The sequence below is a fragment of the Glycine soja genome, chromosome 9, assembly GCF_004193775.1.
Source record: "Glycine soja cultivar W05 chromosome 9, ASM419377v2, whole genome shotgun sequence".
Taxonomy (NCBI): Eukaryota; Viridiplantae; Streptophyta; class Magnoliopsida; order Fabales; family Fabaceae; genus Glycine; species Glycine soja.
Window position 1 is genome coordinate 26,840,449 of NC_041010.1, and position 72,089 is coordinate 26,912,537.

A 72,089-nucleotide genomic window follows, 5' to 3' on the forward strand; every position below is an offset into this window, starting at 1 on the left:
ACATGTACTTATTAAGTAATAACAACTAATAAACTAGCTCCTAAAAACAAGATGTTACACATCGACTACACAAACCTAAACAAAGTTTGCTCCAACGACTTATACCTACTTCTGAGTATAGACCGCCTAGTTGATGGAGCATCCATATTTTCCACCCTTAGCTTTTTAGATGCATATTCTGGATATAACCAAATCCCTATGTTCAAGCAGGATGAGGATAAAACTACATTCATGACTTATATGACTAACTACTGTTAATCCGTTATGTCATTTGGTCTTAGGAATGTCAGAGCAACACATTAGAGACTGATGAATAAGATATTTGTCAAGCAACTCGAAAGGAACCTAGAAGCCTATGTTGATGACATAGTGGTCAAAAGTACAAGCACCACCTCTTACGCAAAAGACTTAGCAAATATCTTTATAGAGATAAGAAAATACAACATAAGGCTAAACATTGATAAATGAATATTCAGTGTACAAGGAGGAAAGTTACTTGGATTCATGCTTATCCTTCAAGGAATGGGAATCAACCCGGAGAAGTGTGTGGCTATCATTGAGATGAGAAGCCTAAACACTCTTAAGGAAGTACAAAGACTAACAGGCTGATTAGCAGCATTATCCAGATTCTTGTCGAGAGCTGCTGACACAACCAAGTCTTTCTTCAAACTATTGAAGAAACATGAACAAAGTGGAACGAGAAATGTGAAGCTAACTTTCAAAAGCTCAAAGAGTTCCTTGTTTCACCTCCTCTACTAACCATACCTCAACCAAGAAAAGATATGATTTTGTATTTGAAAATATCAATGCCATAAGTTTAGAGAATGCCATAAATAAATAAATTCTTTTGTAAAAATATAACTGTATAATAATGTAGAAGTTTATAAATATTTTTTTTTTGCATATAATTAAATTATTAGTAAATGAAATGTTGAAATTATATTTTACTGATTAAATAATTTTTACATGTCATATAGTAATAAGATAAGGAAAAAATGAAAAAAGAAATTACAAAATTGAAAAAAAAGGGAGAAAAAACTTCTCAAATGTGGATAACTTGATATGATAAGTGTGTATGATTGAGAATAAAAAAGTAAAATTTGATATTATTATTATTATTAAATTATACCAACAAGTTCCTTGTAATATTAGATTTAATTTCTTAAATCAAGATCTCAGTTTGAGTTTTTTATAAATAAAAAAAACATAATTAAAAGAAAAAAATTAACTAAAAATAAATCAATAAGATTTTTCAATAAATATTAATCACGAACTGTTCATACTAAGTACCAACAATGAGTAAGATGATAGTAACAAAAGAAGTAATGAAAACCATACATTAGACATGCCGAGCCACCCACCCACGAGTCACACCTGGAATGAACTATTTTGATTTCAGAATCAGAATAAAGGTCACTTCCAACTTTCATGCCATCTGCATTGCCTATCCTCCTCTCTCGTTGAGGTCCCAAAAACAAACTTATAAAATCTTCAAATTAATGCTGCAAGAAACACCACTCAATTATTTCCCCAACTTTGAAACCACGAATTTTGAAACTGAAGAGAAAATAGTCTCAAATTGCGTTTGAATATGGCTATAAGCTGCGGCAAACAAGGATTCTTGCTATGGCCCGCTTTTCACACTAGAGAATCCACCACAGCGTTTCCACCTCCACTAAGGTCTTTGTTCTTCTTTCTCTTATCCCCGCAATAAAATGCGGCGTTTCGTTTCATTGCTTTTGTTAAGTGTTCGTAGCAAACACAAACCAAAAACCTTCTCACGTTTCTGTAATTTGGTTCATTTCTTACAGCCTCTCACTTAAATTCCCACCGCAATCACATTCAAAAGTCAGGTAACATACTTTTTTTTTATTCTGAGAAAGAACTTGTGATTGTTATTATAATTCTAGAATAGGGTATAGTGAAAAGTAAGGTTAAACAAGTGTTATTGTCAAATTAAAATCAAGCATTTTTCTTGCTAGTGTTACTTGGTGATATATATGGTGATGTTTATTAAACATGTATGACAGTACTTCTATTTTTGTTTGTAAATGGCAACGTGTATGCGTAGTTAATATGAATTTCTTGGTGCTGTTTGTGTATGAATCCTGGCATTTTGAATTAAATAATTAGTTAAACATGTAATTTTATTTTTGATCCGTAGGAATCAAAAATAGTTACCGTGGACTTTACAACAACATACGCACCTTCTTTAACCAACTGAGCTAGATTGCCTTTTGGTAGTTACATATGTAACTGATTAAGGCCCTGTTTGAAAGAGCTTATTTACTGCTTATTTGGACTTATCTTATACATAAGCACTTGTGTAAGTGTTTGGTATAACTTATAAAAATAGTTTTTGATATGTCCCTAAGTTGTTTACTTTTTTTCTACTTATTTTAATAAGCTCTTTAGGATAGCTTATGAAAACAACTTACAGCTTATGTAAAAGTCGTTTAATCCTATTCCCCTTTTCGATGATAAAAACAACTTACAATACATAAGTGATTATATACTTTAATTAAGTTGTTTATCCAAACAGGCCCTAAATGCTTGGAAACTTACTAAAGAGTGTTTTTGCTGGTCATAGTGGTAATATTTTCATGTGTCACTTGATGGACTTCATGTATTTTCAGATTGATTTGTTTTAAATTGTGTACAAGTGCAGGAGGGTTGTTAAAATGTCTGCAACTGAAGTCACAAGCTCTAGGATATCATACGAGTCCTTTGCAATAAAGCCTCCTGAGCACCCAACTTATGATTTGAAGGGCATTATCAAGCTAGCACTTGAAGAAGATGCTGGGGATCGAGGTTTATTTCTGAACGTTTTCTTAAGTTTCTTGCACTAGCTGCCATGTTTCTTCCTGAGTTTTAAATTTATAATTCACACTCATGAGTTGTTAATGTTATCTTCACTGTTTATTATAATCAAGTGTAAATTCTTTTATGCCATCGGGCTTTCGCAAATAGCTAATGCTGATACATACTGTTATTTGGTAGTTATCATGACATTGGGTATCGATGTTGTTTTGATTGTAGGTGATGTAACATGCTTGGCCACCATTCCATTTGACATGGAAGTGGAAGCTTATTTTTTGGCAAAGGAGGATGGCATCATTGCTGGAATAGCTCTTGCAGAGATGATATTTCATGAGGTTGATCCTTCTCTGAAGGTATGAAAGCAATATGCAGATGGTCTATCATTATATTTGTGGTTGGTGCTTGGCTGAATTATTGTAGGATTACTTTCAACTATCAGGTGGAGTGGAGTAAAAATGATGGAGATTTTGTCCATAAAGGGCTACAGTTTGGAAGAGTTCGTGGTAAGGTCATTATTAGGAAAACATAATTACAAAAGCAAGTGGCTTCATTTGTAATTAATTTCATGAATGACTTCTATTGATCGTGCAGGACGGGCTCATAACATTGTTGTAGCTGAAAGAGTTGTGCTAAACTTTATGCAGAGGATGAGTGGCATTGCAACTTTAACTAAGGTAATCTGTTGTTTACTAAAATATTTTCTTTTTGTTGAATTTTTTGTAATATGCTTAACTACCTAACAGTTTGTGATTATTGAACTTAGTTAGCTAACATTATATGCTGTTTTAAAGATCTCTGTAAGGCTATTGAAAATATTTGATGTCAATTATTGACAAAGTTGGGATTATTGGATCACAATTGCAAAATGGCTGAATTGGTTAGATTTAAGATGATTTACTTGGGTTTTTAGCTATTTTGTCTAGAGCATAGTTGTTAATATCATGCTATAGTGTTCAATGGCTTGTCATAGGTTCTTGCACAGTTGCACTATGCTAAATGTATAGCATGGCACTATGCTACATGTATAGCAGCTGACTTTAAACATAATAGTCCAGAACTATCTTGGGACGAGACAAGGTTTTCACTTGTTGGAGATGAGTTCTTTTCAGTCTGGGATAATAAACACAAATGAATAATTACTTAAAAATTCTATTAGCTGTTTTTGGTGCGTAGTTATAGTTTTGAATGGTATTACAAATATCAGTTTGTCTGTTTGTTTTTCTTTTTTTAAGATGTTATTTTAAATTATATGCATTATAGTTAGTGTTATGAACTGCCTATTGTGGCAATGGCAAGTGCTATATTTGAGAGAACTATGGTCTAGGATAGTTTCCATACTGTGTAGGCTTCTCATATATCTTAACCCAATTTTTTTGAAAAACTTTGCAATTTGCAACAACAATAAAGTATTGTGCCACTAGGTAGATTTGGCGTGCACTCCAACTTTGTTTTGTATATATTCTTCCCCAATCTTAGTTTTCCTGGTATGTCATCACGACAACATGCTCATCAATGCTAAGCTTGGTTTGTGATCTTGTTGGCTTTGCTGCCTGATATTCACTACCATATAGCATTGCTGGTCTTGTCATTTGGTAGACTTTTCTTTTGAGTTTGATAGACACTTTGCAACCATAGCTTACAGTTGAAGCAAATCTATAAAGTGATATGGTCTCGATTACTTTCTGATAGGAACTAGTTTTAATAATAACAGAAATGAAGTGTTCTTTACACTATAAGAGAATGCTGGATTCTGGAGTTCCAGCCTTAGGAATAGAGAGACTCCTAGAGTGAGAATTCCTGCCTTAGGAATGGCGGCCAATCTCACTCAATACCTCCCTTTGCACAAATTTTCTACCCACTCTTCACTCCCATACTTCCGTTTTATCTTCTCATTCCAGTCCTTTCTTCCTACACTTGCCATGTTACAGCCCTTTGCATCCAAATTCCCCATCTACCCATTACTCATTGTGCTCATCAAGGCTGATAATTTCACAAATTGTTGATGATAATATGGCTTCTTACAATGATGTTTGTAAATGTAATGAAACATATCAATGTCACAAATATGAAAATAAGTTGACGTATGTAATCAGATTGAATGTAAAAGATGGTAATGTGTTACATCTCACTTGACCCAATAATTAGTGAAACCTTTATTATCTTATAATTCTTGACTGTGTTATAGATTTCGTGCTTTCCCACAGGCAATGGCAAATGCAGCATACCCTGCATATATGTTGGAGACTAGAAAAACTGCTCCAGGTCTTCGTTTAGTGGATAAGTGGGCGGTATGGACTTTTGATCACTTCCTTCCAATAATTAATAACCATTTATACTTTTACACATAAAGTTTACTCAATAAACTAGTGTACATGTGCTTTGATAGGTATTAATTGGTGGAGGTCAGAACCATAGGATGGGTTTGTTTGATATGGTGATGATAAAAGATAATCATATATCAGCAGCTGGAGGTGTTGCTGATGCTCTTAAAGCTGTTGACCTGTATCTGGAGCAAAATAATCTTCAAATGGAGGTTGAGGTGGTGCTCTCTTTCATTGTTCTACACATTTCTTTTCTTTTTTTTCCATTTTGAGGTCTTTTTGGTCTTTTCTCAACTTTGAAGTTCATGAAAATTGTGACGCCTGCCAGGTTCCAACTGTGACTTATTAGCAGTTGCTGCTGTTTGCCACACAATAAACTAATAACTATTTTGTGTAACAAATGATTTGTTGATGCAGCAACAAGATGATAGGAACAGATTTTACTGATAAGTAATAATTCCTTACAATAGGGAAAATCCTCTTCACTGAAAAACAAAAAAAAGAAGATAGAAAGAAATACATGTGGTTTGTTGAGGGTCTCCTTCCTGCCGCAGGGCCCTAATTCCTTATTGAATTGAATAATTGACTGGTTGCCCTTCTCCTCCTTGCCTCCCTCTTATCATTTCCTTTACCAGATTTCACACCTCCATACCCTCCTTCCTTTCCTACCTGCCACATGTGCAGTGGTGACAACTGAAATTCACGTCCCTACTGCCCTAGTAACTTTATCTGGTGTAATGATACTGATATGTTTTTAGTTATCAATGGAAACAACAAAATATCAGAATGAGTGTGTTGAAAAGAGAAAGGCACGAATGAAATGAGAGTAATGCTCCCCTAAGTCAGAGAAAGGTTCTCTGAGCTCCACTTTTTATTCCAAATCCATCATACCCCACCGCCAAACCCACAATCCCAATTATAACAGAAATATTCCTCACCTTCTCTCTCCTCTAACTAACTCCCACTAACCCACAATGCTCACTACAACTCTCAGGCCTTACTATGTTTGGGCCTTCTAGAGTATACCTTAAAGAGCCTATCCCATTTAGAAGCTAATTTCCTATCAATACCACCCTCTAAAACAACTGCCTTGTCCTCAAGGCAGAAATTGGGAAATCTGTCTTTGATTGGTGCTGTGTTCTCCCATGTTGCTTCTACCACAGGTTGAGACTTCCAGAGGATAAGCCACTCTTCGACAGAATTTCTCAGGTGCTTGCCTTCGCCAATGGCTAAAATATCCTCAGGTCTAGGGGTTTTAGGATTATCCACTGCCAATCTGGGAGGCAAAATGGTAACAGAAGAACCACTCTTCGCAGAGCATTTGAGCTGAGAAACATGAAAGACTAGATGAATTCTAGCCGCATCTGGTAACTGCAACTTGTACGCCACCTCCCTGACATGGGAAAGCACTTGACGACCTCTTTGATGAATACTCGCCAACTTCATAAGTGACATGACGATGATGAGCATCCGCATACTTCTTCATCGTTTGCTGAGCACGGTGCAGATGGAACTTCAACTGACGTAAGGCTTTGTCGCGATCAATCAACACTGATGCGATTGAATCAACTTGGGTTTCCCCAATCAGATAACGAAGCACAGAAAGTGGATTCCGACTATAGACAATCTCAAAGGGGGAACTTGCCCATTGCAGAATGGGATGAAGTATTGTATCAAAATTCTGCCCAAGAAAGCCACAGATGCCATTTGGTAGGTTTCTCAAAAGCAAAGCAGTGGAGGAAAGTTTCTAAGCAACGATTTACCACATCCGTTTGACTGTCGGTTTGGGAATGGTAAGTAGTACTCATCCTTAGCACAGTTCCTTGAAGGTGAAACAGTTCACTCCAAAATTTGCTAAGGAACAAAGGATCGTGGTCGCTGATAATAGACTTGGGAAAACCGTGTAACTTGACGACCTCTTTGATGAATACCTCTGCTACTGAACACGCTGTGTAGGGGTGCTTGAGGGATAAAAAATGTGCATACTTGGACAAGCGGTCGATCACCACCAGAATTACGTCATATCCCTGAGAATGTGGCAAGCTGGTGATAAAATCCAAAGAGATATCATCCCATACGATTTCTGGGATAGGAATATGTTGCAACAGCCCTGTTGGAGACAAGGCCTGGTACTTTTTACGTTGACAAACGTCACATTGGTGGATGTACTCCATTATAGTAGCTTTCATTCCCTTCCAAAAGAAGCTGGAAGACAACTACTTGTATGTCTTCATGAATCCCGAATGGCCACTTGTAACCGTGTCGTGAAATTCGGCCATCAAAGTAGGGATTAAAGAGGAGGTCTTAGGCAACATCAAACGATCTTTGTTAAAAAGTAAACCGTCGCGCAGAGTATAGTGTTGCAGAGAATCAGAATCAGATTGCAATTGGGAGCTCAACTTGACCAAGCCAGGGTCATTTTGCACTTTGTTCCTGACAGCAGGGAAATCCACCCAATAAGGACTAATGGAGATGGTGTTGAACTCAGTGGAAGGAAACTGACAGGATAAGGTATAATCAGCCTTATTCTCTGGACCAGAATTAAAACAACCTCAAATTGGAACCCCATGAGTTTTGCCAACCAGCATTGCTGATCTGTGGTGGTGAGACGTTGTTGAAGGAGATGCTTCAAACTCCTATGATCTGTATATACCTTGAAACTTCTACCCAAAAGGTAGTGTCACCAGTGTTGAATGGACAAAGCCAAGGCCATGATCTCCTTCTCATACACAGATTTGGACAAAGTTCCCGCAGATAGGGCCTTGCTGAAATAGGCAATAGGTTGGCAGTCCTGCATCAATACCGCTCCAAATCCCTGGCCAGAAGCTTCACAATCTATGAAAAACTCTTTAGTGAAATCAGGAAGAGTGAGAATAGGAAAGGAGGACAAACACTATTTGAGACATTCAAAAGCCTTCACTTGATTCTGTCCCCAAAAGAAACCCTCCTTTTTTGTAAGCATAGTAAGGGGTTGGGCCAACTTACCATAGTCTTTGATAAATTGATGATAGTAACCAGTTAGGCCGAGGAAACCACGAACCTCCTTGGCATTTACTGGAACCGGCCAGTCCAACTCTGCCTTCACCTTATCGGGATCCATCGCCACTCCCTGGGCAGATATTACATGCCCTAAATAGTCAATGGAAGGCAAGCCGAAAGAGAACTTACACTCACAAGTTGAGTTCATCGGAAGCAGATTAATAGAGTTGTCATGGGCTCGTTGAGGTGGCAGCCCCTTTCTAGCAGTGAAGACAGAGGCATGCTGATCCAGCACATGCTGCAAGTCCTGAGGCATATCGTTCGGGATGATCTGATGTTCCAAGCAAAAGCAGGTAGTGTTCTCAGAGGCTAGGCACTGCAAAAGGCCCTATAAGGCAGTAGAGTGAGAGGAATCTTTGATATGATGACCTTGCAAGGCGATTAACTGGTCCTTGTCCTTGAAGCTCACAATCTTTTTGTTCCAATCCATGTGGTTTGTCCTAAAGTTTTCAACCACTCAACCCCTAACACAAGATCAACGCCCCCAAGAACACACAAGCGTTGACACCATGAGAGGAACATTTGTTGCCGTTGTCGAGGATGACATTGAACTCCTTCGTTGCTGTGACCTCCAAGTTCAGGGAACTCACCAGTTCTCATGCAATGAAATTGTGACTAGCCCCACTGTCAACGAGGAGAAGAATAGGATAACTAGCCAACTCTCCTTCCAATTTGATGGTCTTCGAATGTGCAAGGTCACTGGATTGAGAGCGCAATAGTCCAAAACGTGGCACACCATGTCTTGATTTTTTGATTCTGGAGGATTGTTGGTAAGAGTAGGATTGTTGGACTGTTCGTTACCTTCCCAAATGAGAAGGCAGAGATGGCGGTCGAGGCACACATGGGTTGGACTCCACTTGGATCCACACTTGAAACAAAGATAGGTGATGCTAGGTGCACCCAGCATTTTATGTGAATGGGTGAAAATGTCCTTGACTTAAAATTTAAAAGCTTTGTACACCCAGTGCACTGCTCACTTCATTTGTACGAGCTTCTTCCTTTTACTTTTCCTCGCTGCACCGTTTGAGCTTCTTCTTCTTCTCCTCCTAGTGCCGTTTGGTTTGGTTGGAGGTTCGTTTGTCTCGCATTGGGTGATTCGTCGTCGGCATTGAGCACTTGCAGCTTTGTTTTGGTCTTCCACCGTCGAGGTAAGCTTTGTGTCTCTGTTAATGACTGCTGCGTTCTCGTATTTCGATTTTTGCATTCGTACGGATTAAGTTGATCCTTAAGTGTTACATGAGCTGTATAACCTTTTTTAATTAAAAAAAATTAAAAATAGGTATTTAACTTTTGAAAAATGTTTTTAATTAGATATTTGATTTGTGTGTGTTTTAAAAAATAATATGTATGATTGCACGGTGTTATGAAATAGTTTTAAATTTTAATAGTAAATAAATGAATTTTGTAGTTGTTTATGTTTAATTTATTTGAATGAAAATAGTCATGTGTTATTTAATTATGTAGTTGTTATTTTATTTATGTATTTTGTGTTTTAATTCTTTATTCATATATGGTGTTATGAAATAGTTTGAAAGGTTGTTATTTTATTTCAATGAAAAATAGTCATATATAAGTTAATTATGTAGTTATTTTATTTATGCATTTCGTGTTTTAATTATGTAGTCATATATGTTGATATGAAATAGTTATAAATAGTGTTATTTTATTTCAATGAAAAGTAGTAATATATGTTAAAAAGCAAAAACCCTATATCAATCTACATACGCATTATTTCAAATACACATATAAAAAATAATTTATTTTTAAAAATGTACATACAAACATATTAATAATTTTAAAAAATAAAACTTTAAACAATTTTAAAAAAAATCAAAATCTGTAAACCATAGGGATCAAGTTGATCCGTATGGTTTATACGGATCAAGTCACACACTCACCCAACAACATCGTGTACCTGGTGTACCTTCGACGACGAACCAACCACCGCAACAATCACCACTGACCTGTAACACTTTCACCTCGATCCAAGCGGCACCTCTCTCAACAATAAAAAACCAACACGAAAGGGAGAAAGCAAAGAAAAAAGAATGGAGGCGTAAAAGAAAAAAGCACAGAAACTAACTTAAAAAGGAAGAAGAAAGCAGGGACATTTACGAAATTATTTTAAATTGCTGGGTGCACCCAACATTTTAAGTGAATGGGCGAAAATATCCTTCACTCAAGTTGATCCGCATGATCTGTAAGTATAATTTAAACATACGGATCAAGTTGATCCGTATGGTTTGTATGGACGAACTTGATCCATATGAGTCATACGGATCAAGTTCGTCGGTACAAACCATACGGATCAACTTGATGTGTATGCTTCATATAGTTCAACATGATCCGTATGAGTTATACGGATCATGTTGATCCGTATGTTTAAATTATACTTACAGATAAAGTTCATCCATACAAACCATACGGATCAACCACGAATTCGCGTATTTTCGACGTAGGGTAATTTTGGAATTAACAAAAAATGCTGGGTGCACAAGCAATAGAGCTGGTGCACCTAGCATCACCCAACAAAGACCCTTATTTCTACAATCCATAAGTTCTAGGTAAGAAAGATTACCAGTACCGCTCGAGATGATTGCGAACCCAAATTAAATGACCCAGATCTGGCCCCTTTGTCACGGGCCCCAGCAGAATCACTAGCAGAATGGGCTGGACTGAGAGGTCCACTAGCAGAATGGCCCCATATACTGATCCTTCGAGAGTGGAGGAACCTACGCCATGAGAATTTCAAATGCCTCGACGTACTCATCGATAGTGGTTGTTTGGTGGAGGAGCTAAAGTTGAGAAAAAGGATTACCCATTTGGTGGTTGCCGTAACGCTCGAGCAGCACGCATTTGAAAGAGGCCCAATGTAGATGAGGGTCGGAATTGGACAGCACCGTGAACCAATGCCAAGTCATACCCTCCATGCAAATCTGGGCAAGTTGGATCTGCATTTTAGGGGGGGTGCTCTGAACTGAGAAATACGTTTCGGCTTTGGCAAGCCAACCGGTAGATCGTCGCTAGAAAATGGCGGAAGTTCAACACGTTTCGCCGACAATCATGCATTGTCTGAGTTGGGTCCAGTATGATATGGCGGGGTAAGAGTCGCACCAGGAGAATCGGAACAACACAACAAAGTGTCCTACATCTCTGTGCACATAGCAGTCACTAATTGGGAGAGTTCATTGACGCTGGTAAGCAAGGAAGATAACTGGGTGGAATGATCCTTCATGGCTGGATCTTGAGAGTGAAGGATGGTTTCGATCGCTGCAACTTTGGATTCAACATTGTTTAGACGGAGCCACTATTCTCGTTTGCATAGACTCAATGGAAGCAACAGTGATATGTTTTTAGTTATCAATGGAAACAAAATATAAGAATGAGTATTTGAAAAGACAAAGGCACTAATGAAATATGAGCAATGCTGCCCCAAGTCAGAGAAAGGTTCTCTGAGCTCCACTTTCTATTCCAAATCCATCATACCCCACCGCCAAACTCACAATTCCAATTATAACAGAAATATTCCTCACCTTCTCTCTCCTCTAACTAACTCTCACTAACCCACAGTGCTCACTACAACTCTCAGGCCTTAATATGTTTGGGCCTTCTAGAGTATACCTTAAAGGGCCTATCCCATTTAGAAGCTAATTTCCTATTAGATACTCATCTAAAACTTCACCTTGTCCTCAATATGAATGTTTGGGTAAATGTCTTGTAACTGCTGAGTGCTGGCATAACTTCAGTGGGGTCCCATTGGTGTTTCAAGGTTTTTTTGTGTTTTTTCTAGGTTGAGACCAGGACTCTTGAGGAAGTGGAAGAAGTTTTACATTATTCATCTCAAACAAAGACTTCTTTGACTCGAATAATGTTGGACAATATGGTTGTACCTCTACCAAATGGGGATGTGGACATATCTATGCTAAAAGAAGCTGTGCAGTTGATAAATGGGAGATATGAGACTGAGGTATTCATGACTAAATTTGCTTAGTTTAATCTTTACAAAATATTTTGGATTATTTGTTAGAATAAACGATGCAGAATATTTTGGTACTGGTTTTATGTTTTTATTTCTATCATTCTTGTGTCTGTCAATTTGTTGAGAAACTAGCATGTCTACTCAGTTGTTTAATCGTCTAAAGAGGTAGTGGAAATTCGCTCAGCGATACGTGATGTCCAAAATTATGGGTTTACTCTTTAATGGTGGCCCTTATGCCTAGAGGTCATATTTTTATGGGTTCATGGCTCATGCGGTGAAAGATATTCTTTTGGTTGTCATCAGCTTGCTAAGTCATATTCTCTTTTTCCTTTGGACTATTTGGTTTTTCTTGCATTGTCGTGATCTTTATTAACTAGGGTCACTTAATTTCAGAATCTCGGATATTATGTGGAGATCATAAATTGAGAAATGCTAGGAACGTTCTCTCTAACACTCTTTTCAACACACTCAGTGATTGACTGAAATTTGTTAAAGATGAACAATTTTAATAGGTCTCACTTATCATTAAAGATTCTATCTCCTAATTTAAATGAGATCCATCAAAACTGGTGATTATCTACAAATTTCAGCCCATCACAGAGCGTGTTGACAACTAGATTTGGACGAGGATGACTTTAGGTACTAATTTCTAGTGTCATTTTTGTGATGTCAGGCATCAGGCAATGTCACACTAGATACTGTACATAAAATTGGGCAAAGCGGAGTGACCTACATTTCTAGGTAAACTTTAAGTTCGGTTGTTCCACTTCATAGAATATGGTATTATAATCCATTTTCCTTCCTTTTCTACTTAAATAAATATTTAGTCATTGAAGAGCATGAAATATTTTTATCTTGCATTAATATGAAATTAAAAAATTATATCAAATAGACAATAATTAGAGGTAATAACTTGAAAAATAAATCATGATCGGATGATCCAAACCAAATCAATCCAATTTTAGTCAGATTGATTCGGTCTGGATAGTTCATTATATTTTTAAATCTGAATCAAATTAATTAAAATTATTGGTATTCAGTATATTTTGATATATTTAGGATAAGATTATTAAGTATTTGAACAAAACTTCTTGGTGTTTAGTGTATTCTGATATATTTTTTAGTATTTGAATATTTATAGTTTCTTGATATAAAAGGTGAGTTGTTGAGTTATTTTATTGTTTATCTGATGTATGAGTTACATAAATGTAACTCTTTTAAACTTTATTATTTCATTAATTCATTTACATTTTTTTATATTTTTCATTAATCGTATTTTATATATGATATTTACAATTTTTAAAGTTTTTTTTTATGACTTTTTATTATTGGTCCTACAGACCAGTCCGTTAGCCCATGGACCAAATGGGTTAGACACAGACAAGGCATAAATGTGGTCCATTTAGTAAGTAGATTAGCTTAGCTGATCTTTTTAAATGCAGATCAAAACGAACTAGACTGACTCATCCACCTATAACTAAAACCAACATTCTTTTTTTTTTTTTCTTATGTATAGACAAGCGCACATGTTACATTTATTTTAGTATCTTGAGATAGATTTTCTTGTATTAGAAAAGTTTTTTATTTTCTTTAACTGTGAGGTATGTCCCGTTTATTATTGTATCATTTTGGGTTTAATATAATTTATATTTTCCAAAAAAAAAACCAACATTCTTTTTGCATACACTGACTCGTACTCACCTATAATTAAAACCAACATGGTGTATAACTCTTAAACAATTGTAAGATAATTATCAAATGAATTGAGGATGCCGACATAATACCATACTGACTTGGCTTTTTTGGCAGTGGTTCGTTGACTCATTCTGTGAAAGCACTAGACATCTCCCTCAAAATTGATACCGAATTAGCACTCAAAGTTGGAAGGCGCACTGGACGAGCTTGATTGGCCTTCTTAAGATATTACTATTATCTATCAATATTTTGTATCGGTTTTTTTTCCCCTGTTTTGTCACTTATGTGTGACTTTTCCTTTTTCATAGGCAAATAAAACAAATATATATTATGGAGCACAAGAAGTGCCATGATACACGAACAGAGTTACCCCTATGCTGATCAAGACAGGAATCTTGTTATTCGTGAAGTAATATATTGCTACCAAATAAAATAATATATAAGTGGTTACTGAACATGAACTACCTACTTTTTTTTTTATTTGGCGAAATGAACTACATAGTTTAGCATTTGCTTATATACGTAAGTGACGTAAAAGCGTGACAAATAGCAAGCAATATGCAAACAATAGTATATGAAGCACCGAGATCGACACGGATGTCGGATACGGACATGCGGACACCTGTAATGTTTAAAATACAGAACGTAGTATGAGTGTTGCGTCGATGTTGAACACTGACACAGATGCGTGTCGGACATCGGATACGACAAGAGACTGAGGTGTCCGTACTTCATTGACAATAGTTGACACATAATAATAATTTGGGTTTCTTAATAAATTGATTTAGGATTTGAATCTTGATTAGATTTTGGGTATAAAATAAATCATTAGGAGGAGAATGTCAATTTTGCATGTGCTTAAGGTTTCCAACAAAGAGAGATTTAAGTTTTTTTTTTTTTAAGATTTTTTTTACTTAACGAATTTATATTTAATTGTTACGTTGATAATATTTAATGTTGAAGTTATTAAATGGAACAAGTTGATATTAGTCCGTATATGATAAACGTTAGGTAAAGTATCTTATATTTTCATTATCAAGTCAAATAAATTGATGACATGTGAAATGAATATTTTTCCAGTAGTAATTAGTTTTTAATAATACTCTGAAATTTTTAAAAAAATGTTCACATATCATTTAAATTTTTTAAAGAAATATATATATTTTTATTTAAGTTATGTGTATTAAAATATTAAAATGTACCTATAATAAATATAAATCAACAATTCTATATTATACTTTTTAAATATCAATATCACTATATACGTCATAATTCTATTATTAAAATTATTAAAAAAGAATATATTCAATTATTCTTTTTAAAAAAGATTTTATAAACGAACTAAAGTGTATCTTAATTTCATAGACATGTTAATTTTATATAGGGATTAAAGTGTAATGTTAATTTTATTTTATATGCAAACTAAGAAATAAAACATATTTGATGACTTTATGCTATGTCACTTTTTTGTTGCACACGTCAACACTTGTTTAACCCGATTAAATGAATGAAAAGGTAACGTTAATTTCATATAAGGATCAAAAGTTAGAATTTTTTTCATATAGAAATTAAGGTAGATTCAAGGGTGAACTATTAATTAAATGATTCACCCGTGCACCAGTCTTTAAATAGTATTTTAATGTTTGTAGAATATGGTCTTGGTGTGTCTGTGTTATTTAATGATCGTCGAATAGGGTATCGTAATTGCCATATAAAAGTTGATCGGTGAAAAATTACCATTAACCTGCTGATGGGTTATTTTAAAATGATTTTTAAATTAAATAGGGTATCGTAATTGATGTTAATGATCCTGTAAAGTAAGTAAACCATTTTTTACAAGGGGCTTAAAGGTCTTTTCATAATTACTGGTTCAATTTTAATTGACCTATTGAAATATTATTTTCTTACTTCACCACGTGAACCATATTTCCCTTACGTCTCCACCGTAGAAAATCAGTAAATATGAAGTATAGAAACCAGATAATTAAACCTCAAATTTACTTATGTTATGTATAATTTTTACGTTAAAATAAAGAGATACAATGAATTATTTAATACTTTTTTAAATTAGATCAAATAATGGTCAACAAACACACACACAATTTAATAATAAGTGTGTGTTCTTTCAAAATAAAATAAAATTATAAGTGTATGCTTGGTGATTCTATTTTCTGGTTTTATATTTGCTTGACCTGTGCATTTATCCTTGGTTTTCTGGTATTTGTAAATTAGCAGCAGCTCCTAATTTTAAGTTGTTAAATCAAAGGGTATTTGTTTGTTAATGTTTGAGTTGCATTCCTAGTTTGTTGTTTCCTGCGCCTATTTGTTTTTGGTATTCAGACTTATCAATCCAAAATGTAAAATTATATTTTATAATGATTACAGATTTTGACTTCTAAAATGATCATCCGAAATGAAAAAAAAAATCTGAAAAGAACGCAGGAAGCACCAACCTGTATTCCTTTATCAACAAATGCAATTTGCAAACCCTCTCTACCTTCACGCTCACCTTCTAAGCAAGCCAAGCTAAAGATCACTACGTACTGTTCAGTTTTCTTTGATGTGGATAGAGAAATATTGACGTACAGAACCAAAGGATATTATGGGGGAATTAATCACTTGTATGATCACTAGTCTTCGTTACCATAATCACTTGTCTAATTGGATGCTTATCCAAATCCATTTAAAAGATGTCTTTAATTGTATAATGATCATTTTAGTTGAAATTTCTGACAGCAATATTTATATATTATTTCCTTCTTTCCTATTTTTAAGACCAATTACCTAATTATTCAGAAATAATAAAAAATTAACAGTTAATAAAAATAAATTTATGTTGAATTTATATATTTTTTTAAAAATTATCCTTTTCATTAATAATTTTCTCTCTCCTCTAATTATTTGTTAGAGTAACTAATTTGAGGTATTTTAGTTTTAAAATAATTAACATAAAAACATTATAGATTGAGTGTTATAAAAAATAAAATATTACTTTTAATTTGGGTCTTAAGACCATTTGAGTTCATTTGACTTATTAAAAATTATGGTACTTGATAAGATAAATATTTTTATTTTATGTTTGATTTGAAAAAAAAAGAGTAGGGGACAACACAAATCTAACAACTGAAAATATGATAAAATCTTTAATTTTTGTTAAAAAAATTGTGGGACAACTTTTTATCCTAGGTATAAAGTATTAAAGACATATATATCCCTAATTGTATCTCTTTAATAATAATAAAAAATAGTAGCTAAACAGTGTAATTATTTTAAAAAGGAAAGATTGAATTTTTTATATTCTAATCTCTCTTTTTATTTTGGTAAACACATTAAATTTGATATAAATTATATTAAGATAATTAATATTAGATATTTTGGTAGATTTTATATTATTTTACTTGTATTGTCTATTATTTGTCAAACGATTTTCAAGATAAAAAAATTATTATATAACTTGTATCTTTGTTATGTGTTTTTCTTCTTATGCGTCCAGTATCATAATTCTAACAAAAACTTAACTATGGTTTTAGTCTTTCAACTTGGGTAGTCATTTTTTAGTCCTTTAAAAAAATTATTTTTATTAGTCCTTCAAAATTTTGAAAAATTTCTTTTAGTCCCTCTTTATTTATTGTACTTATAATTTCACAATTTGTCACAGTTTTTAATCACCAAAATTACTTTTTTTAATTTATTTTAAAAATGATTTTATGATTTTAAACTGTCAAAATATTTTACTCTTATGATTTTTTAATTATTGTTTTTACATATTTTGACAATTTTAAAGAAGAAAAATAAAAACATTAATGTAAAATTATTGTGATTTTTTACATATTTAGATAGTTTTAATTTATCACAAATCATTTTGAAGAAATTAAATTAAAAAACATTTCTGACAATAAAAAAGTATCACAAATTATAACAGTATTAAGACATAAAAAAAGTGTCACAAATTATAACACTAAGTGATAGAAATTAAAAACAATTTTTTAAAGATCTAAAACACTAATAAAAATAATTATTTTTATTAGTCCTTCAAAATTTTGAAAAATTTCTTTTAGTCCCTCTTTATTTATTGTACTTATAATTTCACAATTTGTCACAGTTTTTAATCACCAAAATTACTTTTTTTAATTTATTTTAAAAATGATTTTATGATTTTAAACTGTCAAAATATTTTACTCTTATGATTTTTTAATTATTGTTTTTACATATTTTGACAATTTTAAAGAAGAAAAATAAAAACATTAATGTAAAATTATTGTGATTTTTTACATATTTAGATAGTTTTAATTTATCACAAATCATTTTGAAGAAATTAAATTAAAAAGCATTTCTGACAATAAAAAAGTATCACAAATTACAACAGTATTAAGACATAAAAAAGTGTCACAAATTATAACACTAAGTGATAGAAATTAAAAACAATTTTTTAAAGATCTAAAACACTAATAAAAATAATTATTTTTATTAGTCCTTCAAAATTTTGAAAAATTTCTTTTAGTCCCTCTTTATTTATTGTACTTATAATTTCACAATTTGTCACAGTTTTTAATCACCAAAATTACTTTTTTTAATTTATTTTAAAAATGATTTTATGATTTTAAACTGTCAAAATATTTTACTCTTATGATTTTTTAATTATTGTTTTTACATATTTTGACAATTTTAAAGAAGAAAAATAAAAACATTAATGTAAAATTATTGTGATTTTTTACATATTTAGATAGTTTTAATTTATCACAAATCATTTTGAAGAAATTAAATTAAAAAACATTTCTGACAATAAAAAAGTATCACAAATTATAACAGTATTAAGACATAAAAAAGTGTCACAAATTATAACACTAAGTGATAGAAATTAAAAACAATTTTTTAAAGATCTAAAACACTAATAAAAATAATTATTTTTATTAGTCCTTCAAAATTTTGAAAAATTTCTTTTAGTCCCTCTTTATTTATTGTACTTATAATTTCACAATTTGTCACAGTTTTTAATCACCAAAATTACTTTTTTTAAATTATTTTAAAAATGATTTTATGATTTTAAACTGTCAAAATATTTTACTCTTATGATTTTTTAATTATTGTTTTTACATATTTTGACAATTTTAAAGAAGAAAAATAAAAACATTAATGTAAAATTATTGTGATTTTTTACATATTTAGATAGTTTTAATTTATCACAAATCATTTTGAAGAAATTAAATTAAAAAACATTTCTGACAATAAAAAAGTATCACAAATTATAACAGTATTAACACATAAAAAAGTGTCACAAATTATAACACTAAGTGATAGAAATTAAAAACAATTTTTTAAAGATCTAAAACACTAATAAAAATAAAATTTTTCAAAAAAAAATTACTCAAATTTAAAAATTAAAAATATATTTAAACTTGGACACACAATATATTTTAGTCTCTGTTAAATGTTAACGAAAAAACCATGAATTTGAACTGTCCTTTTTTAGCCCTTGCTACATATGGAAGTCATCATGACACTTAACATGCATCTCATCTTTAACGCTATTAATTAATTGGGTTAATGAAAGTACTAATTTGATTGAGATTTAAAATTTGAAAAATTAATAAGTAATACACGTATAACATGGGTGCTTAATTAGTTACTTAAAACTAAAAATTATTGCTTAACAAATTTTTACTATTAGAACAAATGACTTAATAATGAGTTGTTTAATTTATTATTATGAATCATTTTCAATTATAAAATTTAACATGACTCAAGTTAAATATTCATTCTAACAACTTTAGTATCAGAATACATTGTTCTTTAAAATTTTTAAATCCATGTAGTGTTGTAGGACTCATAAATTTTAGAGAAATATCTTATTTAAGTAATCATATATTGTAGATGCTCTTATATAACATCATATTTTGTATCTATTTTTTTCCTTCATTTGATCATTTATTATATTTTAAATTCAAACATATATCTTTCTTTTCTCTGTCTTAGTTGTATATTTTAAGTTAAAATGTGATTTTTATTTCTTTATTTTCTTAAATATGTGATTTTAGTCTTTTTATTTTTAAATGAGATATTTTATCATCACTTTTAATAAATTCACGATTTTAGTCTCTTTTTTTTTAATCTGTGGTCATTTTTAAACATTGATTAATATGTGTCTATTTAATATCTACTTAAAAAATGTTTTTTTAATTATTAACAAGGTTAATTTTTAAAAAATGAAAAAAAATACATAATTAAGTTTGAAATTGAAAAAGAGAACTAAAATTACATATTTTTAAAAAGTGAGGGATAAAATGTCTTAATTAAAAAAATATGAAGATTAAAATTGTGAATTTTTAAAAAATGAAAGATATAATATTTCAATTAAGAAAAACTAAAATCATAGATTTAAAAAAAAAAATAAGAGGATGACGTTATATTTTATTGTTTAATTTGTTGTACAATTATAATTTCTCTTTTAAATAACATCATCACGTATGTTATAAAGTAGTACCTCTCAAGTGAGGGTTGGTTTTCCTTCAAAAAAGAAAAAAAAAAAAACAAAAACAAAAGTGAGGGTTGGTTGTCGCGCTATTCACTAGAGCCAAAACCCAATTTAATTAGTAAGAATTAACAGTCTGCTTTAATGATTTTGGCTTTATTTTTTAAGCTAGTTCTAGATTCTATGTTCAAATTAACCTTTTAGGTTAAGGCAAACGATTAAGTAGCTAGGGAAGCACCATTGGATGATACATTCATTCATGACGTCTCTTCTCTACACTTCAACAGGTTTAATTATATATATCTCCCGATATTTACATATACTAGCTAATTTAAGAATTAATTTTATTGAAACCCCATAAGTTCACAGTAATTCACAGCTTCAAATTAATTAAGGTACCTGAACTACATTTTACTGTTCAGTGAAACTAATATATATATTTGCAAACACCCATATAATTATAGCAACGTACCGTTTGCGATGACTTCAAAGTATATAGCATGAAAATGTAAATAATAACATCACTCTTATATATTTAATTAACTATATATGCATCAGTGGAAGATCATTCCTTTTGTGAGATAACCCTCCCTGGCTAGCAGCAACACCGAAGGGTGTTATGTATTTCAAAGCTAATGTAATTTAAAATGAGTGCGTGGTAATTATGAAGCCACAGCTATTGGACTTCCTCCTTCATTGATTGGCATAAAACTCACCCTTTTCTGCAAGAATTGTTAATCCAACAAAACCATTAATTTAATGGGTATACGGTTGCCCAACAATGAGTAAGGCCTGAGTAAAGTAAATTTCAAGAGATTTTTTTTTTTTAAAATAAGAAAATTATATGGTAAGTTTTTTTATTTTAGTTCTTAGGTCGATCTTGAATGAATACAAACTCTTCTAATCATGTTGATATGAAATAGTTTTAGCTACAAATTTTATAGATAATGAATGCATACAAATACAGTTTTGTGTGTAGAATAATTTTATTTTCGCAACCACTCTTTCATAAATAATTTCAAGTTTGTTTTTAATAAACTATAAATTATACAATATCTTTGGAAGAATCTTTATCCTGTGCAGACCCAACAACTCGAAAAGGACATGGCGTGATGGCGCTTAATTAACCCTTTGGATAACAATATATTGTATGCATGAAATATTTGATGTTTAATTAAATTGCTTAGCCATTACACACTCTCATACATTATCCATACTATTTTGATTGTCATCAACTATATGAATATGGATGGAAAAGAATCTGTTCAGATGGTACGTTACTCGCTGTAATTGCTCTTTATTGCATTTATGATGTAAATTCATTTAAGTACTCAGTAGGTGAGGATTGATATCTATATAAAACAGGGTATATAGTATAAAGTTGTAAATTATATGTAGGTCGAAGACTCAAAGTTAATTGACACGATATACCATGTTTGAATAATCAATAAAAATAAATATTAATAAAAACAATATTACTTTAAGAGTTGAATGATGAGGTATTGTTATACTATTATTTAATTATAAATTTTATCTATATGACTTTTAAATTAAAATTAATAAAAATATTATATATAATAGATTGTAATTAAATGATATTATAAAATTATTGGAGAACGAATAAATAATTTTCAGAATTGTAGATTCCTTTTTCCTTAATTACCATATGACGGTAAAATATCTCAGGAACTTTCATAAGAGAAAAGAGTCCTGAAATGATTATTATAGCGCTAAATTTTTATAAGACAAGCTCTTATTAAATTATATTAAAATAGTTATATATGTGTGGACCATTTTGTATGAGTATTACAAATTAGTAGCCCAATTAGTGTCGTGAATAGTAAAATAAAATGTATTCAATAGACAATTGGTATTTTAATGATTACATACAACTTGTATCCCTATAATACATCTTTTATATCTAATTAGTGCTTTGGTGGTCAACTCATATATTTATTTAATATTTATTAAAAATAATAAGAAGTATTTAAAGTGGATTATAATTTTATATACTAAGAAATACTTAAAAATATCTATGTTTTAAAAGGAAAAATATTAATTAATGATTTTGTCCTTTAATGTTTATCTTAAAATATATGCATGATTAACAAAATATCTTTATAGTTTTGTCCGTTTTATATTTTTCTATAAATCATTGAACAACCGAACAAGTAATCGATAATAATAAATGATTTATAAAATGACTAAAGCATCAAATTTCGTTTATAATAGTATAGAATATAGATAGTATAGATGATGATTGCACCTGCTACGCCAACTTACTGTAAAAGAAGAGTCGATTCTATTAAGTATTGACTCAAATATTAATCGAATAATAATGTAAGAAATATACTTATGCGAACTCTGTTTTGTTAAATAAATGGAATATTTGAAGTCTCTTGAATTTATTGTATGCTAAAAGACATTACGTAAAGCTGGTATTAGGCATATGAATTATTAAATTAAAACACTAGAAAATTACTATCCAATAAAATGTAAGAAGTACTTACGAAACTGTGCAGGTTGGGATAGAAAAGATATAAATTTAAGTTACTTCGGTTCCATTTTGTTTTACAAATTTTAACTCTCATTATTTTTTCACATATTTTCCTATTTAAAATAATAAGATTAGATTTTTATACAAAAAAAATAATGTTTATAATTTATTTGAAAAATACTGCCTTAACAAACAACAAACCACATTTACATTTTATATTAAATAAATATAATATATAAACTAAATATATTAATATTTTACACTTATTAAATATTCCTCTGTGTACAGTAACCCTAAATATATATTAATGGTTTAAAGCACGAGGTAGTACCATTTATATTTTCCTTCGTATAATTTTAAAATTTACCAGTATCTTAAAATTTAATAAAGATAAATTGTTTTCACATAAATTATAAGTAATTTTCATAAAACTCATGAGTAATAATCATAAATTCTTTCAAACACATAAATAAATATTTATATTATAAAACAAGGTCAAATAAATTATAAGTTCCTCTTTCAAACACATTTTTTTATAAGAAAAATAATTTATTGGCCTCCTCTAAACACCCTAAATTATCCTAATATTTTATTTTGTCTCCATGATCCTTACCAATAATCATGTAACATGGTAGGGCTGCACTATCTAATAATCTCTCCTCTTTTAGTCTCCTTCTATACTTAAAATCCTTGTGGTCGACTGAGTAAACGAAATCAATTGTAATGAAATGAATGGTACGTACTACGAACCATACTAGACTAATGCTTTTGTTTTTTGACATAAGAATTTAGTCTAAAGTTAAATACACAAAGACTCTTTTAAACGAAGAAAAATAAAAGAATAAAATCACTTAATTTTTTTATATACGTTAAAATTAATTTATACATCTCATTTTTTTAGAAAAATTAAATAAAAGTACTTAATATAATAGTGTTAAAATGCACAACTTGATTTTAGTGTTTAATTTTTATACATAGTCAGTGAATTTTTTTAATATTATCAATAATAAATATGATTTTTAAGATAATTATTATAAAAATCAATAAATTTATCATATTTTTAATTATATGATAGTGTAAAATGATGAGAAAATATTAACTAATCACCTTGTGTTCCTTGTCTGAACCAATGTCGAATAACACACATGAAACATGCAAGTCATTCACTTTACCCAAAAAAATAGAAATGTTTGATTAAGAATTATATAAAGATTAAAAGGGATCATGATAGTTCCAAACCACGTAATAATTTGTCATAAACTGGCTGTGTAAAAATACATACTATATATTTATTATTGATTTTAATTTAACCTAGGAGAGAAAAAATAAATTTATTTTGTCTTCTTGGTTAATGAAAAATTTCATCATGTGTAGTTTATAGGAAGCATACCTCACGTGCCTTTGTACTTTCCCCAACTCTGCCTTTCACCTCCCCATCTCCATTTCTAGCTTCAACCCCACCACCATTATTCGCCATGCAAAGTCCCATAATCTTCTCCGCAGCCTCAGCCTCAGTCTCGCACCCTCTCATCAGCCTCTCCACCTCGGCCTTGGGCAGCCTCATCTTAAGCCTCACCCCGCCACCACTCTCCATCACCTCCTTCTGGCTCGACGGCGGTTTCATGATCGTGAGATCTGAAGCCGACCGTCGAGCCAAAACGAGGCTCTCGAGCCTCTCCTTGGCGCTCATGTTGATCCCCGACCGGACCCGCCTCGGCGCCACCGTCACTTCCTTGGGAAGTTCCACGAGGAAGTAAAGCCTCTTCGGCATCAATTCCTTGTGGGCTTCCAAAGGCTTTGCTCTTATACCATAATGCTTCACAGCCTCGGATTCTAACAGAACAAGGCCAGGGTGGTCTTTTAGCACATCACAAACTTTTATTGGGGTTTTAAGCTTGAAGGTTTCCCCATCAATCTTCATCACCTTTGTGGTTTTCTTTCCCCCCAAGGCATTCCCCATTGGAGTATTGATTACAGCAAAACAATATTTGGTGCAATTAATTCAATGATTGTTGCTTTTGATGGGTTGGGGATAATAATGCTACAAAACCAAACTAAGGTGTAATGTAACGTTCACATGGGGGAGATGATGGTTGTGTGGGAGTGGGAATTGTGTGTGGGTGGTTGTGGGTTTATTATATGGGATTTGGTCAATAAAATAAGGCAGGTTTTTCTTTTTTGTTTGAATCAAAATATTCTACACGGAAGAGAAAGATTAATCTGTTCAAATATTGAGATTCATATAAGTGATACATGGTCACCGATCAACATCATAATCACCTATTAAAAAGAAAGACAATGATAATAAGACAGGCCGGGTTTGAAAAACTTTTAATCACGGGAATTTTGACAATAAAAAAAAGGGAATTACAGTAAACTATAAGTAGAAGGTTTCGCTTTCGGAAGGGAAAAAATAGTAGACCTAATAATTGATTGTTTAATGGCTATAGTGGTGCTACATGTGTGATAGGTCTTGTTGTCTCGATTCGGGTTTTATTGTGTTTCAACAACAACTACCGTGTTTTGTAATGATCTTCAACGCGCCAGGCCCAGTTGCCGAACTTTTATATGCAAGAGTTTGGTTTTGTTTTCTTATCTCTTCAATGACGCAAAAAACGGCAATCACGGAGGGAATAGAGAAATTTTCTAACTGAGATGAAATATAATGATATTTTTTTTTCTGTTATCATGTATAAGACTTAATTATTTAATTTATTAAGATTAAAAAAATTAACGTGATTAATTTAGTCGATAATAATAAATTTATCTTAAATTTATAATTTTTTAAAAATTATCATTATCATTAATACTTTTTTCTTCTAATGATTTTATAAATATATTTTATTTTTTTCTTATAATAATGGGTATTTCGAGTTTAAAAAAATTAATGTATAAAATATTATAGATTATATTTTACAAATACTATTTCAAACTTAAAGTCTTACAAATAGAAACAAAAGAAATATTATATTTCACTCTTTAAATCAACTAGAATCTAACCATTGAGTGTATCAATTACATTGAGTTGTTATTTTAACTTAATTAGAACTATTAAACTTGTGATAAATACAAGATACTTGTCTAGACAGTTTTATACCTATAATAATTCTTCCTTGACTCCAATAATATTATTTTTCAATCCAAATTTCATCCTTGAGATGTTTCCAAATTCCAAACACATATTTCATTTTATTTTGTTGTTTATTTTCATTTCTCTTCCTAATTTAGGAGAAATAAGAATTTTGTTTCTTTCCATCATAATATATCTAAACATATGAACAATAAATTTTATTTCATTAACTAATTATGTTCTATGTATGATTTCACATTTAATTAACCCTATGTTTCGCACGCCAAGTAGAAGCTATAATTTGTAGATTTTAGTTCTTTTAACTTGATTTGACGTGATTTCAAGAAACGGGTGTACTTGAAGCTAAACCAGACACACACTCCATTCCATTTTAATTCATTTCGTTTTTTTTACCAATCTAAGCATAACTTGACACGAGACATTAATTTGTTGCATGTGCAATGAAATTGGTTGACTCTTGCAGGTATATTTGAAACACCCTAAATTTCACCAGCAACGGGTTCCTTCCTAACTGTGAGTTGTTGAAAAGTGATTTAGGTTCAAATCAAACTTTCACAATATTCAGTATAATCGGTATCCCCAAAGTCAAATAAAGTATACATGAAATATTTTAGGTAGTGGGAGTAACATTTGTCAAAGTGAAGAAATGTGAGACTAATAACGAAGAAATATTATAAACAAACGATTAAAAGTATGACAAGACACTAAAGTCCAAACGTGAAGTCCAACTTGATAGTCGGCTCATCAAATTAGAAGTAGTGCACTTTCAAACACTATATTTGGCTAAGGATGAATTTTGTCACTTCATTTTAAAAAGTTACTTTTTTGCTTTCTTGTTTGGCTGACTGTGCTTCAAACAAATCTATCATTGGGAGCTTCCAAAATGACCAAAATCCCTTCCCTTCCCCCACAAGCCACAACATGCAGGAAGAAGTGAGAACAAAGATCAAGCATGTGTTTGAAATCAAATGCATAAATCATTAGTATTATTTATTTGAAAAGTGAAACATGCTTAGTCTATAATTTGGAAAGCCAAACACGCTCTAAAAAGTCATTTAGCATACCCTACTTACCTTTAAATCGTCGTAGTCTTATATACCTTTCATTTTTTTATCATACTTTTTTTTTATAAAAAAAATAATATTTGGACATCTATTTTTTTTTATAATATTTGGACATCTATTATCTTAAATACCTTATTAGCATCTTCATTTTTTTTCTATATTTCTTTTTCTATCACATTACATCACCTATCATACTTATATTTTAGGTAATAATATTTGAATATTCTATTATTTCAAACACTTCATAAGCACCTTTTTTTTTTTTATCTCTACCTATTATATCATATAATCGGAATATTACATATTATACCTATATTTTTTTATCCTTTTTTTTCTCTCTCTCTTTGTTTACTCATATACACAATGGGCATCCTCATTAGGTGATTGTGTATCTAATTTTGAGTAGGCAGGGTGCGTTTTCAGTGAGCAGTGTTGGGGGATGATTTTTAATGTAGGCGTGTTGGAGAGACCAGGGGTGCAGTAGACGTTTTTGGAGCTGTATTTGGTTGGCCATTCCATGTATTTTGTTGATGATAGTTTACACAGGCTTGTAGATGGGGATACAATTTGGGTAGGATTCTCAATCCTTTGGTTACTTGACATTTATTTGTTCTTATGGTAAATGTCCAGTAACCTTAGTGGGGATTTCCTCATTTGGTCTTTCTAAATGGGTTTGGGTACCCCTTGTACCATGTTTTAATTTTAATATATTGTTATTTGCGGATAAAAAAACTAGTATTTAGGGTGTTTATATATATATATATATATATATATATAAATTATAGTTTTGATCATCTTATATTTTTAAGTCTATAATTTTAGTTTTTTATGTGAAAAAAGATTAAATGAACTAAAAAATAAAAAAAATTATCTTCATAAGAATTAAACTTATGATCCTACGTACATTCACCACCAAGGTAATAATAAAATCTACTAACACAGTTGTTTTCTTTAGTTAACTCCACCAATATTATTTTCTATTTATCATTAATCAAAAGTTATTAACTTTTTTTCAAATTATCAAAATTTATAAATTAAAAAAAATACTTAATATAGAAATCTTTTTAATTTCATTTTATATCATTTCATATGTTTTTATTTTGAAAAGTTTACATATTTTACTAATTTATAATTAAATTTAATAAATTAATATGTAAATTATTTACATATTTTTTTAATAAATTAATTTCAATATACATATTATTTTTACTCTAATTATTTAAGTAAAGTTTAAAATACTAATATATTAAATATTTCTTAATTTATAAATTTTGATAATTTGAAAAATATTAATAACTCTTGACTAATTATACATAAAAATAATGTCAATATAGTTAAGTAAATAAAGTAAGAGTTCTATTGAATTGTTTATGAATAATTTTTCCTAAATAATTAGAGTAAAAATAATTTGTATTTTTAAAATCAATTTACAAAAGAAATTATGTAAATAATTTACATATTAATTTATGAAATTTTATTATAAATTGGTAAAAAAAATAAAAATATGTAAATTATTGAAAATAAAAACATATAAAATAAAATTAAATAGATTTATATATTAAATATTTTTAATTATAAATTTTGATAATTTAAATAAAATAATAACTCTTGAGTAATGATACAAAATATAAATGCTAATGTAGTTAACTAAATAAAACAAGTATGTTAATGATTTATTACTTTATCTTTAAACAAAGGATCTTGAGTTTAATTTTCATTAAGATATTTTTTTATTTTTTACTTCATTTAATCTTTATTAAAGGACTAAAATTTATTAAAAAATTAAAATAAAATTTGATCATTTATTAAAGATGTTAAACATATTTAAGTCTATTATTTTTAATATTTTTCTCTCTCTTTTTCATTAGACAAAGAATAGCATTTGAGGTGTTTGAGTATATTTTCCTTTAGAAAAAATAAATTATAGTACACTTCTCTATCTATCAGTTTATTTATTTTTTTTTTTTAAGAATTTGCTATCAGTTCTTCTAGATACTCAAACCGATTTCAACACCTCACCTGCTTAATTTGTTGGGTTCTTGATTTTTAATGCCATCAACACATCATATGGTAATGATGGCGCTAATTTAATGCTAAGGAATCGAGTTTAATTAATGAGAATTGTACGAATTATCAATATTTGTAAAAAGATTAAATTGAGTAATTGTATACTAAATATTTTCAATTGTACGAATTATCATATTTCAAAAATCATAATTTTTTATATATATGATAAATATAATGATTTTTTTTAAAAAGAAACATTTAATGCCAATCATTCATATATAATTATAATTTTCACATTATTATTATGAGAATTATTTTCACATATCTTATAAAAATATGAAAAATGATAGTGATAAATTTTGATCATAATATATATATATATATATATATATATATAATATAAATTGTTAACAAAAAAAAATTACACCGCTAACCAACTAAAAATTAACTTATGTGACTTTTAGAATGATTATAATCAAAATAAATAATCTTACCTTATATAGTGGTTTGTAATAGGATAATGATTTTTAAAAAAATGCATATCCTTTTTTTCCGGGAATTATTTTAATTAATTTTATTTTTAACATGAATATTTAAATCATAGGGGGTTGAAATTTGAGTCATTCAAAGTATTATTTCTCACAAAATATGCTTAATATATCCTCCATAGTCAGAAAGTAAGACCCATACCTTACTGACCATCCTTATATCTTACTTTGAGAATCCAACGCCTTCAAAGGATCCTCCTCCTCATCAGACTCATATACTATGACTAGAGCACATCTAGGTCTTGGTGCTCCACATGGATGACTCCTAACAAAAGATCCTATAGACAACTCCCCTTGGCTCATTAATCAGTTTCTCCCACATCTCATTACTAGAATTTATAAATTTAACATCACACAGTTAATATCGGTTATTGAAAAAATAGTTGTTAACAAAAATATGGTGACATTTTCGTAAATAATTTGAGTTAAGTAACATCGGTTTTGAAAAGACCGATGTTAACCAGTTGACGTTAACATCGGTTTTTTGGATAAACCAATGTTAACATGAGATCATTAGCATCGATTATTAAAAAACCAATGTTAACGTCAATTGATTAACATCGGTTTTTTCAAAACCGATGTCAACACAACTGGTTAACATCGGTTTTTAAAAAACCGATGTTAACATGAGATCGTTAACATCGATTTTTTATAAAATCGATGTTAACCAGTTGATGTTAACATCAGTTTTCTTTAAAAAACCGATGTTGTGTTATACATAAATAAAAACCCAAAACCTTTCCCCCCTCCCCTCTCCGTGCGCTCTCTCTCGCAAACAAAACCTTTCTCTTCTTCCTTTCACCCGCAAGACCTGTGATCGTTGTTTGTGACCTATCATCGTCATCTCCTCCTCACCATCGTCATCACTGGGATTCACGATCGCCGTTGGGGTTCGTCATTGCCGTGAGGTAGAGCATTCTCCGTTGGAGTTCGACATCAACGCAAGGTACATGTTTTGCTTCTTTTCTCATTTTTGTGAGCTTTTGCAAGCTTGTTTTTTTTTTTCAATAGATGTTTTTATGTCACTAGGTCTTTGCAAGCTTTTTTTTCCAATAAATTGGTGCAGTTTCAAACTAATAAAACTTCCCTAATAATCCTTCACTGTTTTGTGATATGATATCAGTAGTTGAAGTTGCTATTTCGATTACAAGTGAGTGTGAGTTTTGGTGCTTATATAGATTAAAAAGTGAGGCTTAGGAGGGAAAAACCAGATGCTATATTGGTTTGTTAACATGTGGTTTGAACTGTGTGGATAGCCAAAGGTTTTCATTTTCACTACCCGTATCTTAATTGCCACATAGATATGTCTCCTTTGTCTTTATTCTTTTTCAAATTTTGCATGTAGGGTTTAAGGAGGTTGAGGTTAGTTTATACTAATTATGAAAGATATGAGATGGTTTTGAGTCAGCTTTGAACATATTGAAGACTTGAAGTTGTTTTTGAATTTTGAATCTTTTACATGATTTCGGATGCGAAAACTACCTTTTTGATATATTTATCAAATTCAATATAACCTTTTATGGTTTGAACTTCAAAGTGTATTTTACCTTCAAGTTTATTGTAGTTGGTAATGCATAATAATCAGAGGTTCTAGCACAATCTAGCTTTAGAGTGTTAGCTTAATGGGCGTATACTATCTCATAGTAAATCATGTCCCCACAGAAAGAAGTTAAGAACATATTTGGGGATCGTCGCTCGTGATAAGGTGAATGTCACTTACGAGAATTGGAAACAAGTCCATGCTGCTCAGAAGGATTTGATATGGGAGGATATTCAGGTATTTTAGTTAAATCTTTCATTTTGTTCATTGACAATCAAATTGTAATTTAGTAACAATAGAATTTAATTTTCTATTTGTCAGGCTGAATTTGATATCACTGAAGCATTTGATTTGAGGACAAAAAAGAAAATACTTCAGACTGTGGGGGAGCGGTGGAGACAATTAAGTTTGATTTGAGGTCAAAATCGGCACTTGCAATTGACAAGGAAAGTGTCGACGACACTGTATGCAAAAAGTATGACATTAGCAAGGAGAAGTAGGTCCAATTTTGTCAGACCCGCAGAGACCCTTGGTGGGAGGTAAATTTGTGATTTTCATTGTTTTAAACTATAAATTGATTTACTATTATACATTGAAATGATAACTTTCAATAATGTTTAATTTGTATAGGATGTGTGAAAGAAGGCACATGCCATCTAGAAACAAAACACTGCCCCTCATGTGTTGTCTCATGGGGGTTATGAACATTTAGAAAACAAGTTGATGGATGAGAGGAGAAAGAAAAAACTGGAGGAAGCTGCTTAATCCGGAAGCACTGACATCGTGATAGATCCTCCATCTCCCATCAGACGACACGTGAAGTGGAAGATGACCCGCACCAAGAAAATTGGGCAAATGACGTCTGAGGCAGCAAAGAAAATTGCTGAGAAGATTGCAAGTCACTTTCAATTATTAATTGCAATTATTTATGTTTATTGTGTGATTGAGTAAACCAATTACGTGTTCTTTATAGGATTCATTGGAGAAGCAGACCTCACAGGGTTCCTTTGTCGCCCATGGATGTCAGGATGTACTGACTGCTGTCATTGGGCGACTAGAACACCCTGGTCGTGTGCGTGCTACTGGAGCCGGTGTCACAATCAAGAAATACTTTGGACCGGCTCCAAGGACCTCCTGCACATCTTCCTCCATGGCTCCCGAAGACTTGGAGCAGCTGACGCAACAAATTAGGGACCAGTTGGAGGAGTCGATCACATAAAAAGTGACTCGACAGCTAATGTTATCCTTCAGCCAGATGCAGTCTCAGTTTCAGTTACAGATGCAATCACATGGACTCGCACTGCCTCCTGAGCTTGAGGTTGGTCCTTCAGTTGCTCGTGTCAGAACAAAGGAGAGTTGTGTTGATCCCTCAGGGAATGATCCAGACATGGGTGACTCAGACAAATACGGGTTGTACGTCAAAGAAAATCCTTCCCGCCTGGTTACTCTAGGAAGACTTTATGAGAGATCCACAACCATTCACAACATCCCTTTGCTGCATGATCAAGTCAAGGTTGGTGTTGAGGAGGTTAGAGATGCATATGCTCTCATTCATGTACCTACTGAAGAGGTTAAGTTAGTGGGGCAGACACTTAACACCTTCCTTGCATGGCCAACACATCTTGTCAAGAGTTTATTAGAACATGTATTTCAGTGTCATTAAATGCTTTTTTTTTTAAATTAAAGTGTTCGTTGTAATTAAATTATGTTAATTAACTATGTTGGATAAACAGGGAGTTGTGGGACCGATGAAACTTGCAGATAGGCCGGATCATGATGTCGATGATCCCCTATATCTGATGACATTGACCATCCCACAACTTTTTTTGAAGCCGTTGTAGGTTATGTGGGATGCTACTGTGTTTCGGGTGTTTAATGAGAACTTCCCCTTGTACATAAAGCATGAAGATTTGTCTGAAATAACACACGGTGGTCAATATCTCAGCATTTCTATTATACAATTATGGATTCTGTAAGTGAGTTTACATTATTGTTTATTACCTAACTTATTGTTTTATATTCATATGTAATTTACTTTATGTTAACAACAATAGGCATATGACTGAAACAAGTATGTGAGTGGGGAATGCCGATGTGTATGGATTCCTCTAGCCACAGTCCATCCAGAGATTTGGGAATCTCAATTTGAATCAGAAAGTTACATTAAGAACTAGATGCAGAATTCAAAACAGGATGTGTACCTAGGAGCCTACCTGAATGGATAAGTTAAACTAAACAAATGAATTTAAATAATGTATAATAGTATAATAACCTATACATATTGGTCTCCACTGCAGTGCACATTGACAAATGGTTATCATTTTGCCTAAAGAAAATGTTGTCATCTGGTTTTGTTCGTTGCATAATAGGCCAGACAACTACCTCAAAGGAATAATTAACAGGCATTGTTGTTTTTCAATACATTTGCATTAGCATTAGTCGGGAACATCAATATTTTAATTTTACAATAAGCATTAATGTTTGTATTCAATAGTGCTTTGAAAGGACTTGACGATACTCCACAAAGTAAATCCAAGGTTGCTGCTAGGTGGATTGTTGTTAAAGTAAATCATTTAAACAATGTTTCTAGTTATATTTAAGTACACTATAGACTAATTTGTACTTAACGTTGAATATCTAAATTTTATAATGTATTTAGTGTAATAGACAAAAAGGAAGCACTGGATGTGGGTATTACGTCATGCACTGGATGTCAACTATAATCTTAGGAAGTTTCAAGAATAATTGGGAAACGGTAATTGTTTAATTCAAACAAATTTCATTTTCTTATGATTGATATTATATTATTAACTTATGTTTTATTATATCATGCAGTATTTCAATGATGTTAGACCATTGAAACCAGAGAGATTGAAGGCGCTTCTCATCCAATGGGCAAAGTATTATTTGAAAGTTAAAAATGAAACCTAGGTTGTTTAGGCAATTTTGTAATTGTAGTTTACTTACTTTACATTTTTTACAATTCATGTCTGCTTAACATTAAATATTTTTTAATTCATAGTAATTAATAAATTTCTCATGGAATTTCTGGTAAAAGCTGTTTCAAAACAAAATGAAAATGATATATTGTGCGGTTTGCTTTTAAAATTTGCAGGTTAATTTTAGGGTTATTGAAAAAACGAACAGCATATTAAATTTTTTTTCTAAAAACAACATCAATTTTTTTAAAAAAAACCAATGTTAACTTCCACTAACAACATCGATTTTTCAAAAAACCGATGTTAACTACCATTAACAACATTTTTTTAAAAACAAATGTTGTTAATGGTAGTTAACATCGGTTTTTTAAAAAATCGATGTTGATCTAAAGATATATAACTATTTTTTTTATAATTCTTATTATATAACATCGGTTATTTAAATAACCGATGTTGTATTTTTACATTAACATTAGTTTTGGAAAACCGATGTTAACGATATTACTTTCAACCTCGGTAAAAGTCCTTAATAACCGATATTAAAACCCTATTTTCTAGTAGTGTCTGGTCAATCGGGTGGGAGAATATCAAGGTGATGTTGATGATCAGTGAGATAAACACGAAACTCTAGCTAACTTGAAGGTAATATGTAAATCCCCAATGTACATGACTCGTTGCACATACCAATTCTCACCCTAGTAGGTGGGAGGCTCCAAGAACTTGTAAAGAAAAATATCACAAGAAGGGCTAGTGGCATGGTACACCTTGTACTAGATGCTACTTTTAATATTAATAAATTTGTTTTGCTTAAAAAAATCACTGAAACCACTTATAATCATGGGAACTAACTTACTCAAACTCACAAAGTGATTATATGAACTCGTATTATTGACACTAGTGTGTGAACGCCTCTGTGTTTTTAATATTTTCCTTTAAAATAGTACTATGCATTGTTAAATAAAGGCTAACATATAATTTTGGTCATCTTGTTTTGACAAATTTGAAATTTTGGCCACCCTAAAATTTAGTTAAGACATTTGGTTCCTGGTTTTAAAAATTAAGAATTTTGGTTTCTCCATCAAGTTACTTATGTTGACTGTCAAAATTAATGTTGATCCGTGCTAACCCATTCATTGTGAGCGACCTTTTTCTATTTTCATACTTGCTTCTCTACATTTGCATTAAGTTAAATTTTAAGACTGCAACTTGGCTTTTACACGCAGAAGTCATACCCAAAAACCAAAACTAATTCAACAAAAGAAGCTAACTTTGGTCTCTTTCAAGTTTCAAGAACAACACCACTGAGACCAATAAGTTCATCCCCAACCACTATTATTTCTTTTTTCATTTGAGTTTATTTAATTCAACATTGAAATAAATAAAAGAAATAATGAAAAAAAAACATATTCCATATACACTACAACATTGAAATAACAAAAAACAAAGTATAAAAATAAAAACTCATACCAAACTTAAGAAGCATGGACACTTCTGATGAATGTCGTCATGTCTAAGTGTCAAACACGTTTTCGACATGGACACTCCTCTAACACATGGTGGAAATGGTGTCAAACGCATTTTTGTTGTGTCCTATTTTTTTTTTTGGACTTGGACATGTTGTGGACACAACCCAAACAATTGGACGCATCGCAAAATACACAACCTAATTTGCTGGACAGAGACACTTTTGATATTTTTTTTCTTCACAATTTCAAAAATCTAATTAAAAGATTACATAATAAAAATTCGTTTTTAAAATCAATAAACTCTATCACGCACAATAAGATAGAAAGTTTCACAAAGCTTATCACAAGTTTGAATAGAATGCTCTTAACAAGAGCGTTTACACTTAAAAACATATTTTCACAAAGTCAATTTATAAAAAACTTATGCGTCCAAAGATAAGATTGAAGCAATTGAAGATAAACAAGTTATAACAAAAGTAGAGTAAAATCACAATGTTTATACTGATTTTCTAACTTAAGCTACGCCTGGTTTTCCTTCACAAAACTATAAAGGATTCCAGTAATCATAACTGATTGCAAATGAGATTTTACTTTGTCACTTATGGCTACAACACGTATTCTCTATGCTATTTTTGGTTTTCCCCTTAATCTCCTCCTGAGATTAAGAACACCCAAGTATTCTTTGATCACTAAGTCACTGCTAGTTTTCTAAACAATAATTTGATTGAATACAATATTTAAATATCTCAAAGAGAGGATATACAATTAATCTTGAATAACAAATAACTTTGCTAACAAAGGATAAACTTTGTAGGTTCTGATGTTTTTGAGCATCTAATACTTTTGATAGACTTTCAACACTTGTAAAGATTGAATGAATTCTTATGCATTATGTTGAGGCTGAGTTAGATTTTATAGGATTTAGAAAAATATTCATCATGGGATATGCATCTTCCTCTAATAATTTTCTTATCAATAACTTGTCTTTTATGCTATGTAGCAGTAGCTTATAGTTTTTTTACTCTTTGTTCCACTAATTGTGCGATTGATTATGTCGCTAATGACATTCCAAATTGTCTAAGCCTTGTACGCTTGAAATTCAAAATGTTAAAATTTTACAACATACGTCAAGAGGGAAAATTCAAATATTAGAATGTTTTATAGAGTGAATCATCATTGAGATGCTTTTGCGTGCTAACAAAATATGTGGACGTTAAATAATTGAGTACAAACAATTGATGTAAGTTAGTCCTTTTGAACGTGTAAAGACACTTAATAGATAAGTACTGGTTTTCACAAAAATGTTGGCCCATTGAATAAGTTGTTAATGAAACAAGTTCCAATAGCCTTTGGATGATAACTTATAAAAAGCATAAGGATAGAGATTTTTACCATTTGAGCTAATATCGTGTATGTCCTATTATGCTTCATATAATTCATTAGTTTATTAACAATTTATATATTTGTTATCATCAAAACTATGAGTATTTTAGATCATTCAAATATAATATTATTGAGCTGAGAAACATTGACTTTGTAGTGTTTGTGCTATTTTGATATTTTTTTTTATTAAGGTATCTTTCAAAATTACATTGGTTGTAATGTTAGAAGAGCATTTCTTTCAATGACTGAAATTATGAAATAATAACATTTTTGCTAGTATTTGGGGTGAGAAAAAAAGCATGTTTCTTTTATGTTGGATGTGTTGATCCTTGAACATTTTTGTCTTGTTGATCATATTTTAAATTTGTGTGTGTGTGTGTGTGTGTGTGTGTGTGTGAGAGAGAGAGAGAGAGAGAGAGAGAGAGAGAGAGAGAGAGAGAGAGAGAGAGAGAGAGAGAGAGAGAGAGAGAGAGAGAGAGAGAGAGAGAGAGTGAGTGTGTGTGTGTCGTGTGTCTCATCTTATGTTTTAGATTTTAGCTGTGTTATGTTTTGTGTTTGTGCTTTATAGTATGAAACAAACTCAAATTGTTCAGCAGCACACTAGGAGAAGGAAAATCCATGACATAATATAGTGAAACAAAAACAAATTTCAAAACAGAAGGAAAACTAGCTTTATTGATCATCACTATTGGGCAAGTTTTAAGAATTGGGATTACTATCATACAAAATTGGTGACTTATGAAGCTAAATTAGGGTTCAATTGACATTTAGGATTTTGTGTCATAAAATAAGATTTATTGAAAAAGACACCTTAATTTAATCTCCAAATTGATACTAGTTTTGTTACATAGGTGGCATAGATTACACCCTAATTGGAATAAGAAACTTTTGCAATAAAATTTAGTCTCTAAATTGATACTGATTTTTCAATAAATCTTATTTCATACCACTTATTCATTTGTTACAAAGGTGTGTTTTTCAATAAATCTTCCATGAATGAATGGTATCATATAGTAATTAAGAAACATGAAAAACTAAAATATATTTTTCATCCATATGAATATTGAAAAGTTCAAAATTCGTCCTTGCAAAATTTTCGGTATGTTTTTCGTCCTCGTAAAATTGAAATATGTTGTTTTTTAATCAGGAGTTCGGCTTGGACAAATTCGAGCTTACATGACATTTTTTAAAATATAAATTATTGGCTAAAATATGTTTTTCATACATATAAATATTGAAATATTCAAAATCTGTTCATGCAAAATTTTGAGTCTTTTTTTCATCCTTAAAAGAAAATGAAATCTATTACTTTTTGGCCCAAACATAGGTTCAGGTATACGAAATTACGTGTCACTCTTTCATTGGTTCCATGGATGACTATCGATGTGAGTGATTTCTGGGGTTAAAAACCACAACAAAATATGAAAAAAAACCTACAAATTTATAAATTCCTCTTTCCTAACCTCCTTATTTCCTAACTTTCTTCATCTTCGAATCTAAATAAAAAAAAAATTCTTTTTCTTTTTTAAATGTTATATTCAACTGTAATGACCAACACCAACTTATTGACCCTGTTTTCTTCTTCTTCTTCTTCTTCTTTGAATTCCCCTTTCTTTTGAAAACCTAACATCTTCACTCTCAAACTCAATGCTACAAATACCAATTTCAATGTTCTCTCAGAATCAAACGTCCCCGACAAACTCAACAACATGGCTTCCGAATTCACCTTTCTCTCGGATTAGCTTGGTGGACGGAGAAGATGAAGCATGTTAGGGAAGAAGGAGGTTAGGAAAGAAGGATATACAAGTTTGTGGGTGGGGGGGGGGGGGGGGGGTCTCTCTGCATTTTGTGACAATTTTTAATCTTAGAAATCACTCACTCTCATAGCCATCAATGAAAGAATAACATGTAAGTTCGGATTTCCGAACCTACGTCCGAGTCAAAAAGTAACAAATTTTAATTTTTCGAGGATAAAAAAATGACTCAATTTTACAAGGACAAATTTCAAACATTTCAATATTTATAGGAACGAAAAATATTTTTAGCTTATAGTTTAAGTTTTAAAAAATGCCACGTAGGCTCGGATTCATCCAAGCTTGACTCTGGGCCAAAAAACAATACATTTTAATTTTACAAGGACAAAAAATATACTAAAAATTTTATAAGAATGAATTTTAAATTTTTTCAATATTTATAAAGATGAAACATATTTTAGCTTAAAATAAATTAAGAGAAACACCATCAATCCAAACAAGCCTTATTTGTCAAAGAAGTTCACAAAAACAATAATCACATACAAAGTGGGACATAACAATGACCACATAATCATCAACTAGTTAAATTAAACTCCTATATATGATCTTCATTATTTGTACCAGACCCTGTCACGGATGGAGCAACATTTTCTTCATCCAACTTTGACTCAGTCTTGGCCTCTAATCTCTGCTTCTTCTGTATCTTTGCCATGTCATAAGATGCATGCAATCCCACAAACAGGTAATACACCAACAAAATCGCAGTCCACACTCCAAATCTTCTAAACGAAGCCTTATCCAACGACCCAAGAAGGAAAATATTGATGCCAATAGAAGCTGATGGCAAAAATGGCACTAGTGGCACACCCCAAATCTTCGGCTTCTTTGTTAGTGGAACCAATAGCCAAATCCCCACTGTTCCCACAAACCAAAGAGGCACCATTATGGTGTAACCAACCCATTTTGTGGTATTGGCCCAATAAACCGCCGAGGCAACAGAAGAGCCCACTATGAGAATAATACACACAATGAATTTCACAACATTCAACTGTGTAGCCACCCCTCTAGCACAATAGCGGCGAACCAACAAGGCTAAGGCCACAAGGGAGAACAAGAACAAAGTGGAGATTGAAAGTAGGTTAGCTAGAATATCAAGGCTTGTGAAAAATGCAACAATAGCAGTGGCACTAAGCATAACAACCGTGGCATAGATGGGTGTCCCAGTTCTCTCATTTACCTGTTAGAAACAACAATTAGAAAATGAAAGATTAACTGAGTTACTATGGATTATTGTACTTAGAAAAAAAAAAGTCTATATATAAAATAATTTTACATTATCATTCAATTATAAATTATTAAACATGTAAGTTTGTTAGTATTTATAATAATTATCTTTAAAATATATCATAATTAACATAATAATGATAGTTTTTGATTAATTGATGATTTAAAAAAATTTAAATTCACAATAGATTGTCATTAAACTATTATTCTTATGTTACTAAGGTATTTGAAAAACCATTATTGATATTATACTTATTTAGGGTCTTAATTGAAAAGTCATATAATGATTATAGGTGACTATACTATAAATAGAGTACTGACTCATGAAGTTTGTATGTAAAAAAAATAAAAATAGAATCTCTTTTGTTTAATCTATTAAACTATTATTCTTATGTTACTAAGGTATTTGAAAAACCAGTATTTGATATTATAATTATTTAGTGTCTTAATTGAAAAGTGATGTAATGATTATAGGTGACTATACTATAAATAGAGTATTGACTCATGAAGTTTGTATGTAAAAAAAAAATAGAATCTCTTCTGTTTACTATAGTCTCCTATCTATATTTTTCTAACGTTACCTAATTAGAAAGCTATGGAGGCGATAATATAGTACTAGGTTTTTTTTTTTACATATATTAGTTATCTTGAAAATCTTAAAAGTTACATAAACGATAATTTTTTTATTAATTGATACAGTGTAAAAGATTTTAAACTAATAATATAATCATTAAACTATTATTGTTATGTAACTTTGAAGGATTATTGACATTATACTTGTTTTTTAATGTGTTAATTGTCATGCGATGATTATAAGTTATTACTCTACAATAAATAGTGTACCAACCATATAACTTGTATATATGCCAAAAGTAATAAAATCTCTTCAATTTTCGTCCCATGCAAAAAAAATATTTTTACTTTAATGTGTTTGTTTTTTTCTTAAAGTATTTTAAATAACGCTTTAAAATACTAAAAAAAAGTGTTGTGAACATAAAAAATATTATTTAAAATAATAAAAAATGTATTTAAATCTATAGAATATTATTGTCATTACCTTAGCAAGCCATGGAGGCAACAAGTGGGTTCTAGCAATGTGTGTGAGGTACCTGGCTTGTCCCACAGCCCCAACAAGGAGCACACTAGTCATCCCCTTCAATGCCCCAAATGCAACAATGTACTTAGCCCAACTCATCCCAACAGCTTCAAACGCCACAGAGAAAGCAGCATTCTCATCAACATCCGAAAACTTCTGCATCAAACAAAGCGTCACGGACAACATGCAGTACAAGAACGTCGTGCACGCCATCGAGCCGATGAGACCGATAGGAATGTCTCTTCCGGGGTTCTTTGTCTCCTCGGCCATGGTTGAAACTGCGTCAAACCCAACATAGGCAAAGAACAACACTGCCGAAGCTTGAAATATCCCGCGAGGGCCAAAGGGGAGAAAATCGGAGTAGTTTTTGGCTTCGGCTTTGGTGAGGCCAGCAACTATGATGAAGATGAGGACAATGACATGGACTATTGAGGCGATATAGTTGAAACGGGAGGAGCCTTTCGTGCTGAAGACGGCGAAGAAGCCGATGACGACGAGCACGACGACGGCGATAGGGTCGAGCTGGCTGTAGTCTGCTGCGAGGCCGTGGACTTGGATGAGGAACTTGTCGGAGGGTTGGTTGCAGAGAGTGGCGAAGTAGGATGTCCATGAGCGTGCCACTGCTGCACCACCAATCACGTATTCGAGAAGAATGTTGCCTGAAGCTATGAATGCTACGAAATCACCAAGCTCCACTCTCAAGTAAGCAAATGAACCACCTAATTAAGCAAGCACATTTCAACATTCAATTTGCCAAAAAAAATAAAATAGAATCATCCATAAAACTCCAAGACAAATTGGAGACATATATAATAACTAACAATTGTTCAATCAACCAAAACGTGTTTAATCAATTGAATTATTTTTTTTTGTACAAATCTATTTCTAATACACTCTTTTTATCAATTAATTAAAATTTATTAACTCATTAAATAAGAATGAAATCTATAAAATTTTGTAAAATTTAGATTTAAATACATTTATTAATCTATAATTTAACTTTTTTTCTATTTTCATCATTAAAATTTTTTTTAGTCTTTACCAAATATATTTATTTTGTTTTTCATTCTTAAAATGCTTTAGTTAGCATTTTGAATCGTAAGGATGAAAAATAAAAAATAAAAAATTTGTAAGAATTAAAGGAATATTTTTTTACAAGAGATGAAAATAAAAATCACTATATTACTGGGAAAAAATGTATTTAAGTGTAAAATTTAAGTTGCTGAGTTTGTTAGTGACATTTCTATATCCACTTGCAGTTTGTTTTACCATACGTAAGGAAAATTAATTTGTGCACATTTTAATTAAAAGCACAAATATTCATGTGTTGTGTTCTCGAAATGTAATTATCCAACTTTCCTCGCATAAGATATATTGTGGGTATTCTAATAACAAATCTCTTTCTTTAAATTTTTAATGTTACTACATTAAAATATATATTTAAACTCGAGGACTATACTTTAAAACATTCAAGTATACATATATATGGTTTAATAAAAGCATAAGAGAGCTTGAGAGGGAAGTTATCAGAATTACGAGAAGAGATGCATCTCACACCTACTTGTTGAGGCCAAAGAATCATATAGTTCAAAGAAGAGAAGTAGACTACCATAGAAGTAAAACATTGTATTAATTGAATTTGATAAAAGATAAAATTAAATTTGATAAAAGATAAAATTAGCATATACAGTGTTTTTCTAACAAGCTAATATTAGTCTTAACTAGCTAATACATTGTTTTTCTAACAAGTGACAAGTGCAATGAAAGACATAAAATATAAAAAAGTAAGAAGGATAAAGATGCATGAATATCTCTTGCTATTTAATACTTTTGAGAGAGAAAAGAGTAGTTATTATAAATGATATGAATTGATAAGAAAAAAAAAAGTTTACGAATAATGATATGCCAAAAAATCTACTACACTTCGTTAGGTTTGGGAAGGCCAGAAAAGGGAAAACGTTACCAGCGACGGGAATCTCCACGGCAAATTCAGTGTAGCAAAAGACAGAGAGCATGGCAGAGATTCCAGAGATAACGTAGGACAGAACCACACCGGGCCCCACGTGATTCTTGACCTCGAATCCCGTTAATACAAAGATCCCCGAACCTATGACGCTGCCCATTCCGAACCATATGAGGTCCCACCACGTGAGCGTTTTCTTCATCTCGTGCTCGCTCCGCTTCTTCACTTCCTTCAACTCCACCTCGTCCATGGACCGACCCGTCACCCGATCCACCAGCCGACACGGTGTCTCCAACAGTGCTTTGCCATAATTCCATGCACTCTGAAATGACTCCAACTTTATCACGCCTTCCGCGTCATTCCCCTCCATTCTAAAAACCTAAATACGATCCAAAATGACACATAAAATTAGTGTAACATAATTAATTAATCTTGGAATTATTAAGTTCACTGTTGATATGATCAAATTAAAATAATCCGGCCTCCTCATCTTGTAAGTCATTTTTATAACATTGAATTAGGTCTCTTAAGATTAATTTTTTCCGTTAAAAAGGTAGGTTTAGGGTTTGTTGGTAGTTGATGATACCCTCACTCCTCACTCTGATCTTTGATTTAGAAATATTCTTACCTGCAAAGTACTAGGCTAATATACTAAAGATATAAGATATTTTTTGTGGCAAAACTAAAAAAAAAAAAAAGAGAGAGAGAGAGATTAAAGATATAAGATAATGGTAGTACCCTAAAAGAACAAAAGATATATCAAGACATGAAACCTAAGATATCTTCTTCTAAAGATATAACATATTAAGCATGCATATTATTAGTTCATGCATCTCATGAGAACTTGCAGTCACCTAATATACATGCTCTTAAATTTAACAATATTATTAGCTCATGCATGATGCATCACACGCGAACTTGCTCAAGCTTACCATGTTAATATTCTCTCTCTCTTTCTCTCTCTGTTTCAGAATAAACTTTTACTTGTTCTGTTTTTCCTATCTTAATACTCAACAGTGCCTAGTAGAGAACATTATAATTTTATATTTATAATTACGATCATGACAAATAATACTATTAGAGTGGATTTGGATAGAAAATCTTAATTAAGGAAAGTAATTTATTAGAAAATTTAAATTTTTTTAATCTAAAATTCATTATTTGGATGTTTTTATGAAAAATTTAAATTTTTATATTTTAAAAACAGAATTTTAAACAACTAAAAACGTGAAATTGTAATTTCCTTCTAAAAGGAGAGAAATTAAAATTTTCTTCTTGATAGAAGAACCTTTCAAAAAGTTTGCATATTTTTTTTATAACATTCATCCTCTCTTCCATCAAAAAGTTCATGAAATTCCGTTCTCAAACTTGTGACTCTTCCCTTCCTCACACTGATGATCCTCTTCTTTTTCAAGAAACATCGTTTGAGCTCGCGAAACATCGATCGGGTATGAGCGTAGAGGGACACGTAGAACTGTACCGACTAGTCAAGGGAACAACCGTCATTGCCCATCACGCAGCAGAGGTGCTCACTAGCGTGAAAAGCTAGGTCATGTCTTGTGTTGTTGATTGAATGTTGTGGTCGGGTGTGATGGTATACGCCGTCATGTCTCGGTTCCCTTGTGATTCCCCTAATGTCGCATCAGTATTATTCTCTTTGGAAGCACACCAACCATATATTCTCCTCTCTTTGCATTCATTTTCTTTCACCCTCACAATTTTAATTTTTTTTATTGAAATACAAAATTTTGAAAATCAAAGAATTTCAATTGAAGTATTTGAAATTCTTACAATTTAAAATTTATCAGAATTTTAAATTTTATCATCTAAACACACTCTTAATGAAAAATCTTAAAGGATTCGTTATTTGTTTGCTTCCAGGGTTGTCAAGCCGAAAGAAAAATGATTTTGTTTTCCTTGAAAGTGAATCGAGACACATGAAACCTAGCCACCATCCCATGAATCTAAGTTCAATCTCCAAAACGCAATTCAGGTGAATTCTTCAGCATGTTCAGTTCTTATAATCTACCAGTTAGTTACATCTTCCCGAAGAACAGCAAAATATAAAATAGCATATATATAGATTCAAATAAAAACAAAAAGCTTACCTCTTATTTTTCTGACTTTGGACCCAAAGATGAAAACCCCGGATGGATGCTTCTTCAATGTCAAGTTTATTCTCAATTCTGAAAGAAAGAAAGAATGTAGAAACCAAATCAAAACCTTTCTATCACAAATTTAGTATAAATATTATAATACATAAGGAAAAACATATTAATATTAATTAGTAATAAAAGAGGAACATAACTTGTATCTCTGGCCAGCAATAAGACACCAACATTCAAAAAGGACCGTAACAAACTCTTTCGATGGAAACAATTTTGGCTATATTAGTATATTCAAAAAAGACTTTAAAATATAAAATGATAAGCGTCGTTTAAAAGAAAAAGGCGGAAATATCGATGGAATCTTTTTATGCACAACCAACTAATTAACATGGAGACAAAGTATGTGTCTTAATTGATAGTGTTGTGTTCATACCAAGATCCAGTTGTAACAAAAAGAAAAACACTAGAGGTAGAGGAAGAGTCAGCACAAATAATTTACTTAAAGTCATAGGAAAGGGACTTGAAGAAAGTGAAAATAATTAAGAGGGTATATATGAGACTTAAAAAACACGTATATATTATATTTGTTTATAATGAATAAGTAATAGGTCATTTTCTTGTTGAGTTGAGATTTCAGGGCTGCCTCCCTTATATTTGGACATATTCCTAGCTGTATCTATCCTTAGGATTATTTATATGTACAATATTGAGTTCATAGACCTATCAGTTCATCTGTCCATCCAAATGACTGTTTGAAAAAATCCTCATTCTATAATTCTATTGAGTAGATTTTGAATTATTTGGTTTTCTTATTTATTTTAATTTAGTCTTTGTAGCGTTTTTCAGTGTGGATTAGAAAGAAACGTACTGGCAATGCAAGCATTGAATTGACCGTATATTTGGTATCTACACTTATGTAGTCTAATCCAGACAAGATTGACTTAGCAATGGAAGGTTTCGCGGAGTTCAAATCATTAAAAATGATTTATCAAGGAGGAGAATTTATATTCAATTTTTATTATGCGTAAAATTTTCTTAAAATTGCGAATGAGATTAATTATATTATTATATGAAATAACATTATTTTTATTATTTAAAGTAAAATCTTTAAATTATTAAATATATTTATATCTATTATGAAAATTATTATTTAATCATGTTATTTGATTAATTGATGGATCCGCAGTTTAGTTTGTTTTTGGGATGGTTGGTTAATTAGTTGGGCCGCATATACGTAACTAATGTCTATTAAGCGGTCCTACTCCTATGTGATGTTATTATAAAAAGCTTAAATAAGTTTTAGATTGGTATACTCAAAATTAAGAAGGTTGCAATAGTATGGTACATTGAGACACAACAAATGGATGTAGAAAACTTGTAATGAATTAGAATTCTCAATAAGAGTTATCTCAAAAAAAAAAAAAAAAAGATAACAAAAGAGACTAAGTAAGAGTCTCAATAAAGAATTAGCTAGAATCAGTGGAAACCTGGTTTTCTCATATGTTGCATTAATGAATTACAACTAATGTTTTTTTTTACGTGACAACTAATGTTATTGTAAAACAGTAGTGAATGCATGATTTTTATTAATTTTATATTAACATTAAATTAAATTTATACATTATATTTAAGACTTAAATATTTATTTGTTTATATAAATATATTTTTTCTTTTAGTCTGTGTCTTTCTTTTCATTTTTCATCCTTATTTTTTTATTTTAGTCTTTCTGTTATAATGATGTGTGATACTATTCACTTTTGGCTAAAATAATATAAATTACATGATAGTATGATACTAGGACATATGATAACATTATATTTTGATAATGTAACACATGATTACATCATTTGATATCGTGACATCAACAAAATGATGTTTTCATAATGGAAGTCAAGAACAAGTAGAATTCTATGGCGAAAAAAACTTCTGCACCGTGGGAAACAAACATCCCTCGTATGATATATGTCTTTTATAATTTATGGATAAAAAATATGGGACTACTCTGATCATATTACAATGGTTTTGATTAAAAAGTTATACACACAATACTCGATGATTTTTTTTTTAAAAAAAAAACTTTCCGCACCCTAAAATCTGTCACCATGTATACACAAAAACGTTTGAACCCCGCCCCCCACCCCAAAAAAAAAACTTACAGGAAGAAAATAATAATAAAAAAGCTAAATTACATAAATAAAAAAACGTTTAAATCTTTTGTATTAATTTTTTGACGTACTTTTAAGTTTTAAATCCAAACCCAACCCCAACCCCCTTCCCCCACCAGACACTCACATACAAAACAAATTTTGATATACTAATTGAATATTTTAGGAGGAAAAAATTATAATTATTATTTTTTATTTTTTCCATATAGTTTTCTAACTAAATCTTAACTATAAATAAATTTTACCTTAAAGTTTTGAATAATTTTTTTTTTGGCAAAAAGCATAATTTTGTCCTCTAATTAAAGTTATCTAGTTTTAAATTTCATTAATTGATTAATTCTTATTTCAAATTGCATAAAAAAAATCATTTTTTCTTTCAAATTACTTATTTAATACAATAATTTTCTATAAGTTTATTTTTTTAATAGTTTTGAGTTAATGGTCATTTTACCACTATATAGGATATTCGGCTTGGAAATTTAGACACCAAATACCAAAATACGTGCACTACCACAAAACAACCATTTCACGATGCTCCACCAATGTCGGTTTGGATTAAACCGTTGTAAATGAAGATGCGATAGTAATTTTGTAAATAAGTGACATGTGACGACATCGAGTATGACAAAATCATCGTAGAATAGCAAACTACAAAGTCAATTATTTAAAAAATGGTCATGGATGATTAATACAACATTATTTAATGAAAAGCTGTCATGAAATGCTTTCTCATTTTTGACCTAGCTAGGGTGCACTCATCTTCCCTCTCACTCACACCCTCATTACTTTCAACCTAGTGCTCTCCCTCTTTGTCACTCTTGAGCTCGCTGTCAACTTCGACGTTGATGGTGAGTGAGGGCGTTGACTCTGTCACGCGCCGCCTTGGCCAACCATATTTGGGTTTTGGGATTTTGACAAGGTCATCTCTGTCGTGCATCGCCACTGCCACGCCCAAGGAGAGGACATTGGATTTGATAGAAGAAAATGGTGAATGTGGTGAGGGAACTGGAGTAAGGGTTTGACACTAGGGTTGGGAGGTTGAGGCAAATGGTGGATGCCATGGCCGTCAAGATGCATGTTGGTTTGGCTTATGATGGTGGCTCCAAGCTCAAAATGCTTCTCACATTTGTCGATAATCCCCCTAATGAGTAAATGAAATCATCTCTTTCTTCTTCCAATTGCTTTGCCCCCTTAACTTTGTCATTGCATAAAGTTCAACTCTTTTACTTTTCTACCAAAGAGCATTTATTTTTTTTTTCATTCCTTCTCTGTGGAAGTGAATGTTTGATTGATTCTCTAGTTCAAGTGTCATTTTGCTTCCCTTATCAACATGATTGAGCAAAAGCCTTGTTCAAAATGCTGAGTTGTATTTATTAAATAGATTTGCTTCTATAACAGTGTTTATGTGTTTAATTGAATATAGAACTAATATATTTATACTTTTTCTTTTATGAGGATAGAGAGAGAGAAACATATTATGCACTTCATCTTGGGGGTACAAATTTTAGGGTTTTGCCGATTCAATTAAATGGTCAACCATCTTCAGACTTTGAACATGAAGTAGGACGACAACCTATTCCCTAACATGTAATGACTAGCACAAGTGAGGTGACTTGATCAAGACTCTAAAATTTGAGTTCTCTGGTATTTATTAAAAAAAAGGAAGGTACACTTGAAGATAGAATTGTGCGGCATTGTTTCTCCAATAAATGAACATATATAGTCGTTGAACAAAGAAACACTTTCATTCGTTCTGTCGTTCGTTCGGCGTAGGAACAAATGAACGGTGGTCTTCAGAATTTTCTGTCGTGTTCTCAAGTCTTGACGGCGTCATGGCTTCAAGAGCGGAACTACCCATCAATGGTTTTTGTTTTATTCTTTTCTTGCTGCCAAGATGTTTGAATAATGTTTCTCTCGGTTTGGATAAAGTTTGGATTTTTTTTTGCGTTTTCTATCTCACCTTTTATTTAATTTTAATTTTATTTTGTGTGTGTGGTTTAATAGGTGAGAATATGCAGAAGAAGAATATGGGTAGTGAAGGAAGAAACATAAGGACACTTAATGATATTGGGAATTAATGTGTCTAAGGCTTTTCACAAGGTGTTCTTCTTTTTTTTTTATTTTTAAATATTTATCTTTCTAGTCTTCGTGTGTGTGTGTGTGTGTGCGCGCGCGCACACAATCTGCATAAGAGAAGAACAAGGTTTCATTTATCTTTCCCTTTATATTTATTTTTTACTTGATAGTTACCTATATGATTTTCCAACAAACAAGTGAAGAAGTTTCTTTTCTTTTTGTAATGGATGTCTCTAAATCTGTGTGAGTGGATGTTATGCAGAAGTCAAGCATTCAAGTGGAGAATGGCATGGTGGTACAAATGTTGGGAATTTTGTTGCTGCAATAAAGGTGGAAGAACCGCAAAATGTTAAAGAAGAACCTAAAGCAATAGTTATTAGCTTTGATGATGAACTTGAAGCTCTTAAGGGATAAAAGGTAAGGGAAAAGTCTTCTGGGAAAAATGAAAAGGCATTTAGTTCAATCCTCTCTGCTCAAAGCAAGGTTGTTCCTTTGTTCATTTATCTCAATTTTTTAATTACTGTGATTATTATTTGAAATTTTAAGTGAACCATATGTATTCATGGCATCAAGTTTTGATAGTTAGGAAAATGATCATTTCTTTAACACTAATGAAGAAGTTCAGGAATCTGCACATGTATCTATTTATGCATTTATCACCACCTTTGTTCGATTTTTCATTCAATTAGCTTGTGTGTTTATGTAATTTGTAATTTTTTTGCTTCTGAAGTAGGAATTACTTAATTTGTGCCCTTTTCTACTCTATTGAATTTTGAATAAAAAGAATTTAGAAGCTTAGAAGTTGTAAGTTTATTTTCATTTATTAGGATGTCAAAGAGTAAAAAAAAGTGTTTTTGTTCTAAGATGCAATATACCTTTGTTTGTAGGTCATGCCATTGTGAAAAATCCTACAATTCCTAGAATGTTTCCAAATATGTTTCCACTGGTTACAAGTCGGGTATATTTTTGTTTCTTTTTGCCAACTCTTGTTATGTAATGCGATGTTTTTTCATTTATTTCACATTGTATTGTTGAGGTCCACAAAATTGATGTGGCAAGTGACGAGGCTCTCGAATATGCACGTCAACCCTCCTCGTCAGCCTTGGTACAGGAGCATGGACGCTGCTCCCTTAGCAACCGGGCCATTGGGCCAGTAAACGGTTAATATATTTGAATTCTAATGATAGTGCATGTCAGGCCCTAATTTTGTCCAGGTCCGAAAAGAAAAAAAAAGAAAAGGAAAAAGAAAAAAAAAACATAGGAAACAATTATAACCGCTTGTAATCGATTAAATTGACAATGCAATCAATTATTTCGAAAAAGTAATCAATTAGATTATCATTTTAATCGATTAAAGTGTTCTTCCCAAACCTAGAAAACTTTCAAGAATAATGCAATTGCTTAGATTCTTGATTTAATCAATTAAAGTGTTCTTGATCACTCATGGGAATACTTTCAAGAACGAAGTAATCAATTGTGAGCACCTGGTAATCGATTAAAGTGGAGACTCATGAAAAATCATACATGGTCTCAATTGAATTGTGTAATCGATTACAAATAATTGGTAATCGATTAAACTAGAATGAGAATCTCTCTGGAAGATTCAAAAGACTTGTGTAATCGATTACGAATAGCCTGATAATCAATTAAAATGGAGTTTTATGCATTGAAGAAGTTTCTAACTTTAGAAACAATCTTCTTGTCTCTACATGATGAGGCATGATGTACATATGGATAGATAAAGAATAAAATGCAACAATAAATACAAATGCCACTCAATGAGTTGAGCATGTAAAAAGACAAAACTCTTCAAGCTTCAAAGCTTAATCTTCATGTTGCTCCCCCTATCTCTAGCATTAACTTTCTATAATAAACAAAAAAGTAGGTAACAAGTTAAACATAATATTGGAAACATATTTTAAATTGAACCACAATTTTAATTACCTTCAATTTTTCAAACTACCTATCTCGAAGCCCAATTGATGCCTCTTTTCCAACTTGGACACGCTTCATCAAATTTTGCCTTAATTATCTCTGGCATGACATGGGAAACCCACCTGTCTAGTGAAAGTCTACAAAAAAATGTTGACAAAATCATATTCAAACAATGGTATATAAAAAAGTAAACACTTAATTTTAATTTTACTTACTCTCCATTTGGTGCCTGAAGCAAAGGACTTTGATCAATTGGTTGCCCAGACTTAGGTGTAAGTGAAGCTTCTAGTGTTGAAGGTGTGGGCTCCCAAGAAGGGTGAATTGACTCCCCTACATTGGTGGGAATTGCTTCCTCTTGAATCGTAGAGGGGCTTGGTGTTTTCCATCAATAGGAATTGTTGACTTCGAGGTTGAGATGTGAACAGAAAAAGTGGTGGTGACTGGAGTTCTCCAACTAACACCATGACCTCTCCCATGATTAGATGGGTGATGATCGCCACCTCTACCTTTATTTGCCATCTGCATGTTTAACATTTAAGAACAAATAAAAACAAAATGAATTAGTGAATTTTTAGTGAACAAAAAACCCAACTTGTGAGTGAAAATTTAATCATACCGTGTATTCTTTATACCAAAAGTTGACAATTATCTTTCCTCTAATGTTCATTACAACTAAGTATAACAAATCACAATCATACAAATATAAAAACAATTAACATAAGGCATGGTGACTGATTTTAATGTAGGAATTACCTAAGAGGAACCTGCATCATCAAAATCACTCTCTATGTCACCCTTGTACAATTCATCCATGTTTGGTTGACCTCATAATTGTTCATCTACTTCTCCACCATCATCAACATGCGCAAGAGAGTCGCTAATGACATCTGGGTCAACTTGAAGCCAGTGTTGTCAATAGTGGATTGTAGAAAATCGCGAAAAGCTAAAAATATGCTATAGAATATAGCAGACAACTTCACGGCCAAAATAGCGGAAGCCGCATAATGGTTGAAATAGAATATATATAACAATGCTATATGCAAATAAAAAATTAAGTTGGACAAACATTAACATAATACTACCTCAAAAGTGCTATAAATACCTGAAAGCTAATTAGCTAAACAAGTCCTAGTGAGGCACATAATCAAAATAAGATAAAAGCTAATTAGCTAAACAAGTCCCAATAAGACATATAATAAGAATAATCCCTCATTTGCCATACTGTGATTTTTTTTAAAAATTAGAATAATAAAAAGGTTGGGATGAAGAAGAAGAGGGAGTATTACACAAAAGAAAGAAAAAATGTTGTTACCTTTCCTATATAAAAAAAAAACAGAGGCTAGATGAAGAAGAAGGCTACATGGTGACTAAGAAGGCTACGTGGTGACAAATGAGAGGTTCTAGAATGCTATGGAAAAAAAATTACATGAAGTAGAAGTAGAATTGAAGTTAAAATGTTACCATTGGGCCTAAGTCCATAAGTAAAAGGTAAAAAGAATAGAGTAAAAGTAAAATAAGTTTTAACTTTTAAAAAAGTCAATAAGTAAGGCTATTGTTGGGCACTTGTGTGCATTCTGCAAGCCTAAAACATTTGTAATCCGTATTGACCCAATTCTGCATTCACTCTGACCCAGTTTTCTCTTTTAGCAGTCAGCATGATGAACCCTAAACACATCGTTGTCATCGCCATCGATGAAATTTCTCTCCAGATTCAACCTTGTCATTAATCGACGATGCAACAACCATAACACAACGAGGTTTCGTGACTTGTAAGGCATTGGCGACCGCAATTTTCATGGTGTCTGTTACATGATGCCGTTACAATTTCATTTTCTCCAAAACCCACTATGCTATACCGTGATAGCACCACTATTTGACAACACTGCTTGCAGCAAAACTTGAAGTCCTACGAGCTTATCATCTTGGTATGGAGCCTCTTTCTTAGTTTAATTTAATATATTATCAATGATTCTAATGTGAGCTTTCGTCTTCATTACAACCAACCAACCTTGATGTCCCTTAGGATATGTCGTGTAATAAACTTGTTCTGATTGTTGTAGAAATATGAATGGGTTGTATGCTTTGTTATATCTCCATGAATCTTACTTTGACAATCTCATACTCATTATCTACTCTTTTCTCTATATTAGGAGTATTATCAAACCAGTCACATTTGAAGATAACTAACTTTAGTAACGGGAGGCCAGTATGCTCTAATGGAATAATATCAATCAACATTCCATAAAAATTGGTTTTTAATTGACCATTTTTCCTCATATATAAACACCATAATTAGAGAAGTTCATGCCTTCACTTCATTGTACTACACAAAATTTGTATCCATTTAGGCCATGATTCAAATTTTTTCTTAGGTTCCCATGCCAAATTAACCAATAATGGATCTTCAATATTGTTTTCTAGATTTAGAACCTAAAATTTAACAATAGACATCATACAACTTATCATTATGGACCAAATAACATTTGAATAACTTATAAAGTGTTATTCTACATATTTTTGAACCATTTAGGAAAGGTTGACAAAATGTCTTGGTTAATTTTAGCATCTAAAACAGTGAGATTGAGCTCTCTTAAAAACTCCTCATAAAAACTAGAAGGGAACAAAAATTACTTAAAGTATACAACATAAGATTATTAACTTTAATAATTATAGTTATATAAGTATTAAAGAGCATCTTATGCTAAATATGGTTCAACCTCTTCACAATTTTGAACAACATACAAGTGTGTGCATCAATATACTTGTTTTATTTATTTTTATTTAAAAAAATACTATTTAACTTTGACCATTATTACAAGGGAGGCAAGTAATAGATGGAATTAATGAAATATCTCTCCCACAAACCTTGGAGGGTCTAACTTGTAAAATGTCCTTGGTCCACTAACCAGAGCTACAGAAAGTTATTGTTGCCTAAGGGAAACAAAGGAAGAAATTGTTTTACACAAAGCTCTGACCAAGCAATAATGGAAGAAGAAGACCCAAAGTTCTAACTCCTTGTCTTGGCTACCAAGGTAAAATGGAAAGAGAAAGAGTGAAATTTTAACAACTTTAGCATTTTTAGTAGAATTGCCCAACTCATCATTAAGGGCAACATTTATCATTTATAGGCACCAAAAACAAATACAAGTGTTTGCTCGCATGTATCATATGAAACTAATGTTGTCAATCTCCCGTTCTTTCACCAACAACAAAAAACTTTTTTAGAATGTTTTTTTTTTCAAAAAAAAATAAAAAAAATCTAATAAAATAATACAAAAAAGGAAAATTCTAATAAAATAATAAATAAGGTTAATAACAAAATTTCTACATCATTTCTAATAAAATAATACAAAGTGACAATTTAAGATCTTGTAAGATACAATTTTATGGTAGTAAGAAGCAAAAAAAAAAAGATTATCCAAAATAAAGAGAGAAAAAAAAGAGCAAAGAAAAAATAAAGAGCCCAACCAAACAAATAGACACATAGCAATTAACTTTCCAAACCAATATAACCAGCTAAAGAAAACATCAACAAAGGCAAAACACTATTCTCATATTAAAAAGTTAAACATGATTTTAGATACAAACAAGAGGATACGAACAAGAGTGCAAATCTAGATTCTAGAAACGCATAAATCTTGATATTCATTACAATAAGCATTATTTAAAATTCATGCAACAAGAATACCTTCTACCTGTACCTATCTAGCCATTACACTACAAAAAGGACCCTCTAACGCACCTTCTAGAACAAGATCAGTCAATGTCATTTAAATGAAATTCTTGGACTAAGACGCATCAAGATACTTACCTGTCCAATTTTGAATTAACATCCAAAGAAAAAGTTGATTCAATAGGACTCATGGTCGTTTCAGTAGTCTAGTCAAAGAAAACCACTTCCAAGTGATCTAGTTTTCAAGTCAGTTGCATAATACACCTTCAAAAACAACAAAATAATATAGGTCGAAGTAACATTAGCTTCAAAACCTAATTTGGCAGTGAAAATTATAAGTACCTCAATAGTTGCATAAAACACATGTGCTTCATCGACTATATATAGGTCGACATGCATCAACTGGATCCCATTTGGCTGATATGTGCAACATGACAACAATATTCAATCCATTTTTAAATCAATTTTTCTTTTGAATATCCTAACTGATATGTATAGGAAATATTTTTAAAAGATTAAAATTAGTATCTGACTTTATTGAGTATACCAAGACACATTCATAGCATAGTAGATCATGCTGGTATATAAGGTATCAACAGTGTATGCCATGATACATATTTTAAGTTTGATTGAAACCTTAAGTAGCAATATTGACTCATTAGTGCACACAACACAAACATTCAATTTAAAATGAATAATTTGAATAGGTCACAAGAGAAGAAATATCATATTGTTACTCTATTAAAGCATTACCTGTCGACTTCCTTCCACAGCTGATCGAGCAACAGGAAGGTAAGGATTAGTATAGTCTCTGGAGAAAGAAAAATGATCAATTAAAAATTGAAAGTTTACTATTATCAGACAAAAAAAGGCTTAAAGCTAATATGAAGGATGAGATATACAACCAGTCTCCAAGACAAAGAATAAACGAAAAACCAATAGAAAAGGAAAGATTATTGGTAAATAAACTAAAAACTTGCACAAGTGAATAATAAACTTTCAAGATGATATTGCTAAGGTGAATCTTAATAATGGAACACAAATAAAAATTTCAGCATATAGGTGAGGAAATTCGTCACTCACTTAACCTAAAAACTTGCAAGGTTAACAAACAAAATCGTTATAGGACTTAAATACCAATAGGCAGGATAAAGTAAAAGAAACAAATTCGTCACTCACTCTTTTGTTATTCTTAATTATCTTCACCTGTATATAATTGGGCCAAAAGGGAAAAAGAAAAACAAAGCAGGATAAATTAAAAGAGAAAAAGGGGAATGATGAGCAAAAAATAGAAAGTGTAACGAAGTAGTGAGTAATTTTGAAAGCAAGTAAAGGATAAAATAATTTTGATAAAATGTGAAGATTAAAAGAATTTATTCTCCTCATATATTGACAATATTGTTATAGATGATTTAGATATGTTGTCATTTTTTATATAATTGAATTATAGATGATTTTTAAATAATGCGTGATCTTACACAACTTGAGTAAGATTGTCTTGCATAAAAATAATTGCGATCACTATTAAAAAAATAATTGATATTATCAATCAACATACATGATAAAGAATTTCATTTGATTAAAATATATTTTATTTTATGAATGATATTATATATTTATTAGTGTTTTATTTCTTATACTAAATAAATGTATTATTAAAAACATAAATAATTTCAGATAGATAAATATTTTAAAAATGGCACATAAAATGAAAAGAAGACAGTGACAAATATAGAAGGAAAAAAAAGCAGTTATCTCTAAATAAAGAAAACACAACATCCTAGATTCACCTTGAAAACAAAGTAAATGTGGAACTTAATACGCTATTAATTTCTAAGCCTATAGTTGCCCCTCGAAAAGTCAAAGTCATTGTAATATTATAGGGAATGTCAGATTAAGATGTACGTGGTTCATCCTTTCATTTTCTTGGGAAAACACTTGGAATGTGTAAAGGCAAAACATCAGTAACAGTGTAACACCATAAAGTGACTACACTTTCATATGAACATTACTAAACTTTACCCACATTTATGAAATGATCCATATAAAAATAAAATATTGCTTAGCATATGAAATAAGAGATCTGATTCAGAAAGTTAATGAATCATATTAAGACTTACGCCAAGAACGGATGAAGAGCAACACCTATCAAAGAAAACTTCTTGTGACTATTTTCATTGCCCTAGACAGCATATGAAATCAACAAAAATTTTATACAAGTATTGACAATAAAAACAAGGATGCACAAACCATTCCTCCAAAGATCACTACCTAAAATTATATTAAAAAATGAATTGAAAACAATCAGGTAAAGCTATATACTCTCTCTCTCTATCACTCACTTACTCACACATGACACATATATAACATTCCTTTATCTGACAAAAGTTGGTCAGGATATTTGAAGTTCCTTTCTCATATTGTTGCAAGTGATGTGTACATAACACATGTTCATGGTCTGGTGCTTTCCATATATATGGTATGTCCATACCAAATATTGTAGCCACCAATGAATACAAGGACATACATACAATCCCAACACTAATGAAGAGCTCTAGCTGTCCCAAAGAATGATAGACATATTGATACATAACCTTATAAAAGTAGTATTTAATTAATGACATCAATCATGGATTTGGTAACAACTATTTCAAAAATATATTTGTATGAATAGGCACATTGACACATAACCTCATATGGAGAAAACAACTGCCTTGAAAAGCTTATACTTGAATCAATTGATTTTTGTTATTGTCAAGTTGCATTCACGTGTGACATGTTACAAAGAGTTGCTATGCTATAAGTGGTGTGTTCAAATTCTGTTAAAAAAATTCTAAACTTTTACCCCCTCTATTTCTGATAGCAAGAGCTTAAAATCTACAAAGTTGTTATGCCTAAAATTTACTTGTATGTTGATGTAATCTTCTGTGTCATTGATATATTCTTGCAACTGAAATGAGGGTAAGTATCAAAATAGCAAAGTTTATCACTTAATTAGTACAAAATAGAAATATAGTATTGACAGACCTGTTTGTTCCACAAATTGATGCAATCTTATCCTCCAAGGGCATTGGATAGAAGATTCCAAGAAGATTGGGCCAGAGCTGCTGAATAACGCCCTAGGGTTCTCATGAACCTCATGGTAGATTTATGAGCCCATTGGCCAAGGTTGGGTCCACCTGTCTTTGTAAATATTAGAATAAGTTTTCCTTCTTTTGGGTCTTGTATTTTTGTCATTCTAGTAGTATAGGGTTTTAGCCTTGTATTGCAGGGCATTTTGAGTAGTCTTTGTAGTAGAGACTTTTTTTTTGTATTTTCATGTATGTAGCTAAGCTCTAGCTTCTCAAGGAAGCTTTTTAAGGAAGCTTTCATTTAGTTAGTGACCTAGGCTATAAATAGAAACATGTGTAACACTTGTCATAACTTTGATAAATGTGAAACTTGTGAGACACACTTCAAAATTCAACTTCTCTACCTCTTTTTCTCCTTCAATTTCATGCTTCCTCTCTCTCATTATTTTTCTCCATTGGAGCTTCCTCTCTAAGCTTCTTATCCAAGGCATTCTGTTGGTGGTGAAGCTCCTTATTCCCTAGTGGATGACACCTCTTCCCCTTTATCTTCCACTGCATCTCCATGGTTGAAAATCACCATTGAAAGACCTCGTTGAAGCTCAAAGATTCACCCTCCATAGAAGCTTCTCAAGCAAGTTTCCATTAAGTGGTATCAGAGCACAAGAGCTTCAAGTAGGTTCTCCTCAAACCTCTATTAATTTTCAGCTTTACCTTCTCCTTCATTGTTGTTTCTTCATTTTTCTCCATGTATCTCCTCATATGTCTTGTGCTAAATGTTGTTAACATGATTTTTTAGAATTTCCACCGATTAAACTTGCTATAGAAGCTAGATTTGTTTTTCTATGGTTAAAATTTCTTGTTCTTGTTCTTGAACCATGAATTGTGTTGAGTTTAGGTTCCTTTGAGTTTTGTTTTGCTATTTTTTGTGACTGAAACCTAAACCATAAAATTCTTACACAAAAATTAAAGTAGAAGAAAATCTCCAAAATCTAGAGTGACTTGTTCACCTATTGTAGTTTTGTCATAGAAGTCATGTCTAGTCATGAAACATGTCACATAAGATTCCTTATGTTGTGCTTAATTTTATTTTTTTGTATCTTTGTCTAACTCATGTGTTCATGAGTGTATGAAATTATTTTAGCCTATTAGTTGATTTGAGTCAAATGTTGCATGTTAATTAGTCCTTAACATGTTCATGCAAAATTCTTAGAGAGTCTTTGATTGTGAACCTTTTCTTGAACTTTTAGGTTTCCTTATGATTGTGTCTATTGTGAATTTGAGTTTTGGTGATTGAATTGCTGGCTGAAATTTTGATCCTAAGTGAATATTGAACTCCTAAAACTGTGGTAAACAAGCCTAGTGAGTTCAAAATACATAGAAAGGTTGAAAGTAAGCCTAAGGCAATCAATATACCATGCTTAAAAAATTCGAAGTCTGAAATCGCTGGTGTTGGTAGCTTGAACATACGAACTTGTAAAAATTACTGGAAATTGTCACTGCGAATTTTGAGTTGAAATTTTTACTGAATTTTCTAGACATATGGAAAAAATTAGAAAAAAGAACCAAGTAATTTGGATAAAAGGAAAAAATAAGAAAAATCACACAAGTTGATAAAAAAATCAGTGTCAAGGAAAAAAAAGTGAAGGGGAAGTGTGCTTGTTGTTTTGGCTAAAAATTTGTTCTATAATTGGTGCCTATTTTATACCAATCTTAGTTCTGAAATTTCAATTGAAAATTAGTGTGAAACAAGTGCCAAAACTAGAGGTTTCTTGAGTCTTTTTTTTAGTTTTTTTACTCTACTCTAGAGCCATTCTAGGTTACTCTTTGAGTCCTAGCTTGCTTTTATGTACTTTTCATTGCTTTAATTGTTGAATAGTCCTTGAAAATTTGTCTTGTTAAAACTCTATTGTTTTAGCTTTCATTTCATTTTTTGGTTTTTGGTTATTGCTTGTTTGTTTGTTTCCTTGTTCGTGAGTTTTCATATAGGAAATTGGAAAGGAGGATTGGTGCCATCCCTTGAAGAATTTGAGTCAAGAAGCAAGGGGCCAACCATCTTAAGAGCTATTAGACTAAGTAGCACTCCAAATTGAGTGAAACACCAAAGAGAGAACAACCACCAAAATTGATGACTTTTTTTTGTAACTTTGTAATTGGTATTTTACTTACCTTCATTGCTTTCAAATTTTGTAAACAAAAGGTGTTTCATTGGAAATGTGTTGGGAGCCTCCAATAGGTTACCAAACATCCATTTGTGTATAATAATTTTAGACAATTTTCCCTTAGGATAGTGAGTATTTTTTTGGAAACCTTAAATGTGGTCATCCAAACACTCTTAGGATCCCCTAGTTTACATTTTTTGCTTACTTTCATAGCTTATTTTCTTTACTAGTCATGCCTAGTTTATCTTTTTATTTCATAATACTTTCTTCTTGCTTATCACGCTTATCTTGAGTTCTTTTGGAACCCTAGCTTTTACCTTTTACAAACCCTCAACAAGAAAGAACCATAACTTAGGAACCAACATGAGTCATCATTCATCTAGTGTTAATGGTGAGGGTACTAGTCATAAGGACCCTCTATCTAGAATCTTAGATGAGTTGAGTTCCCTTAATTTATGGAAAGAAAAACTAGAAAGAAAAGAAAAAGGAAAAGAGAGGGTAGAAGTAAATCAAGACGAGAGGGAACAAATAAGGGAAGAAGAAAGAAGGAAAATATTAAAAAAGTTAAGAAAATAAAAACATGTCTCCTATAGTAGTCATGACTCTTGTAAGAGACTAAGTGAAGAACTTCATGACTATTATGAAGGAAGCCATAGGTCACATCTTAGACCTCACTCCCAAAGGAGAAAAAAGGAAAGAAAGCCTCAAGAGGCTAACATTAACCTCCCATACTTCCATAGGAAGGACAATGTAGAGGCTTACTTAGATTGGGAAATAAGGGTAGAGCAACAACTTAAAAGGAAGTCTACTTCAAAATCTTATGGCCCTCACTCTTATCCAAAGAAAGACCAAGGTCAAGGCATCTTAGGGGTGACACCTTCTAAGCCCAAAAATGATAAGGGGAAGATAATAGAAAAGCAATCCCCTAAGGCTAGTATGCAAGAGAAGGCTAGCTCTATAAAGTGTTTTAAATGTCTTTGAAGAGGACACATTACTTCTCAATGCCCCACCAAGAAAACCATGATTATGAGGGGCCAAGACATTTATAGTAGCCAAGATGAAGGAATCTACCCCCAAGAAGAAGGACAACCTTTAATGGTTAAGGAGGAGTGTAAAGAGGTGAGTGTCTCCTCTAAGAGGTTTGCTAAGAAGGAAAGTCATTTTGTAATAAAGAAAATCATTAAAGAAACTCCCCCTCTTAGACAACCTCCACATCTTCTCCTTTGTAAAAAAAGACACTTGTTAGCACTACCACACCTCTTGGGCTTGAGGTTATTCCTCAAGTAAAGTAGTTTTTGGATAAAGGTTTGGTTCGTAAGAGCTTAAATCCTTGTGCTTTATTGGTACCCAAAATAGGTATCATTAGGCACCAAATTCCTAAAATAGGTGGTATGATGAATGTGTTAAGTGGTGCAACCCTCTTTTGTAAAATCACTCATGCACCTAACATCTTCATGATTCGTGTACATAGGGACTCTTTAGGTAGGTTTGTTCTTATTTTTGGTTTCAATACAAACCTAGGTGCTCATATGGGACACCTTAGGTTTGTCGTACTTTTTTGTAGGAATAATCAACATGAAAATACAGAAAAGGTATGTTTTATTGCATTACTTTCCTTAATTTTTTAAATAGTGATCAAGGGGTTCCCACAGACCCTAAGACAATAAAGGTCATTCCTGAGTGGTCCACTCTGCCAAGTATAATGGAAATTTGGGGCTTTTATGACTTAAAAAACTTTTACAAAAGGTTTGTCCCATATTTTTTTATACTTGTAGCACCACTCATCGAGTTGGTGAGCAACCATGTTCTCTCATGGGAAGATGCCCAGAAAAGGGGATTTCAGACCTCACCCTACTCTAACATACCCAACACCACTAATATATAAATTTTTATTCTTTTTACAGGAAAGAAGCCCAGAGTTTCAAGGGGGGGGGGATGATGCAATCCTAGGGTTCTCATGAACCTCAGGATAGATTTTTGAATCCATGGGCCAAGGTTGGGTCCACTTGTCTATGTAAATATTAGAATAGATTTTCCTTCTTTTGGACCTTGTATTTTGGCCATTCTAGTAGTATAGGGTTTTAGCGTTGTATTTTAGGACATTTTGAGTAGTTTTGTAATATGAACTTTTTTGTATTTTCATGTATTTTGGTATAGGGGTGAACTTATCTATTAGAGGGGTATGTGTAGCTAAGCTCTAACTTCTCAAGGAAGCTTCTCAAGGAGGTGAGCTTAGCTATTAGAGGGGTGTGTGTAGCTAAGCTCTAGCTTCTAAAGCAAACTTCTCAAGGAAGCTTTTGAAGGAAGTTTCTCAAGGAAGCTTTCATTTAGTTAGTGACCTTGACTATAAATAGAAACATGTGTAACACTTGTCATAACTTTGATGAATGTGAAACTTGTGAGACACACTTCAAAGTTCAGTTTCTGTACCTCTTTTTCTCTTTTAATTTCATGCCCCCCTTTCTCTCTCTCTCTCTCTCTCTCTCTCTCTCTCTTATTCTTTTCCTCCATTGAAGCTTCCTCTCTAAGCTTTTTATCCAAGACACTCTCTTGGTGGTGAAACTCCTCCTTCCATGGCTTATTCCCTAGTGGATGACACCTCCTCTCACATCTTCCCCTTTATCTTTCGCTGCATCTCCATGGCTGAAAATTACCATTGAAGGATGATAACTGCTAAATAATAGTGAATTAATAGTGGAAAATCGGTCTAAAATTAACTTAGAATTAATTATTTAGCAGTTATTTATGCTTTAATTTGGAAAGATTTAATGAATTTCGAATTTTGATTGCAGATGTGAAAAACAGAGGTACAACAAGCAAAAAGGAGCAGAAATAAAGAAAAAGAAGAAGAAAATCAGAAGAAGCCCAAGTCCAGCAAGGCGCTAAGCGCAGGATGCGCCCAGCGTGCAAGAAGGCAAGGCGCTAAGCGCACGACACGCGCTGAGCGTGAGGCTTCACGCTCAGCGAGCTTACGAAGGCCCAAACCCAAGTTTGCACCTATAAATAAGAGGGTCAGCCTAGGAAAACGAACACACTTCCTCAGAGCTCAGTTTTCAAACTTCTGACACTCAGTTCTCTCCTTTTCCTTCCTTTTTCTTATATTCTTATTACCTTTCTTTCACCCCCCCCCCTTCTCATTGTAAAGCCCTCATGACTATGATTGGCTAATCCCCCTAGTTAGGGCCTGGCAGGCCTAAAAAGCCAATGATGTATAGAGCATTTCAAGAGTTATCAATAAAAAGATGATTTCCTTCCAAGTTCTTTTATTTACCGTTCTTTCTTTTTTATCCTATATTTCGGACCTTATTTTCTGTTAGGGTTTAGTCTACTCGGGAGAGGGTAAAGCCTAATTAGGGGTAAGGAATGAATACTTGAATCTGTTTTAAGGGTTAGTCCACTCGGAAGAGGGTAACGCTTAATAGAACAATAAAAGGAAGAAATTATCGAGTTATCATTAGAGGGTTTTCCTTCCAGGTTCTTTTATCTGCTTTTCTTTCTTATTTATTCTGCATCTCAGTCTTTATTTTCTGTTAGTCTTTAGTCCACTCGGGAGAGGGTAAAGCCTAATTAGGGGTAAGGAATGAATTCGTGAATCTGTTTTAAGGGTTAGTCCACTCGGGAGAGGGTAACGCTTAATAGAACAATAAAAGAAAGAAATCATAGGGTTAGCATTGACCTGATGACCATGCTTTAGCAAACATCTAGAATTTAATCTTAATGCATCTTAGTTATTGAGTCTTCGCAAAGGGAATTTGGAAGATAGTAATTAAGGTAGGCTTGTCATCATGAGGCATCAGGGGCAAGTAGATGGATAGATGTGGGGCAGCATCAGTTCACTGATATTGATAACAGACAAATCCTGAATCCATATATCTAGGCTGATTAGACTTGTTAGGTTTTAGCAATTTTATTTTATAGATTTTATTCCCTATTTTATCGTTTGAAGTTTCTTATTATATTGTTGGGTTTTCTTAGAAGTAGTTATTCCTTATTGTTAGGTTTTCTTAGAAGTAGTTATTCCTTATTGTTGGATTTCTTAGAAGTAGTTATTCCTTATTTTACTGTTGGGTTTTATTAGGAGTAGTTATCCCCTATTTAGGAGTAGGTATTTAGGCTTATTAGATTTAGTAATATTTTATAGACTTTATTCTTTATTTATTGCTTTAGTTGCCTTTAATTTAGAAGTAGCTGCTTAGATTTAAATTACCTTTTTCTTTATCCTTTAATTTTATCTTTAAATCTTTTATCTTTTCTTTATCTTATCTATTATCTTTCTTTATCTTTTATTTTAAATTTCTTATCCCTTGCTAGATTTAAATTGCATTTAATTTTATACACTAAATTTACAATTTGCAAACTGAAAAGTACTTCACATAAGTGCAACAAAATTCCTGTGGTACGACACTCGGCTTACCGAGAGATTATTACTACGAGCGATTTGGTACACTTGCCAAAGAGCTAACAAATGACCTCATTGAAGCTCAAAGAGCCAGCCTCCATAGAAGCTTCTCAAGTAAGCTACCATCACTAACTATGCTTGATTTGTGTCTTTTTGAACCTGTATTTGGAGACCCATAAAACCAATATGGAGCATCAGAGCTACTTGTTGGAGAGGATGAAGCATCCAATTTTCTTGATAAGTAAAGATCATTCATATCGTCATCATCATCAACAAAATGTTTATACAAGTATTGACAAACCCACTTGTCATCAATATACTATACCTTGTAAACTCAAAAATAGTCAGCAATAACACCTCTTTGCTCATTTGTCAACCTGTATGAGTGAAGGTAGCCTATTTGAATTTATGATTGTACAACCACAAGTTGATAAAGGACAACTTTTGATTGTTTACTGTTTAGTGCCTCACCTTCTTGCCTTTCCACCACTAATGTAGCTCCATGTAAAGCTTGTAGGCCTTGGATCTTCTTCATCAATGGAGTCCTTTGCTTCTTGAAGATCAATGACAATGGAATGGAGAAGGAGGAAAGGTGATTGGAGACTCCACTTCAAGGAGAAGATAAGTTGAGAACAAGCTCACCACCATAGGAAGCCATGGATAAGAGCTTGAAGGTAAGAGAAGATGAGTAGAGGGAGAGAAGAGGGAGAATGAGGTCTTAACTTTGAAGTCTAATTTCTCAAATCATCAAAGTTGAAAAAATACACGCACAAGGGCTTTATTTATAGCCTGAGTATCACACAAAATTGGAGGGAAATTTGAATTTCTATTCAAATTTCACTTGAATTCGAATTTGTGGAGCCAAAATTTTAATAATTATGATTAGTGAATTTCAACTATGGTTCAGCCCACTAATCCATGATCAAATCCAAGATTCTCCACTAAGTGTGCTTAGGTATCATGAGGCATGTAAAGCATGAAGGACATGCACAAAGTATGACTATATGATGTGGCAATGGGGTGTAGCAAGAAAATGCTCACCTCCCCCTTAGGCTAGTCCAAAATTTAATTGGATTGGGCTTCTCCCAATTCAATTAAATTTCTCTCCCTACATACACATCAAATAATGAACTTAATGCATGTGAAATTACAAAACTACCCCTAATGCAAAAACTAGTCTAGGTGCCCTAAAATACAAGGGCTGAAAAATCCTATATTACTAAGGTACCCTCCCTACACTATGGAGCCCTAAATACAAGGCCCAAAAATAATGAAACCCTAATCTAATATGTAAAAAGATAAGTGGGCTAATACTTAGCCCATGGGCTACCATAAGTGATAAGAATCCTAAAACTGCCCAAATACAAGAACCTATGACCAGGAGTAGGACCAAACAGTCAGTGGATACCCTCCAACAAATGGTAGCAGACATACTTAAAAAGGCCCAAGTGGAGAAGGATGAAGGCCCAGAAGCAGAGGCACTACGAATCATATTAATCGTTGCTGAAGGCCCATGCCAAATATGTTCTATTTTTTATTTATAATTTTTTCTCGTTGTAATTTTGGCCCAAACTGATTTGAAGGCCCAAGTCTATTTCTATTTTTTTTTTCAGATACAATATATGTATAAATTTCATTTTCAATAGAAGCACTTTTGCATTTTGATAAAAATTTTGTGAGAACTTCTCTCTAGGTTCCTCGCTGTACCAATCTCGGACTTATCAAGGTAATCCTTGTGGGATCTACCTGACTTATCTTCCCTATCCGGAAGTGGCGTCATCCAAAACCCTGTAGCCTGTATCAAGCAATTTTCTCCTAATAAGGACCACATCATCTGGTATCAGAGCTTCGGCTCTTGATACAGTTTCTATCCTATCCAATTCTTTTTTTGTAATTTTTCTAAGGTTCGTGTTTTGTCCTTGTTCTATTATTTGCGTTCTTATTTGCGTCTTGTTGCGTTCTTGTTTGTGTTCTTGTTCTTGTTTTCATTCTTGTTCTTGTCCTTGTTACGTTGTTGTTCTTGTTCTTGTTTCTTTCAGATTCTGTGTCAAAAAAAGTTTTGTTTGATTTCTGTTTCAAATTCTGTTAAAAATTCTGTTTGGGGACAATTTGGCTTATCGGAAGAGTTTAGGGAGTAGGCTCTTGAATGTATTTTCCTCTTGAATGAATTGCCTAAATTATCCTAGATGAATTTGAAAAGAAATCATTGTAAAAAATGAAGAAAAAGGTTGTAGAAAGCTTGAAAAAGGAAAGAAAGAAAGAAAGCAAGTGGGTGTTTGATCTTTGAACGTGGATTTGAGGCAGTTAGAAGCATTTTTTTTGGCAAAAAATCATAGACCAAATCCCCTTTGCATTCTCCTCTGAATTTTGAGCATTTTGACATATAGTAGGCCTCAAACGGACAACCGTAATAGAAGTTATGACCATTTGAAGTTTACATGTCATCTTCGTTAATTTTGTTCTCTTTTTCTCTGTGATTAAGTAGCTTCTTTGATTCTTCTATTTGTTAATCAAATCTATTATCCAAATCAAATCTGTTATCCAAATCAATTCTGTTATCCAAATTAAATTTGTTATTGAGTCTGTGATAATTAAACTATCTTCCTATTATATTACCTTGTGTGTCTAGTTTGATTCATCCAAGAACTTAAGAGGGAGTTGAGTGGTAAAAGGCAAGAGTGAAAAACATCACACAAAAGCCTATGTTGAGAGCATCAAACACGAGTGAACTACCATCAAAGAGAGAAACACGTGAGTAGAGTGTGGTGAGGTCCTGTAACCTTTGCTTACATTACTGCAGAGTTTTCTGCTCCTTAATTATGGTAGGAGCTGATGATAGTGGTGGTGAATATCATCAATTGGACAGATCTTAGCGTTTGTTACTGGACGTGATGAATACGCAGATGCAACATTTGCTTAACCGTAACAATGAAGAGCTCTACGGACGAATAGAAGGACTAGAGCACCAAATGAATTAGAATACTAGGAGACCTTATGGTGGGAACAGAATGGTCAATGATGGACCGAACCGAATTGAGGGGCAGAACAAAATTGAGGGGGTAAAACTCAATATACCTTATTTCAAGGGCAGGAGTGATCCAGATGCCTACCTTGACTGGGATATGAAGATTGAACATGTATTCTCATGCAACAATTATACTGAAAAACAGAAGGTGAAGTTAGTAATAGCTAAATTCTCATACAATGCCCTTGTTTGGTGGAATAAAAATCAAAGAGAGATTATGAGAGAGGAAGGGCGGGAGATAGATACATGGACTGAGATGAGAAGGGCTATGCGGAAGAGGTAGGTCTCAACTAGCTACAGCAGAACCATGCGGCAGAAAGTCTAGAGGCTGTCCCGGGGAATTTTGACTGTGGAGGAGTACTACAAGGAGATGGAGATGACACTAGTGAGGGCCAACATTGAAGAGGAAATTGAGAACACAATGACTCATTTTCTGAGTGGCCTAAATCCTGACATTAGAGATGTTGTTGAATTACATGAGTATGTCGAATTGGATGATTTACTGCATAAGGCAGTCCGGGTTAAACAACAGTTGAAGAGGAAAATTGCAACAAGAAGAACTGTCTTAGACTAAACATCAAATCAATTCAATTGGTTTCTATTTCACTCACCCTTCTGCATTCATAATTTTTTTTAGCTAGGACGTTAATGTATATGATTTTTTTTTTTAAAAATACATTCTAAGACAGTTCTCTGAAAAACCGTCTTAGAATGTCCAAAAAATTGTCTTAGAATCTTCAAAATATTTTTATTTTAAAAAAATACATTCTAAGACGATTCTCTGATAGAATGTTTATATTCTAAGACGATTTTCTCAAAAAATTATCTTTGAATTTTCAATACATTTTTTTTTAAAAAAAATACATTCTAAGACGGTTGTCTTGAAAACCGTCTTAGAAGGTATACTCTTCTAAAACGGTGTTTTTACTAAGAACTGTCTTAGAAAGGTTTTCTTCTAAGACAATTTTTAGAATGATATATTTTTCTAATTGGTTCTTTATGGAACCATCGTAAAAAGTGCATACTTTCTAAGACGTTGACTACGACGACAATTAATAACTGACATAGAATGCGCAAATTAACTGACGTAAAAAGTGTTTTTCGTAGTAGTGTTGGACCTTATTGGGCCTTGGTCAATCATCAATACTATACCTATGCCTTATTGGATTTTGGTCAATCATTAGTGTTACACTAAGTCTTATTTGATCTTAGTCAATCGTTATTATTACAGTTGGACTTTATTAGGCCTAGGACAATCATTAGTTTTAAACTCGAGCCTTATTGGACCTTTGTCAATCATTACTATTACAGTGAATCTTATTATACCTTAGTCAATCATTAGTACTATACCTAGGCCTTATTGAACCTTAGGCATTAATCAATGCTACACTTAAGCCTTATGAATTATAATCAATCATCAATGTTACACTTGGGTCTTAATGAGACTTTGTCAATCATCAGTGTTATACTTAAGCCTTAATGAGACTTGGTCAATTATTAATGTTACATTTATGCCTTATTGGACCATAGTCAATCATCAGTATTACACTTAAGCCTCATTAGACCTTGATCAATCATTATTATTACACCTAAGCTTTATTGACTTGTGGTCAGTCATCAATAACACATATAGGACTTATTGGACATTGATCAATTATCAAGGTTACACTTAAGCCTAGATCAATCATTAATGGGTCTTACTGTTCAAAATTTCATATTGTATTTCTGACGTTGTATTCTTATTCTTATTTATTTTTGTAATATATGTTAAAAATTTATTATAATTTTTTTGTTTATTTAGTACCAAAAAATATTATAGATCTATAATATTTATATTTTTAATTACGTAGAATATTGTTACGATATTAATATTGGTATTTTTATTTTTATATTATAGAATAAAATATGATTAATTTAATCCCATATAAAAAATTTAATGTTCGACTTTAGTTCCACAAAATAGTTTTATCTTATATTCTAGTGGTTCTAATTTGTAAATGCACAACATTTTATTAACTATCAAGTTTTTCATGCGCTGATACGGGTATTTTTAAATTTAAATAAAATTGATAAATATAATAAATTAAAGAAGAAGGCAGAAGTGAACAGGATCAATCGTCACATTTTATGGGTCATAGACCAAATAATAAATAAGACCCTTTGATATATAAACATTTTAAAATATGAACATATTTTCCATGAAAAATAGACATAATTTTACTATTACCAAAACTTTTAGTTACAAATAATATATTTTGTTACATAAAAACAATAAGATAATTTTAATAAAATGAAATAAAAATGTATTGCATTTTGCATTTTTCATTATCGGTTCAGATTAAATCTTAAATGTAGTTTTATTATTTATTTAAATATACTAAATTTTATTTTTGACTATTATTTTAACATATTTATTTGGTTTAATTAATTATCTAGTCTATTATAAAATCCTTTTATTTTAGTCTTAGTCTTTATACTTCAGAATATCATATTTTAGTTCTTACACATATAATTTTTAATTCATTTTAATTCTTATATATATTATTTTAATTTCATTTAGTCCTTATGGTAAGGAGTAAAAAGAATTAAAAGTAATGTGTAGCTTTATAAAAGGGCATGATTTTTAGTACACAGACTAAAATTAAAAGTTTCGGTCACTATGAGGATCAAATAAGTAATTAAACCTATTTACTTTTATTAATTATAGTTATAGTTTATAATAAATAAGTATTTTAAAATATAAATTATATTTTAGATTTATGATGACTAATTTGAATTGATCTATAAATTTGTTTTTAAATTATAGTTTAGAATTATTATTTTTACAATGGTGACAATAAGGATCAAACCTAAATCAGCATGCATTTACTCCAATCACTAGGCCAACCCTACATATTATAATTTGAGTATATTCCATTATAGTTTGAGTTTTATTTTGTAGAAGTATATTCCTTTATAATTTGAGTTTTAGTTTGTATTTTTTATCTTGTTCATGATATAAAAAAATCTTTAATTCTACATATTATCATATATCTACTATATGTTGATATGTTATAATGAACAAGAAATTCTTTTAACTAAATTTTTGAATGTAATACATGCCACATTTTATTTAGGTATTTAAAATAAAATGTGAAAAGAAATAGTTATTTCATTTTATTTATAGAAATAAAATAATATATATAAAAATTTACAACACAACTATACATTTTTTTTGAAAAAACAAATTAGGCCCCTCCTAATCATGGGCCTTGAGCTGTCACACCCCTAAACTAGGTCCAAGACCAACCATGAGAGTGGAGAAGTTATGGTTCCTACTAAAAAAATTAACAAGTTACAAACAAACATTATTTTTAAGAAAAATTATTATTATAATTTAGTATACAAGAAATAATGGTCCCGCTATATATATCTTTATCTTTATAGTAGTGAAAGTAAAAAACTGAGTGAGAAGTTCTTATGCAACTGAACAAAAAATTAAGATTTTTTATATTTATTTTTAATTCATAATACTATATAAATATAGTAATCAAGGTAATTAGAACAAATTAAATGTAATGACTCACCACTTGAAACTAATAAAGCAAAATACTTTATTTTATATAAAACTCTTTGGTTAATTTAATTATGAAAAAAGTTTCTAAGCTTTTCGTGTTTTAAAGACCAAAAGCTAAAATACAAGATATCAAAATAAAACATCACATGATATAATTGTACAATTGAATAACTATGTGCCTTATGGCACTTCATCATGATATAAACTTATACAACATTAAAATAACTCATAATTCCTCAAAACATGCACATAAACATATACAACTCTATAAAGATAAACCTCCTAAACTATGAGTCGGTTAAGACTACAAGATGCTAAGAAAGAAACAACAGACAAAAACACATCATAATATGCCAGTATGCATATCCACGAAATCTCCGAAGACACGAACCACCTCCTAGCCTTTCTCTCTTCATGTACATCAAATGCAAGATCATCATAGGAACAAACTACACATACAACAATATATAAGAGTAAGCTTACAAAAAACAAATATAGTACACACTACTACAAAAATGCAAATCAACCACCAAAATTAGCAACCAAAAATTGTTGATCACAAATTGTGACGATTTAGTCACCAATAACAAAAAAGTTATTTGGGCTAAACAGCGACCACTTTTGTGACCAAACAATAATATTTGATTATCAACATTAATAATATTGTAAATATTATGAATATTTAATAAAATTTAAAATTTAAATAATAACATAATAATCATAAATAATTTAGGATGTAATTTTTAATTTTTTACATTGTTTTATAAAAATAACAAAAATAAGTGTTATAAGAGTTTTTTTGTTTTAAGTATAAAGTCACTTTTACATGATGGCACATAAATAATGGATAAAATATGCTATTTAAACCACTTAAAATCAGCTAAAGAATAATGATAAAAAAATCACCTGAAGAATTTCTAGTTTTCTACTCACTAGCATTTTTTAGATCAGTTATATAATAGTATAT

The 72,089-nt window shown here is 31.6% G+C and overlaps 4 protein-coding genes across 8 annotated transcripts in view; 2 read left to right on the forward strand and 2 right to left on the reverse strand.

Moving 5' to 3' along the window:
- Window positions 1-1,343: 1,343 nt before the first annotated feature.
- On the forward strand, window positions 1,344-14,315 carry LOC114367971 (nicotinate-nucleotide pyrophosphorylase [carboxylating], chloroplastic-like). 3 transcript variants are annotated; one of them, XM_028325268.1, is made up of 11 exons: window positions 1,350-1,680; window positions 1,812-1,853; window positions 2,669-2,811; window positions 3,040-3,173; window positions 3,260-3,323; window positions 3,412-3,494; window positions 5,025-5,108; window positions 5,207-5,359; window positions 11,971-12,147; window positions 12,833-12,900; window positions 13,969-14,315. In XM_028325268.1, exons 1-11 carry the CDS (start codon window positions 1,592-1,594, stop codon window positions 14,063-14,065), a joined length of 1,134 nt encoding a protein of 377 aa, XP_028181069.1. In that variant the 5' UTR covers window positions 1,350-1,591; the 3' UTR covers window positions 14,066-14,315. The 3 variants fall into 3 exon arrangements, with proteins under 3 accessions (XP_028181071.1, XP_028181070.1, XP_028181069.1); XM_028325270.1 differs by lacking the exon at window positions 12,833-12,900 and having other exon boundaries at window positions 1,344-1,680; XM_028325269.1 differs by lacking the exon at window positions 1,812-1,853 and having other exon boundaries at window positions 1,348-1,680; window positions 13,969-14,292.
- Window positions 14,316-20,685: 6,370 nt separating this feature from the next.
- On the reverse strand, window positions 20,686-25,066 carry LOC114425798 (uncharacterized protein At1g66480-like). The gene is made up of 2 exons (XM_028392761.1): window positions 24,211-25,066; window positions 20,686-21,045 (listed from the first exon to the last, which is right to left on the reverse strand). Exons 1-2 carry the CDS (start codon window positions 24,778-24,780, stop codon window positions 20,986-20,988), a joined length of 630 nt encoding a protein of 209 aa, XP_028248562.1. The 5' UTR covers window positions 24,781-25,066; the 3' UTR covers window positions 20,686-20,985.
- Window positions 25,067-39,099: 14,033 nt separating this feature from the next.
- Window positions 39,100-45,330, reverse strand: LOC114367108 (cationic amino acid transporter 1-like). 3 transcript variants are annotated; one of them, XM_028324218.1, is made up of 5 exons: window positions 45,264-45,330; window positions 45,064-45,141; window positions 42,956-43,334; window positions 40,954-41,711; window positions 39,100-39,849 (listed from the first exon to the last, which is right to left on the reverse strand). In XM_028324218.1, the coding sequence occupies exons 3-5, from the start codon at window positions 43,323-43,325 to the stop codon at window positions 39,208-39,210; spliced, it is 1,770 nt and encodes a 589-aa protein (XP_028180019.1). In that variant the 5' UTR covers window positions 43,326-43,334; window positions 45,064-45,141; window positions 45,264-45,330; the 3' UTR covers window positions 39,100-39,207. The 3 variants fall into 3 exon arrangements, with proteins under 3 accessions (XP_028180019.1, XP_028180018.1, XP_028180016.1); XM_028324217.1 differs by lacking the exon at window positions 45,264-45,330 and having other exon boundaries at window positions 45,064-45,201; XM_028324215.1 differs by lacking the exons at window positions 45,064-45,141; window positions 45,264-45,330 and adding an exon at window positions 43,888-43,964.
- A 22,219-nt stretch (window positions 45,331-67,549) lies between these two features.
- LOC114368290 (cellulose synthase-like protein D1) overlaps window positions 67,550-72,089 on the forward strand; it is a 12,400-nt gene continuing 7,860 nt past the window's right edge. The window contains 1 exon segment of the mRNA XM_028325606.1: window positions 67,550-67,845. Coding sequence (XP_028181407.1) covers window positions 67,550-67,845 — 296 coding nt within the window.

Bases quoted from the DNA above. Each gene is read 5' to 3' on its own strand.
- LOC114367108 (XM_028324215.1), bottom strand. The intron at 41,712-42,955 runs GTAACGTTTTCC...TTGCTTAATTAG, and splicing joins CGTGGAGATTCCCGTCGCTG to GTGGTTCATTTGCTTACTTG. The intron at 39,850-40,953 runs GTAATGACAATA...TGTTTCTAACAG, and splicing joins TGCCTCCATGGCTTGCTAAG to GTAAATGAGAGAACTGGGAC.
- LOC114367971 (XM_028325268.1), top strand. From the start codon at position 1,592: ATGGCTATAAGCTGCGGCAAACAAGGATTCTTGCTATGGCCCGCTTTT. The intron at 3,174-3,259 runs GTATGAAAGCAA...TTCAACTATCAG, and splicing joins AGGTTGATCCTTCTCTGAAG to GTGGAGTGGAGTAAAAATGA. The intron at 5,109-5,206 runs GTATGGACTTTT...GTGCTTTGATAG, and splicing joins GTTTAGTGGATAAGTGGGCG to GTATTAATTGGTGGAGGTCA.
- LOC114425798 (XM_028392761.1), bottom strand. From the start codon at position 24,780: ATGGGGAATGCCTTGGGGGGAAAGAAAACCACAAAGGTGATGAAGATT. The intron at 21,046-24,210 runs GTATGCTTCCTA...CAATTCTTGCAG, and splicing joins AAAGTACAAAGGCACGTGAG to AAAAGGGTGAGTTTTATGCC.